Here is a 70630-nt window from a genome sequence, read left to right as displayed (position 1 = left end):
CCTCTCCCAGGTTCCTCTCTCCCTACATTTTGTCTGTCAGATGCTTGAACAAACCTTGAAAGGAGCCTGTACTTTTTTAGGGTCTCCAGCACAAATCTGCATGGTTTTGGAATAGCGGCGGAAGAGTTGTTTGCATTTCTGGTCATCCTGGATGATCAATACAGCCTCTTGTAGGAGGGTATTTCTTTTAGTGTCCTGAAGAGACTTTTTCCCCCAGCCAGTCAGGTAGCACACATTCCCAACCTTCACCTGGGTGTTGGCCCTGGGCAGCCCGAGAGGCCTCACGGCGTTAGTCCTCTTGGCCTTCCTTTCCAGCTGCGGGAAAGAAGCAGGAGAGAGCAGCTCAGCCAGGAACCTGCTGGCCTGGGACATTTTGAAAGAAAAGATAGCAGGGAGGGAGGGAACAAGATGAGAGCAAAATGGAAGGGGCAAGCCCTGCAGCAAGCAGAACACAGGCACCAGGAGTGGTGGTTGAGTAGGGTATGGGTAGAGGTGTGTGGGTGGGGTGGCAAGTCTAACCTTTAAGAGCATGATGTCACTGGAGATATCCTGAGGATTATAGGCTGGATGTGGGATGGCTTCTACAACAGGGATGATCTGCTGGGTCTCCTCCTGGATACTGATATCGTGGGCTCCTAGAGTGACTTTCATTGACCTGTAGAGAGCAGAGTGCAGATGGGAGATGTGGAGTGAGAGAGGACACAGTCCACGAGCTGTAAGAGGCTGGGTGGGCAGGGTGGGGCTCTAGCTGAGGGGACTGAGGAGACAGAAGGGCCTCAGGGTGTGAACTACTGCTCTTTGCTTTGAGAGGATAGTGGTTCCAGAAGTCTTCCTCTGGTTTCTAGAAAACATTATACATTTGACATTGACTCTTAAGGTGTACTTTCAACCTTGGCCACTGCTGTAGTCTGACCAGTGTAGCTGCTTTCAACTCAACTGTGCTGCTGCCTCTGGACTCTCACCCTTTGACCTCAAAGTTTCCTAATGACAGACTTCCATTGTCACAGCCCTGCCCTCTAGTGAGCTCTCAGAGGAGCAGCCACAAGTATAGGATGGAAGCTCCTGTTGGGGTCTGAGAAAGCATGGGCCAGCTCCTTCTCCTCACCTTCCCCTGCAGTGAGCAGCTGTCAGCACGAAGTCGTCTTGCACTAAGAAGCCTCCACAGCGATGCCATTTCCCATCATCATGGAAGGATTCAATAAATGCCATGTAGGGGTGGGAGTGGGGCTTGACCTCATGGCCCCCAATGATCTCCTCTGAAAGAAAGGCAAGAATATGAGGTGTCTGGGAGCAGTAGATGAGGTCGGAGGGAAGCTCTAGGGAGGGGAGATGGGGTGAGATCTACAGTTCCCCAAGACTTTTGTGGACAGAATTCCTAGCACAGAGATTGATCTTTGTTGAACCTGAAGCGTCAGTGCCCTGTTCTGAGAAGGGGTGGTAGGACTTGTCATCCAGCACATGGTTGACAAATACATGGAGGGGCAAACTTCTGTCTTCATGATCCTAGAGACCAAGGGGATCCTGAGTGGCTCGTGTTAGTATTTCTCAGTAAATGTGTCTCTGGACGCAACTCCTGTCTTGATTTCTGCCGATTTGTCACCTTTTATTCCAAACTCTTTAGAGAGGATTTTTTCTAAAGTTCTCCTGTTCTGGTGTCCATCATATCCTAGGTTCTCAGTAAATGAATTCACTGCATGGAAGAATGATTTTTACTTAGCTGGAAGGCTGGTGGCTCAGAGCTCAAGGGAATCAGAGCCTTGGGGATACTGTAGGATTCCTCTGGCATAAAGGGAATAGTTGGGGACCTGCAGAGAGAAGTGGAGGGGCCAACAAAGAAAAGACTGCAAGGCAGTACAGTGTACAGGAATCTTGTAAACCTGAACCTCTAGATTTAGCAGCCTGAGGGTGGAGATTAATAAATAATGCTAATATTCGTCAACTGGTTGCATACATCATTGTTGGCTGATCATTAAACCTGCCCTTGGTCTGGGTTCAGGTAAGGTCAATGATGTACTTTTTAGTAACCTTATATTCTCTGCTACTTCTCCTTTTGGAGATAATCCAATCTCAAGGTGACACGAAGAGCAGGGAGAAGTTAGTATCCACCATGTCCTCTGAGAACACCAACCTTCTTCAGACCTTGTCGAGGACCTAGTCAGTGACAGGCTTCCAGGTCTGGGTTGGTCTAGGACCTGAGGTTCAGAAAGCTCCTGGTTCAGTGCAGGAAATTCCTGACTAGAGCTGGGCAGAGACTCCACAGAGCTATTATGGGATGGCACCTCCAGAACAGGGGTGTTCACTCACCTGCACCAGCTCCAAGCAGCAGAAGAAAGGTCAGGAGAATCAGGACTGCTGCCATCTTCCCAGGAAGGCTCTCGGGTTGGAGGAGGGCAGAGTGGACACGGCCCTTGAAGGATGAAGGAGGTGAGCGCTCAGTGACCTCACAGGCCTTTTCAACCTGCACCTCTGCTCTGATTGGCTTTAGTAGCTAAGGCAGTTTCCTGGTTTGGGTAAAAATGACACTGTCACCACATTGACATCCTCTGAGCTAATCCTGGATAAAGACCAGGAAAAGAGGGTGTTAAGGTTGTGGTTGAGGAGGGCCTGAGACCCCAGGAAGTCCAGTGTGCCTGCACTGAGACAAAAGTGTGGCTTTTCTTACCGCTTGCATTTTTTTTTCATTCTGGTAAGATTTTTTTTTTTTTTAGTTTCTTTGGTTTTTTTCTTTCTTTTCTTTTTTTTTAAAAAAAATATTGGTTACACGCAAATTATCACAAAACTGCTATAGCACTACATATACACAGACAAAGTTATACAGTACTTATTGAAAGCTGATACTGCACCATATTTGGCGAGGCAGAGTTTCAGTACATCTTCTCATTAACCTCTGGGAGTTCTGATCATACCGAGGAACCATCTGTTGGAATAGTCCGATGAATTAATCTTCACGCACTCTGACTCTCCTAAACTGCTAGGGTGTCACAGAGAAATCCCTAAAGCAAGAGAAACCTAGTGACCAATGATCATGTCTACTGTCTTGTTTAATTAAGTATACTAACAAATCACAAAAGCATGTATTGGTTACCTGTTTACTTTGTATTGGCATTCATCTCTCAAGAGGTCAATAAGATTAGATCAGCACAGGCTTCCCTGCTGAGGACTTCAGCAGATTTCCTACAGTGTTGCTTTGGATCTTTAATAGATAAACAAGACCCTTGATTAGTCTTGAGTGGTTGTTGAGTGGACCTGATCCAGGAGTGAGACAGACAGAGATCCAGCTCTTGAAGAGGCTGATAATGACTGGAGTTAGATGAGGATCTGAGCTTAGGGCATGTGATGGGGAGAGGTGTGTGAGATCACCTCTGGGATTAAGACAGGCTGGCCTTGCCCTAAGAACAGAGGTGTGTGTTTGTGTGCTGTGCTCAAGTGTGTGTGTGTGTGTGTGTGTGTGTGTGTGTGTTGTGTTTAAGCATGAACATCCAGAACAATGCCAGAGCACCCTGGGTCCTCTTTATCTCGCAACTTTATGTTTTCCAAAGATTTTTGAACTTCTTTTTTTCATATTTGGTATCCATAGAGGCTTTTTTGTTCTAGCAGTTAACTGCAGTCCAGATATTAACTGATCTTAGTTAATTATGCATTCCGTGGCTTGAAACTTTGTGTCATTTTTGGGCCACAATGAAGGGACAACTATTTTGGAATACACATTACTATACTATATTATAGATATATATGATATATATATTTGTGTGTGTATGTGCGTATATATATATATATATATGCTATAACAAAAATTGGTAATTCCTCCCTGAAAAAAAGCCATGTATAAACGATACATTATCTGCACGTACAGGTATGCAAAAAAATCCTTACAAAATATAATAATCTTAATTTTATGGTACCCATGATGAGGGAATCTTTTAAAACCATTGAACGGGCTCCAATTTAGTGATATTTAATAACTAAAGTGAACAGAGCTAACTAGTAGTATTTATTTTAGTGTGATTTCATCCTAAAAATTAGGAGAACAGTGTTGGCAAACCCTTTAATGCCAGCACTCGGCAGGTAGAGGCAGACATATCTCTGTGAGTCAGGGCAACCTGATCCACATAGTGAGTTCCAGGATGCACAGGGCCACACCTAGAACCCTGTTTCAGGATAGATAAAAATAACAAATAAAGAGCAAACAAGCAAAAATAGTGAATGAGGACAACACAACCTTTGTGGGTCATTTGACATTGCTTTGGAAATACAAATGGACTTGTTAAACACAACTGTCTTGATGGACATAGCTCCAATCTCAGTGAATTCCTGAGATGGGATGAGATATTTTGTTCTAATTTTACTGTTACCATTCATATTATTGAAAAATTAAAATATAAGCATGCCATCAGCCATTATCTCTCCAACTCCTTTCAGGTTGCTCCATCCTCTGCAGATTCAAGGTCTCTTATTCTTTAATTACCATTCTCTCTCTCTTTCTCTCTCTCAACATTCACAGTGATGAAAATATAAATTCAGCTTACAAAGTCAGTTTATTTTTGCTTGAATTCATATTTCTTTTAGGTCTGACCACTTAGGATTGAATAACCATTAGGGGTTCTCATTTTTGCGGAAGACTATTTCTGCCTCTCTCAGCACTTTATAGTTTATTGCTCTTCATCTTGGGATGGCCCCTGCTATTTCCCCAACCACTTTGGAAGGTCTACTGGTGTTGTCATTGTTCAGACCTTATTTAAGCAGTCATATTGCTGAATTTCACAGGTGTAGTTCCCTCATCATGTCTAGAGTATATCTACATCAAGGATTTTAACTATGGATTATATGTTTGTGTCTGTGTTCCGGTTGGGGCATGTGCATGTGAGTACACATGCCCTTGGAGGCCAGAGGAGATGAGGTTACAGGTGTTTTGAGACATTCAATATGGGTGCTCAGAACTGAACTTGGTGCCTCTGCAAGAGCAGACTCTACCATTAAGACGTCAGAGCCATCTCTCCAAGCCTGCATGCTCCGTTCCTGAGACCTGTGACTCACAAGTGCAGGTGCTGTGAAAACCTGATGGTGTGAATCCAGTGTGTCTGTGAAGGGTGAGCTCTTGTTTCAGAGAAAGTCCTATAAGAGACCCATGTATGTAGAGAAGGTTCTATAAAAGGCCCATAACTGCCAAGAGCGAACATGATTGAAAATATTTTTAGGTTGAAGGGAGGAATGCAGATCTAGGCATTTCCAACTGAAACTCAGCAGGGAACTTTGGCACATAATATATATGCTGATATAAAAGACCTTATGATTATACCCAATAGTGATATTATTTCTGGAACTCTTGATATCTCTTTTCAGATTTTCTGTTAAATGTAATAGCAAGGTTATGTCACTGTTTACAAACCGGTATTGAGCTGCATTGAAATGCAATTATTTGCCTTAAATTGAGCTTACCGTAATTCCACCTTCTTCTGGAGCACTTAGAGTATAAAACATGGTATTGAGAGTTTGGTTTTCCGTTAAAGATGAAATAAACAGTCAAATCCTCTAAAAGGTCAATCTGTAATTGAGTTTACATTCCCAAATTCTGGCATAAATATTGTTTAAAACATTGTAAGTAACCTATTAAATTTTGGTAATGTCCAGAGAATGGCCATCTTACTTCTAAAATGTAAATGATTTCATCATAGTTACCATGAAAACTTCTCAGGAATTCCTGGCATTGGAGATGATTTAATCCCTTTTCTCTAATGAGACTCAGTACTGGAGAGATTACCCACTTTTTAGTGATTTTGCATTAAATTTCCTTTTGGAACTTAGCTTGTCTTCTTTGACAATATCATATATGTATCCAATGTTTTTGTCATTTTTGCTCAAATTCGTCCCCTCCCATCCTCCACAATTCCCACTGAGACCTTCTTCTTTTTTCATAAATCTTCTTGACGACCTCTGCTAGGAGCCGTCACTAATCATGAGTACCATGTGATAATTGGACTGTCTTCTCTTGATTTTACAAGTTCCTCTTATTTTCTTTTAATTTACATTTTTATTCATTTGATTTGTTCGTTCCTTTACTTAGTTTCGAGACAGGGTTTCTCTGTGTATCCATGGCTCTTATGGAACTTTCTCTGTAGACCAGGCTGTGCTTTACCTCAGAGACCAAGCTGCCTCTGCTCCCTAGTACTGGGATTAAAGGCTTTCTCCACCACTGCCAGGCTGGGTCTCTATTTAAACTACCATCGCTGGACATCTGCAGCAGCTGTACTAGTTAGGTTGATTATGGACAAAGAAAACCACTTTGATATATTTTCCACTGCCCCATACCAAAAAAAAAAAAATATTTATTTAGTGTCTTTCAGTGGTGTTATCTCTTCAATGACGTTAGCTCCATCATCACTTCCTGGAACCAAAATATCAGGTTGTGCTGTTCTTAGCATCAGCACTGCCATCCATCCCCAAAGAATAAGAGTTAACATGAGTGCTTCTGCTTTCCAAAATTCTTTTATAGAATTTTTTTCTCAGTTTGTTCTGTTCTCTTGGTTGTAGTCTGGTGAAACCCAATGAGTTTATTAATAAATATTCCTCATTCCTTAGGGTATATCATAATTGGAACACTATTTGTACACCTCTCAGTGGACTCACTAACATAAAATGATTTTCATGGTTTGTTTTGTTTTATTATATTAAATATAACCACATAACCACTTGTCTAGCTTCTTACCACAGAGCCTATCTAACCAGCTGTGCTGGGTACTTTCTGTCAAATCGACATAAACTAGAAACACCAGAAGAGGAGCCCTCAACGAAGGATTGTGTTCATTAGATTGGCTGTGGGCATGTTTGTGGGGGTACTTTTTGGTTGTGAAAGGATGGAACTGGGAAAAGCCCACTGTGGGTAGTGCCATCCATGGGAATGAGGTCCTGGGTTGTGTAAGAAAGCAAGCTGAACCAGCAGGCAGCTTTCCACTGAGATTCCTGCCTCTGCTTCTGTTTTAGCGCCTGAAAGTCCTGACTTCCATCAGTGATAGAGTGTAGGTGGGACATGTGAGTCAAATCAACCCTTTCCTGGCCAAGCACTTTGGGACAGTGTTTTTGCCAGATTAACAGAACATAACCAGAACAGGTGTGACTATCTTTTTAAATGTGTGGTGCTTGTGTACAGATGTATGTCACTGTATATGTCCCGTGCCTGTATGAATACAGAGAAAGATGTCAGGGTCCTCTACTCTTCTCCATCTTGGTCCTTTGAGATGGGGTCTCTCCCTGAACCTGAACAGACTGTTTTGTTGAGGCTGCTAGCAGCAAGCATCAGCAGTCTTCCTGTGTCTGCACGGAGGATACAGGCGCATCAGCCCCACTCAGCATCTTTATGCGGGTGCTGGGATCTGGACTCAGATTCTCCTTGTTCAGATAGTGCTCTTACCCACTGAGCCACATCCTCACCATCCAAAAATGGAATTTAAGTGTTTGTTATTATTGAGAAGACGTCCTTCTCTGTTCCACTGCTCTGTCCTTGTGTCACAATCCTTGACAGCTGCTTTGTTAAGTCGCACGGTTTGCAAGTAATGACTTCTCTGTTTCCACCTTTGTGAACACTCGCAAATTCTGAAAGGTTTAATCGAGTCTTGTATTTACCTGACAAAAAGTAGTTGTCTGTTTCCTTTCAGTTGAGTGATCTTCTCCCTTTTTTGAGTTGTACTATATTCTACCTTGGTATAGAATTTATGCTGCAATTAGAAATAATAAGAGATAAGGAACTATAATTATTTCTACTACAAAAATTGAAAAGAAAATAGAAAGCAACATTTGAGTATTTCAGTATCTCAGCTGCAGATGCAGTGCAGAGTGAGAGCCTATTTTAAGAATGGTAGCTGGGTTGTGGTTTGTGAGGCAAGGCTCTGGTGTGTGTGTTCTTAATAATCAAAAAGGAATTCTTACTTGTTTTCCAAATACCATTGAAACCCATTCTGCATGTAGATTAAAAATTCACTGATAACCTCGGTTTGGTTTGTTACATCTCCAGGAGCACATGGAAATATGATGGTGCCAGTTTGACTGTCTTCACTTGGAAGATAAAATACTGGCTGGCTGCATCACACTAAAGTCAGGCGTGGTTAACAACAGGAAGAACACACAAATGTTCATATTGCACAGTGTGAGAACAACATTCTCAAGGACCATACAATACAGTTATACACACATAAACATGTGCATGTGCACACACACAAAGAGAGAGAACCAAAGTAGAGAGAGAGAGAGAATTTGTAATGGTGTGAGTCAAAGCCTGCCACAGCAATGTAATTGCTACACCAAGGCCATATTTTCTAATATCCCCAAGCAGCAGCATCAACTGGGAACCAAGTGCTCAAATACATGAGCCTAACAGGGACATAGTCGCTAAAAACCACCAAAGGAAGGTGGCATGGGACACAGATATGAAACAGAAACTCTATATTCTCCAAGTCCACAGAAAATGGTGCTTGCAGAAGTATGGCGTTGAACAGAACAATGCAGGTATAATGATATGTATTCCCCAGCACAATTGAGAAGACCAGTGTTCTTGTGTCTGTTCTGGGTCCTTCAGGGGAGTCTTACATTCTCTGGCTTGCTGGATTGCAATGGCCTGGGGCAGCAGAGAAGTTGGGTCTTGATGAGTTGAAGCATTTCCTTTCCCAGGTGTAGAACATCAGTACAGATGTTAGGGGAGCTGAATAAACTCTCTGCAAATGCTGAGAACTGGGAGACACATACACAGACTAGAGGAATCTGAAGCAGTTTGTATTTAAGACATTTACAGCCTCTGAATCCACTCTAATATGTACTCAAGGGAGCAAAGCAAGGTGGCTTTGAACACCGTGACCATGCAGTAGTGGGAGGAGCCCAGGAGTTTCTCTCCAGAGGGAGACTAAGCATGGGCTCTTTTGTGTGGAATATCAGAAAGATATCCACAGATTAGATATTATTGAAGTCATTTGCTCAAGGAATCCTAGGCTCAAATTTGCCTCCATCCCAACATGTTTGTTGCTGTTTGTCGGGTTAGTTACTACTTTTTGAGAGAAAACTATTTTATCTCCTCTCTAAAGCATAAAAATAATGGTTTTCAAAGTTATTTTAAGCCATAGAACCCTCTCCTCAATGTAAATATGACATCTAAGCTGAATACGCATGTGACCATATGATATTTAACATGCATTTTTCTTTGATTCTGCATTCTTCTTTGTATTTGTTGTCTCCAAGGAGTTGGGTCCTTGGTCTGTCTCCACGGCAGGGTTTATTTTCCCATTCTTGTCAGATGATGTGTGCCACCTACATTTCTTCCTAAATAAAAGCTTGTCTTTGAACGTTACCTAATACAAATGGAGATTTTATTCCATCTCCCAGAAGAATGTGACGCTCCGTCTGTTTGGGATAAGGAGACATTAAGCAGTATCTACCAGTCATGTTATCTGTTAAATGTCTGACAGGACAAGACCCTCAGCCAAGGCTGCTTGGAATTTTATGATGATTTAAGTTAATTTAAGAATTCTTATTTGTTTGTTTGAGACAGAGTCTCTCTCATAGCCTTGGAGTCAGACATCTGCCTGCCTCTGCCTCCCCAGTGCTGGATTAAGGCAAGAGCATTCATGCCTAGAAGCTTGAGGTTTTTTTATTTTTTAAACAATGTGAGTTCAACCTAGGGAGACTTTTATTTAAGAAAAAGCCACACATTCTTGCTACAGTCTCATGCCAAGAACTTCCTAACAATGAGAAGTCCAGGTAGACTTAGCAATTATGGATGCAGCGGTAACCAAGAATGTCAAAACATTATAGGAACTACTCCACACCATTTTTTCATTTCTCTTTATTTCACGGCCTCCTAATTCATAATTAATCATGTTTTTGAATTATGTTTCTGTATATGTGCATCTCATAGCATTTATATCTGCATACTGATTCTGTTATTTGCTACCTTTCAAATAAATACAAAGAGGCCATCTTAGTTGGAGCTATTATTTACTTACTGCCTCCTCCTGGTGTTGTGGAGACTGATTTTCTGAATAATTTCCCATAGAAACACATTGCCTAAGGCCATTTTCAAACCTCATACACTTCAATGTTGACTGATGGAAAAGTAGAGACTTTTAGCTCTTTTGCCTTGGGGATGTCCAAGACTGACAGTGACCAAATGACAGCAGGGCATCATAGCCTAGAAGCCGACAATGATTGAGATGAACAAGCTCAGAGGAGCTCATGCTGCTGAGAGACCCTGCTGCTATGGATGCTGAGCACATGGGGAGGTTGGGGGTGTGAGTGAGCTGACTACAAAGAGCTTCCCTAGATCTCAGCATGTGGGAGGTGAGGTAAAAGGTTTTAGACAGACACTGAAAGCCCAGACCTACATGGAACCTCTATGATGACACTTCTGGCCTGCACATTTGTGAGCCCCCTCCCTGCCGGGTCATGATTTAGGCTGACACCACAGGTCTTACACTCTAATGAATGGGATCATATGTGGTTCTGGGTGTCCTAGGTAGGGGGATAAGAGGTAGGGACATGTAAAGATTAGCATGGACTTGAAAGCATAGAAGCTGATAAGTCACAGGAGTAGGCATAAAAAAGAAGGGAAGGAGAGAGAACATGAACAAGGAAGTCAGGATCAGAGGGAACCTTCATCCGACGATGGATGGAGATTGAGACAGAGACCCACATTGGAGCGCTGGACTGAGCCCCCAAGGTCCAAATGAGGAGCAGAAGGAGGGAGAACATGAACAAGGAAGTCAGGACCGCGAGGGGTGCGTTCGCTACTGATACAAGGGGCCTGATCTAATGAGAGCTCACAAAGGCCAGCTGGACTGGGACTTAACGAGCATGTGATCAAACCGGATTCTCTGAATGTGACTGACATGGGGACTGTCTGAGAAGCCATTGATAATGGCACTGGGACTTGTTTCCTCTGCATGTACTGGCTTTGGGGGATCCTAGTCTGTTTGGATGCTCACCTTCCTAGACCTGGAGGGAGGGGTGAGGAACTTGAATTTCCCACAGGGCAGGAAACCCTGACTGCTCTTAGGGCTGGAGAGGGAGGAGGAGAGGGAGTGGGGGGGAGTTGGAGGGTATTGGGAGGAGGGGCAGAAGTGGAAATTATTATAAATTAATAAAAAAATATAAAAAAAATTTAAAAAAATTAAAAAAAGAAGGAGATGGTGGAAGCTTGGCCCTGTTTCCAGAAGAGGATATCAAAATGAATTCCAGATGTAAAACAGACCTTTCTGAAATTGCTGTCACTTTAAGGATGAAGATGTGGGACAGAGAAACCCTGCCCTAGAAGGACCATCGACAGTGACCTCAGCTCTGCCTTCATATCTCAAGGACCAATGGTGCTTTGCCTCTCTTTTCTTCCACATGACACACAGGAGGACAAATGTTCACCCGGAGCACCACAAAAAGAGACACCCATGTTCAACTTGGGCCTGTCGGAAGAACGGGCACTGCAGAGTGATACAAGTACAAACAAGGTGTGCAATGGCCATGCCTGAGATTTGGGGCGAGGATGTGGATGGTGCTGGAGAGAGCAGAGAAGAAAAGTAGGGCATTGGTCTGTGAAGTAAAGAGCTGGTCCCTGGGAATCAGCAGGAAGCCAGGCTTTCAATTCTGCAAAGTCGGGTTTATTGATTTGCTGGTTTCTTTTCCTAGGACACTCCTGGACTCAGCTGTAGGGAAGACGGTGAGTCAGCGATGGGTCTGGTTTGTTCTCAAGTTAGCAATGTTTTATCATTTTCTGTATCCAGGATAGGAAACTTGACACTCTGGTGAAGGTTCCTGGTGCTGAGCCATCAGAATAGGCCAAGGACACAATGCCTGCTGCTCTGTTTTTACACACGAGAGGCCCTCCAGAATCCCCCTGTGAATGGAGAAGGGTCAGAGAGGACTGAGCTGTTGTTCAGCCTAGTCCCAGCCTTCCTCTCATGTCAAGGCACCTCTTCAAGGTGTATGAATTGTGTGTTGAGAGAAATGGAGGGCAGGCCTCTGGTCCCTGGGGTTCCAATTCTGATAGTGGACAGTTACAGCACTTCACCTCCCTCCTGAGACCAGCCTCTGCCCTTTCTCCACTGTGATCCACTCAATATGCAGGTGTGTGGGACCCTCAGCTCCAGGTCATTATTTAAGAACATGGGGAAAGGGGAGAGGGCCTGACGTAAGCATGAAGGACCAGAACATTGACAAATGTGGGTGCCTGCTCTGAGGAGACCCATGCTCATGACGACAACACATAGTCCTGGACCTGGGAGTCAGGAGGGCTCTACAAATCCCACTTTATGCCAGCTGCCTTCACCAAGGCTCCTTGTCAGCTCTGAGGCTCGAGTTAGTTACTGTTCCTGCTGTTCCCAGGGAATAAGATAATGACCAATTGGGGAAAGAGTCCCTTGATGTTTGATCCCTAGGTTCCAGATTGCTTTTCTCCTCCCATGGAGCCCAGAGGCAAGGACAATCCAACTTACGTTAAAGGTAGCTCGCTTGATCTTTGGGTCCCCCACACAGATTGCAGTGGCTTTGTTGTAATGACGTGAAAAGCGGGACTCACACTCCTGGTCCTTCTGGACGGTCAGCTCTACCACTTGCAATGTATCTGGAAGTTCGCCCTTCGGAGCCAACTGTCCCCAACCAGCCACATAGCAAACGTCCCCTGGCTTCACATAGACATTCCTCCTGGGCAGCCTGAGAGGCCTCACAGCTTTAGTCCTATTTGCTTTCCTCTCCAGCTATGGGGGAAGAAGCAGGAGAGAGCAGCTCAGCCAGGAAAATGGTAGCCTGGGACCCTTTGAAAGTCAGGATGGCAGGAAGAGAAGGAAGAGAATGAGAGTAGGAGGGGGGGCAATCCCTGCAAAGCAGATCTAAGGGAGTGGTGGGGGCAGTTCTCACCTTTAAGAGCATGATGTCACTGGAGTCGTCCTTGAGATTGTAGTATGGGTGTGGGATGGCTTTAGCCACAGGGATGATCTGCTGGGTCTCCTCTCGGATGCTGATGTTGTGGGCTCCTAGAGTGACTTTCATTGACCTGTAGAGAGCAGAGTGCAGATGGGAGATGTGGAGTGAGAGAGGACACAGTCCAGGAACTGTTAGGCTGGGTGGGCAGGGTGGGGCTCTAGCTGAGATGACCTGAGGAGACAGAATGGCCACAGTGTGTGACCGTCTGCTCTTTCCTTTACAAGAACACTAGACTCCTGGGAACTTGCTCTTGTTTCCAGGCAATACTCCAAAGTTTGCATGTTTGCATTGACTCTTTTTTTTTTAGAAAGTAATTTTATTAAATTATAAAAGTTTCCATTTCCGCCCCTCTTCCCAACACCCTCCCACTCCCCCCACTCCCTCTCCTCCTCCCTCTTCATCCCTAAGGGCAGTCAGGGTTTCCTGCCCTGTGGGAAGTTCAAGTTCCTCCCCACTCCCTCCAGGTCCAGGAAGGTGAGTATCCAAACAGACTGGATCCCCAAAATCCAGTATATGCAGAGGAAACAAGTCCCAGTGTCATTGTCAATGGCTTTTCAGAAAGACTCCGGGCCAGCCACATTCAGAGAATCCGGCCACATTCAGAGAATCTGGTTGGATCACGTCCTCGTTCAGTCACAGTCCAACTGGCCTTGGTAAGCTCTCATTAGATCCGTCCCCTTGTATCAGTGGGTGCCAGGCGGTAGGAAATAGTCAAGAGTCCCAGGTAACGTCGGGTGCATGGGGGAGGGGAGTGGGAGGGTTGTAGGAAGGGGAGATGGTTAGAGAGAAGGGAGTAGGGGAGGATGGGGAAAGCTCGGTGGACCGGGATTGGGGGGGAGGGAGGAAGGATGAATATGGGATCAGGGAAGAATATATTTCAACTAAGGGAGTCATTTTAGGGTTTACAGGAGACTTGGTTATATATGGGATCCCAGGTCCAAGGAGAGATCCCCAGATTGTTCTCTGGACAGAGGAGAGGGTGCCTGAACCGGCCTTGGCCCATAACCATACTGATGAATATTTTGCTTATCACCATAGATCCTTCATCTGGCGATAGAGGGCGATACAGATGGAGACCCACATTGGAGCACCGGACTGAGCCCCCCAAGGTCCAAATGAGGAGCAGAAGGACAAAGAAAATGAAAAAGGAAATCAGGACTGCGAGGGATGCATTGACTCTTAATGTGTACTTTCAATCTCAAACACTGCTGTAGTCTGACCAGTGTAGTTGCTCTCAACTCAACTGTGCTGCTGCCTCTGGACTCTCACCCTCTGACCTCAAAGTTTCCCTAATGACAGACTTCCATTGTCACAGCCCTGTCCTCTAGTGAGTTCTAAAAGGAGCAGCTACAAGCAGAAAGGAGAAACTTGTCTTGGTGTCTCAGAAAACATGGCCTAGCTCCTTCTCCTCACCTTCCCCTGCAGTGAGCAGCTGTCAGCACGAAGTTGTCTTTTACCAGGAAGCCTCCGCAGCTGTGACTTCTGCCATCAACATCCACAAATGCAATAAATGCCATGTAGGGGCGGGAGTGGGGCTTGACCTCATGGCCCCCGATAATCTCCTCTGAAAGAAAGGCAAGAATATGAGGTGTCTGGGAGCAACAGATGAGCTAGGAGGGAAGATTTAGGGAAGGATGATGGGGTGAGATCTACAGTTCCCCAAGACTGTTGTGAACAGAATTCTTTGCACATAGATTGATCTTTGCTGAGTCTGAAGCGTCAGTGCCCTGTTCTGAGAAGGGGTGGGTAAGACTCGTCATCTACCCCATGCTTTACAAATACATGGAGGGACAAACTTCTATCTTCATGAAGCTAGAGGCCAAGGGGATGCTGGGTGGCTCATGTTAATCTTTCTCCGGTAATGGGTCTCCAGACGCATCTGCTGTCTTGATTTCTGCTAATTTTGTCACCTTTTACCCCATGGTCTTTAGAGAGGGATTTTCTAAAATTCTCCTGTTCTGGTGTCCATCATATCCTAGGTTCTCAGTAAATGGGTTAGCTGCATGGAAGAATGATTTTTACTTAGCTGAAGGACTGATTGCTCAGAGCTCAAGGGAATCAGAGCCTATGGGATACTGTAGAATTCAGATGGTATAATGGCAGTAGCTGGGGACCTGCAGAAAGAAGTAGAGGGCCAAGCAAAACTAGATGGCAAAGATAATGGAGTATACAGAACAGGCATCTTGTCACTCTATGCCTCTAGACTTAGTAGCCTGATGGTGGAGATTAATAAATAATGCTGATTATTCATTATTCTTCTTCAACAGTTTCCTTACATCGTTGTTGACTGGTTATAGAAGCTGTCCTGGGTCTGAGCTCTGTTAGAGTTAATGGCATACATTTAGTAACTTTGCATTCTCTGCTACACCTCTATTTTGGGATGTTCCATTCTCTAGGGGACAGAGCAGGGAGAAGTTAGAGCCCACCATGGCCTCTGAAACACCGCTCTTCTTCAGACCTTGTTGAGGATCTAGCCAGTGACAGGCTTCCCGGTCTGGGTTACTCTGGGACCTAAGGTTCAGAAAGCTCCTAGTTCAGTGCAGGAAGTTCCTGACTAGAGCTGGTCAGAGACTACACAGAGGTATTATGGGATGGCACCTCCAGAACAGGGGTGTTCACTCACCTGCACCAGCTCCAAGCAGCAGAAGAAAGGTCAGGAGAATCAGGACTGCTGCCATCTTCCCAGGAAGGCTCTCGGGTTGGAGGAGGGCAGAGTGGACACGGCCCTTGAAGGATGAAGGAGGTGAGCGCTCAGTGACCTCACAGGCCTTTTAAACCTGGGCACCTCTGCTCTGATTGGCTTCATAGCTCAGGCAGTTTCCTGATTGGGGTAAAAATGACACTGTCACTACACTGACATCCTCTGAGCTAATCCTGGATAAAGACCAAGAAAAGAAGGTGTTAAGGTTGTGGTTGAGGAGGGTCTGAGACCCCAGGAAATCCACTGTGCCTGCACTGAGATAAAAGTGTAGCTTTTCTTATCTTTTACATTTTTTTCCATTCTGGTAAGATTTTTTTTTTTAGTTTCTTTGGTTTTTTCTTTCTTCCTTTTCTTTTTTTTTTAAAAAAACATGTTGGTTACACACAATTTACCACAAAACTGCTATAGCACTACATATACACAGACAAAGTTATACAGTACTTATTGAAAGCTGATACTGCACCATATTTGGCGAGGCAGAGTTTCAGTACATCTTCTCATTAACCTCTGGGAGTTCTGATCATACTGAGGAACCATCTATTGGAATACTCCGATGAATTAATCTTCACGCACTCTGACTCTCCTAAACTGCTAGGGTGTCACAGAGAAATCCCTAAAGCAAATGAAACATAGTGACCAATGATCATGTTTAATGTCTTGTTTAATTAAGTATACTAACAGATCACAAAAGCATGTATTGGTTACCTGTTTACTTTGTATTGGCATTCATCTCTCAAGAGGTCGGTAAGACTAGATCAGCACAGACTTCCCTGCTGAGGACTTCAGCAGATTTCCTACAGTGTTGTTTGGATCTTTAATAGATAAACAAGAACCTTGATTAGTCTTGAGTGGTTGTAGAGTGGACCTGATCCAGGAGTGAGACAGACAGGAATCCAGCTCTTGAAGAGGCTGATTACGACTGGAGTTATCTGGGGATCTGAGCTTAGTGTAGGTGATGGACACAGCCATGTGAGATCAGCTCTGGGATTAAGACAGGCTGGCCTTGCCCTAAGAACAGAGGTGTGTTTGTGTGCTGTGCTCAAGCGTGCATACATGTGCATGCATGCCTGCTTGTGTGTGTGTGTGTGTTTAAGCATGCACATCTAGAACAACACCAGAGCACCCTGTGTCCTGTTATCTCTACAACTTTATGTTTTCCTGAGATTTTTTGAACTTACTTTTTTTCATACTTGGTATCCATAGAGGCTTACTTGTCCCAGCAGTTAACTGTAGTCCACATATTAATTGATCTTAATTAATCATGCAGTCCGTGGCTTGAAACTCTGTGTTAATTTTGTGCCACAATGAAGGGAGAACTGTTTTGAGATACACATTACTATACTATATTATAGATATATATGATGTATATTTATTTATGTATATGCTATAACAAAAATTGGTAATTCCTCCCTGAGAAGAAACTATGTATAAATGATACATTATCTGCACGTACAGGTATGCAATCAAATCCTTACAAAATATAATACTCTTAATTATATGGTACCCATGATGAGGGAATCTTTTAAACGCATGAAACGGGCTCCAATTTAGTGATATCTAATAAGTAAGTGAACACAGCTAAGTAGTATTATTTAATTTAGTGTGATTTCATCCTAAAAATTAGGAGAACAGTGTTGGCAAACCCTTTAATGCCAGCACTCAGGAGGCAGAGGCAGACATATCTCTGTGAGTCAGGGCAACCTGGTCCACACAGTGAGTTCCAGGATGCACAGGGCCAGACATAGAAACGCTTTTTCAGGATAGAAAAAAATAACAAATAAATAGCAAACAAACGAAAATAGTGAATGAGGACAACACAACTCTGTGGCCCCTTTGACATTGCTTTGGAAAAACAAATGGACTTGTTAAACACAACTGTCTTGATGGACATAGCTCCAATCTCAGTGAATTCCTGAGATGGGGTGAGATATTTTGGTTCTAATTTTACTGTTACCATTCAGACTGTTGAAAAATTAAAATAAATGTGCTATCAGCCATTATCCCTCTAACTCATTTCAGATTGCTCCATCCCCTTCAGACTCAAGGCCTCTTATTCTTTAATTACCATTCTCTCTCTCTCTTTCTCTCTCTCAACATTCACAGTGATGAAAATAGAAATCCAGCTTACAAAGTCAGTTTATTTTTGCTTGAATTCATATTTCTTTTAGGTCTGACCACTTAGGATTGGATAATCATTGGGGGTCTCATCTTTGCGGAAGACTATTTCTCCCTCTCTCAGCACTTTATAGTTTGTTGCTCTTCATCTTGGGATGGCCCCTGCTATTTCCCCAACCGCTTTGGAAGGTCTACTGGTGTTGTCATTGTTCAGATCTTATTTAAGCAGTCATATTGCTGAATTTCACAGGTGTAGTTCCCTCATCATGTCTAGAGTATATCTGCATCAAGGATTTTAACTATGGATTATGTGTATGTGTCTGTGTTCCGGTTGGGGCATGTGCATGTGAGTACAAACGCCCTTGTAGGCCAGAGGAACTGAGGTTACAAGTGTTATGAGACATTCAACATGGGTGCTCAGAACTGAACTTGGGGCCTCTGCAAGAGCAGTCTCTACCATTAAGACGTCAGAGCCATCTCTCCAGACCTGTTCCTCACAAGTGTGGGTGCTATGAAAATCTGATGGTGTGAATCCAGTGTGTCTGTGAAGGGTGAGCTCTTGTTTCAGAGAAGGTCCTATAAGTATGTATATCCCATGTATGTAGAGAAGGTTCTACAAAAGGCCCATAAATGTCGAGAATGAACATGATTGAAAATATTTTTAGGTTGAAGGGAGGAATGCAGATCTAGGCATTTCCAACTGAAACTCAGCAGGGAACTTTGGCAGATAATATATATGCTGATGAAAATGACCTTGTAATTATACCAAATAGTGATATTATTTCTGGAAATCTTGATATCTCCTTTCATATTTTCTTTCAAATGTAATAGCAAGGTTATGTCACTGTTTACAAACCGGTATTGAGCTGCATTGAAATGCAGTTATTTGCCTTAAATTGAGCTTACTGTAATTCCCCCTTCTTCTGGAGCACTTAGGTATAAAACGTGGTATTGAGAGGTTGGTTTTCCGTTAAAGATGAAATAAACTGTCAAATCTGTAATTTGTAAAGGTCAATTTGTAATTGAGTTTTCATTTCTAAATTCTGGCATAAATACTATTTAAAGCATTGTAAGTAACCTAATAAGTTTTGGTAATGTCCAGAGAATGGCTATCTTACTTCTAAAATGTAAATGATTTCATCATAGTTACCATGAACACTTTCCAGGCCTACCTGGCATTACAGATGATTTAATCCTTTTTCCCTTATGAGACTCAGTACTGGGGAGATTACCCATTTTTAATGATTTTGCATTAAATTAGATCTTAGCTTGTCTTCTTTGACAATATTATATATGTATCCAATGTTTTTTTTGTCATTTTTGCTCAAATTCATCCCCTCTCATCCCTCACAATTCCCAATGAGACAATCTTCTTTTCTCATAAGTTTTCTTGATGACTTCTGCTAGGACACGTCACTAATCATGAGTATCGTGTGATAATTACACTGTCTTCTCTTGATTTTACAAGTTCCTCTTATTTTCTTTTGATTTACATTTTTATTCATTTGATTTGTTCATTCCTTCACTTAGTTTCGAGACAGGGTTTCTCTGTGTATCGCTGGCTCTTATGGAACTTCCTCTGTAGACCAGGCTGTGCTTTACCTCAGAGACCAAGCTGCCTCTGATTCCTCGTACTGGGATTAAAGGCTTTCTCCACCACTGCCAGGCTGGGTCTCTATTTAAACTACCATCGCTGGGCATCAGCAGCAGCTGTACTAGTTAGGCTGATTATGGACAAAGAAAACCACTTTGATATATTTTCCACTGCCCCATACCAAAAAAAAAAGTTATTTAGTGTCTTTCAGTGGTGTTATCTCTTCAATGACGTTAGCTCCATCATCACTACCTGGAACCAAATATCAGGTTGTGCTGTTCTTAGCATCAGCACTGCCATCCATGCCCAAAGAATAAGATTTAACATGAGTGCTTCTGCTCTCCAAAGTTCTTTGAATAGATTATTTCTCTCAATTTCTTCTGTTCTCTTGGTTTTAAAACCAATGAGTTTATTAATAAATATTCCTCACTCCTTAGGGCATATCATAATTGGCACACTATTTGTACACCTCTCAGTGGACTCACTATCAAGAAATGCTTTTTTGGGTTTGTTTTGTTTTATTATTTTAAGTATAACCACATAACCACTTGTCTACCTTTTAACCACAGAGCCTATCTAACCAGCTGTGCTGGGTACTTTCCGTCAAATCGACATAAACTAGAAACACCTGGGAAGAGAAACCCCCAGTTCAAGATTGTGTCCATTAGATAGACTATGGGCATGTTTGTAGAGGTACTTTCTTGGTTGCTAATGGATGAATTTGGGCCTATCCCGCTTTGGATAGGGCTATTCATGGGCAGGAAGTTTTGGGTTGGATAAGAAAGCAGATGAACATGAGCCTGGAAGCACTCCAGCAGGCAGCCTTCCCCCGAGGTTCCTGCCTCTGCTCCTGCTTGAGCTCCTGCCTGCCCTGACTTCCATCAGTGATGTAGTGCAGGTGGGACATGTGAGAAAAATCAACCCTTTCCTGGCCAAGCACTTTGGGAAAATGTTTTATCACAGTAACAGAACATAACTAGAACAGGTGTGACTATCTTTTTACTGTGTGGTGCTTGTGTGTAAACATGTATGTCAATGTATGTGTCCCATGCCTGTCTGAGAGCAGAGGAAGATGTCAAGGTCCTCTACTGTTTTCTGTCTTAGTCTTTGAGATGGGGTCTCTCCCTGAACCTGAACAGACTGTTTCGTTGAGGCTGCTAGCAGCAAGCATCAACAGTCTTCCTGTCTCTGCACTGAGGATGCAGGCACATCAGCCACACTCAACATCTTTTATGTGGGTGCTGGGATCTGAACTCAAATTCTCCTGCTTGTTCAGCTAGTGCTCTTACCCACTGAGCCACACCCTCAGCACCCTGGATTGAAACATAAGTGCTTTTGTTATTGAGAAGACGTCCTTCTCAGTTCCACTGCTCTGTCCTTGTGTCACCATCCTTGACAGCTGCTATGTGAGGTCGCACGGTTTGCATGTAATGCCTTTTCTGTTTCCACCTTTGTGAGCACTCAAAAATTCTCAAATGTTGAATAGAACCTTGTATTTATCTGACAATAAAAAGTAGCTGTCTGCCACCTTTCAGTTGAGTGATCCTCTCTCTTTTTTGAGTTGTATTATTTTCTATTATGGTATTGAAGCCATGCTGCAATTAAAAATAATAATAGATAAGGAACTATATTTATTTTTATTATGAAAATTGAAAAGAAAATAGCAAGATTTGAGTATTTCTACATCTCAGCTGCATATGGAGCATGGAGTGAGAGCTGATTGTAAAACGGTGGCTGGGTCGTGGTGTGTGAGGCAAGATTGTGGTGTGTGTCTCTTAATGAACAAAAAGGAATGCTTACTTGTTTTCCAAATACCATTAAAATCCCATTGTGCTATGGAGATTAAAATTTTATTGATAACGTCTGTTTAGTTTGCTAAGTTACCAGGAGCACATGAGAATAGGGTGGTGCCAGTTTGACTGTCTTCACTTGGAAGAGAAAACACAGACAGCATCACACTGAAGTCAGGCATGTTTCACACTTCCAAGAGCACACGTATATCCATATTGCACAGCATTGGAACATGTTGTCATCAACAAACTTCATGCTCAAGAGCTATAAAATACAGTTACACACACACACACACACACACACACACACACACACACGCACGCACGCACACACACACGGAATAATAACAGAGAGAGAAAAGATTGGTAATGGTGTGAGTCAGTTCCTGCCCCAGCAATGGACTTGCTCCATCAAGGCCATATTTCCTAACATCCTCAAACAACATCATCAATCAGGAACAAGGTGATCAAATACATGAGCCTAGAGGGGACATAGTCACTAAAAACCACCACAGAAAGGTGGCATGGGACACAAATACAGAATAGAAACTCTATATTCCCTAAGTCCACAGAGAATGGTGCTGGCAGATGTCTGACATAGTACAGAATAATGAAGGAATACCAGTGGGGTTCCCCAGCACGAACCAGAAGATCTTGTGTTCTTGTGTCTGGTCTGTGACCCTCAGGGCTTGGTGTACAGTAATGGTCTGGGGAAGCAGAGAAGTTCTGTCTTGCTGAATTGAATTACTTCCCTCCCCAGATACAGAACATCAGTGCAGATGTTAGGGGAGCCTAGTAAACTCTATGCAAACAGTGAGGGCTGGGAGATACTTCCATGGATTAGAAGAATCTCAAGCAGTCTGTGTTTAAGACATATACTGCCTCTGATTCTACTCCAATATGTGCTCAAGGGTGCAAAGCAAGGGGGCTTTGAACACCTTTAAGATAAAGCTGTGGGAGGAGCCCAGGGGTTCCTCTCGAAGGGGAGTCTGAGCATGGGCTCATCTTTTGTACAAGAAGCCACCATGTTACTGGTTGGAGATTAGATGTCATTGAGGTCACTTGCTCAAGGAATCCTAGGCTCAGATCAGGCTCTCTTCTTCAGTGCCCAAGGTGCTTTCCCTCTCCTTTCTTCCATATGACACAGAGGAGGAAAAGAGTTTGCCCTGAGACCCAAGACAAGAGATACACAAGCTCAGCTTTGAACCAGTCAGAAGGGCAGGCATTGCACAGAGGGACAAGTGAAAAGGAGCTGCTCAGTGGCCTTGCCTGAGCTTTGGCCAAGGTGTGTGTCTGGAGTTAGGGTGAGCAAAGAGCTAAAGTGTGATATAGGCTGGCTAGGCACAGAGATGATCCTTGTGAAATGAAACCAGTCTTTTGATTCTGCAAAGAGACCTTTATTGAGATGCTGGTTTCTGTCCTAGGACAATCCTGGACTCTGCCATAAGGAAGATGGTGAGTCAGGGAGGGGTCTGGTTTGCTCTGTAGTTAGCTGCGTTTCATCATTTTCTTTATCCAGGATAGGAAACTTGACACTCTGGTGAAGACACATGGAGCTGAACCATTTTTAGACCCAAAGGACACAATGCCTGCAGCTGCTTTTTTACACACGAGAGGCCCTCCAGAATCCCCCTGTGAAAGGAGAAGGGTCACAGGGTGTAAGTGGAGACCATTCATTTCCTGGCCGCCCAGACCCACATGATTAACACAGAAACTATATTAATTACAATACTCTTTGCCAATAGCTTAGGCGTATTTCTAGCTACACTTATATCTTAAAATAACCCATTTCTATTGATGTTTGTATGACCATGAGGTTGTGGTCTACTGGTGGCTGCCATCTTTCTCCTGTGGCAGCTACATGGTATCTCCCTGACTCTGCCTACTTTCTCTCTATATCTCTGCTCAGATTTGGCTTTACTCTCCTAAGCCAAGAGTCAAAACTGCTTTTGATGCATGATTATTAAAAACACAGACTCAGAAATTTGGGTTCAACCTTAAGATCCAAAAAGGAAAGCAGCCATCCACAGGCTCTTACCTCAACCTTTGTCTGAAATGGAGATCCTACCTCCTGGAATCTCAGAAGGAGACTGCAACTGAGAGTTGTCTCCTCCCATTTAATATTCCTCTCTAGGACTGGGATTAAAGGCGTTCAACACTGGGATTAAAGGTGCGTGTTATTGTGGCTACTGGGATTAAAGGTGTGTGTTACCCTGTCTGTAAGGCTGACCAGTGGAAATGTTTCACACTCATATCTTCAGGCAATCTTTATTTATTAAAATAAAATTAAAATGGCACTACAAGAGGGGACTCAGCAGTTCACCCTAGTCCCAGCCTCCCTCTCACGTCAAGGCTTCTCTTCAAAGTGCACGAATTGTGTGCTCTGCTTGTGGGAGATCGGAGGACAGGCCTGGTATTCCTGGGTTTCTCACTCTGATTATGGACAGGGTTACTGCTTAATCTCCCTTCTGAGCCCTGCCTCTGCCCTTTCTCCACTGTGATCCACTTGCTATGAAGGTGTGTGGGACCCTCAGGTCAAGGCCATTGTTTAAGAGACATCAGGACAGGTGAGTGAGCCTGATATGAGCATGGAGGACCAGACCATTAATAAATGTGGGTGCCTGCTCTGAGAAGACCCCTGCTTGAGGTAATAACACAGGCAGAGCAAAGTTTTCTAAAGCCTGGGCCTGGGAGTCAGTAGGGCTGTGCAGTTTCTGCTTTGTACCATCTGCCTTCACAGCTAGTTACTGTGACTGCTGTTCCCAGGGAGTAGGATCATAATCAGTGGGCAAAGGAGTATGTTGATGTTTGGTCTATAGGTCCCAGATTGCTTTTCCCCTCCCATGTAACCCAGAGAGGAGGACAATCCAACTTACAGCAGAAGCAGTACGATTGATCTTTGGGTCCCCCACACAGATCTGAATGGTTTTGTTGTAACGACGTGGGAAGCGGGACTCACACTCCTGGTCCTTCTGGACAGTCAGCTCTACCTCTTGCAATGTATCTGGGAGTTCACCCTTCGGAGCCAACTGTCCCCAACCAGCCACATAGCACATGTCCCCTGGCTTCACAAGGACCTTGCGCCTGGGCAGGTTGAGGGGTCTCACAGCATTAGTTCTCTTGGCCTTCCTCTCCAGCTGTGAGAGGAAGAGAGAGCAGCTCAGCCAGGAGCCTGCTGGCCTGGGACCCTTTGAGAATCCCAATGGCAGGGAGGGAAGGAACAGAATGAGAGGAGGAGGGGAGGGGCAATCCCTGCAGCAAGCAGAGCTCAGAGAGCTGTGGGGGCAGTTCCCACCTTTAACAGCATGATGTCATTGGAGCGATCCTTACGATTGAAGTCTGGATGTGGGATGGGTACTGCCACAGGAATGATCTGCTGGGTCTTCTCTATGAACGTTATGTTGTGGGCTCCTAGAGTGACTTTCATTGAGCTGTGTAGAGAGCAGAGTGCAGATGGGAGATGTGGAGTGAGAGAGGACACAGTCCAGGGAGCTGTTAGAGGCTTGGTGGGCAGGGTGGGGCTCTAGCTGAGGGGACTTGAAGAGACAGAAGTGTGAAGGTCAGGGTGTGACCTGCTGCTCTTTGCTTCTCAAGGACACTAGACTTCTGAGGGTTCACTTTTGCTTCTAGGCAATACGCAAAGTTTGCATTGACTCTGAAAGTACACTTTCACCCTCAGCTACTGCTTTGGTCTGACCAGTGTAGTTGCTTTCAACCCAATATGCTTCTAGACCTCTCACCCTTTGACCTCAAAGTTTCCCTGTTGTCATCCTTCCATTGTCACAGCCCTGCCCTCTAGTGAGCTCTTACAGGAGCAGCCACAAGTAGAGGATGAAAACTTCTGTTGGGGTCTCAGAAAGCATGGGTCAGCTGCTTCTCCTCACCTTCCCCTGCAGTGAGCAGCTGTCAGCACGAAATTGTCTCGCACCAGGAAGCCTCCGCAGCCACCACTTCTGCCACCATCTTTCACAAATGTAATAAATGCCATGTAGGGGCGGTAGTGGGGCTTGACCTCATGGCCCCCGATGATCTCCTCTGAAAGAAAAGGCTAGAATATGAGGTGTCTTGGAACAGCAGATGAGGTAGGAGGGAAGATCTAGGGAGGGGTGATGGGGTGAGATCTACAGTTCCCCAAGATTGTTGTGGACAGAATTCCTTGCACATAGAATGATCTTTGCTGAGTCTGAAGCCTCAGTGCCCTGTTCTGAGAAGAGGTGGGTAGGACTTGTCCTCCAGCCCATGCTTTACAAATACATGGAGGAACAAACTTCTTTCTTCATGATGCTAGAGACCAAGGGGATACTGGGAGGTTCAATGTTAGTCTTTCTCTGTTAGTGAGTCTCTGGACACCTCTCATGTCTTGATTTCTGCCAGTTCGTCATCTCTTACCCTAAGCTCTTTAGGGAGGGATTTTCTAAAGTTCTCCTATTCTGGTGCCCATAATATCCTAGGTTCTCCATAAAAGCTTCGGCTGCGTGGAAGAATGACTTCTACTTAGCTAGAGGACTGGTGGTTCAGAGCTCATGGAATTCGGGGCTTATGGGACATTGGGAGAGTGTGCTGGCATAAAGGGAATAACTGATGACCTGAAGAAAGAAGTGGAGAAGTCAACCAAAACTGGACTTCAAAGCTAGTGGAGTATGAAATGCGGGTAACTTGTCACCCTGGGCCTCTTTCTTCAACAACCTGAGGGTAGAGGTTACTAAATAAAGGTAATATTCTTGAGCTGGTGGCATGCTCCATGGCAGGGTGGTCATTAAAGCTGTCCTCGGTTGGGGCTCAGGTAAGTTTAATGATTTACCTTTTAGTTTTATTTCGTTCTCTGCTACTTCTCCTTTTAGGGATGATCCACTCCCCAGGTGACACAAAGAGCAGGGAGAAGCTAGTGCCCACCGTGTCCTCTGAGGACACCGCCCTTCTTCAGACCTTGCTGAGGATCTAGCCAGTGACAGGCTAACAGGTCTGGGTTGGTCTGGGACCTGAGGTTCAGAAAGCTCCTGGTTCAGTGCAGGAAGTTCCTGACTAGAGCTGGGCAGAGACTCCACAGGGGTATTATGGGATGGCACCTCCAGAACAGGGGTGTCCACTCACCTGCACCAGCTCCAAGCGGCAGAAGAAAGGTCAGGAGAATCAGGACTGCTGCCATCTTCCCAGGAAGGCTCTCGGGTTGGAGGAGGGCAGAGTGGACACAGCCCTTGAAGGATGAAGGAGGTGAGCGCTCAGTGACCTCACATGTCTTTTAAACCTGTGTACCTCTGCTCTGATTGGCTACAGTACTTAAGGACATTTTCTGTTTTGGGTAAAAATGTCACTGTCACCACATTGACATGAGCTAAACTGGAATAAAGACCAAGAGAGCGGATGGTGTGGAGACTGTGGTTGAGGGGCCCTGAGACCCCAGGAAGTCTGAGGTGACTGCACTGAGCAAAACCATGTCCTTTTTACCTCTTACATCTTTTGTATTCTGGTAAGTTCTTTTTTGTTTTTTTTTCTTTCCATTTTAAATAATACAGACCACCAATTTGCTACTCAACAGTTATAGCACTACAAATACACAGACAAAGTTATACAGTATTTAGTGAGAGTTAGGAAGAGTCATATTTGGCTGGGTGGAGTTTCAGTACATGTTCTCATTAACCTCTTTGACTTCTGATCATACTGTGGAACCATCTGTTGGAATCATTTGATGATTTAATCTTAACTCACTCTGACTCTCTTAAACTGCTAGGGTGTCACATGGAAATCTCAATCTTTTCCCTAAGGCCAACAATCATGACTTACCGTCATATATACTTAAGCACAATAACGAATCACAAATGACATGTATCGGTTACTTGTTTATTATGTATTGGCATTTATCTCTAAACCAGAGATTCAGGATTGTATTTAAAGTTTAATAAGGTAAGGTCATAACTGGTTTCCCTGATGAGGAAGTACTGTTGTGGTACTGTCTACAACATTGCCTAGAATTTACTGTAGATAAACAAGGACCATGTTAAGATCCTGAATGTTTATTTAGTGGACTAGATTAGGAAGTAGAACAGACAGGGTTCCAGCCTTTAAAAGGCTGATATTGACAGGAGTGAGCTGAGGATCTGAGTTTAGAGCACAATGCTGTTAGACCTGTATAAGACCAACTCTTGGAGGTGATACAGGATAGGCTTGGCTTGAGAACAAGGTTGTGTGTGTGTGTGTGTGTGTGTGTGTGTGTGTGTGTCTGTCTGTCTGTCTGTCTGTCTCTCTCTCTCTGTGTGTGTGTGTGTGTGTGTGTGTGTGTGTGTGTGTAAGCATGTACATGCAGATAACCACAGAGCAACAAGGTCCTGCTGAACACCTACAGCTTAAGGTTTTTCATATATTTTTAAATTTTCTCCTTTCATATTTTGTATCCATAGAAGCTTTCATATCATTGCTGTGTATTGCAGTCCTGATATTAATTGCATAAAAATTAATCATCCAGTGTATATATTGTAACCATTTGGCATTTATGGGCCACAGTGAAGGGATAACTGTTTGGGGCTGCACATTACTATATAAGCCATAATGAAGATTGATAATTCCTCTTTGAAAAGAAACCATATATAAATGATACAATATCTGTACATACAGTTAAGCAACAAAATCCTTACAATAAAATGATCTTAATTACATGGTGCCTGTTTGAAGGGAATCTTTAAAAGCCATGGATCAAGTTCCAATTTAGTGATATCTAATAAAGAAATTGAACATCTCTAAATAGTAGAATTTTTTTTAGTGTGCTTTCATCCTAAAAGTAAGGGAACAGTTGAGATACACCACTTTAATCCCCGTACTCTGGAGGCAGACATATCTCTGTGAGTTCAAGGCCAGCCCAGTCTATAGAGTTCCAGGACACTCAAAGCTACACAGAGAAAGCCTGTCTCAGAAAAAAAGAAAGAGAAAAAGAAAAAGCAAACAAAAACAGTGAATGAGGACAACACGACCTTTGTGGGATGGACATAGTTTTTGAGAAACAAATGAACTTGTTGGACACAACTGGCTTGATGGACAGAGCTGTGGTCTCAGTGAATTTCTAAGATGGAGTGAGATAATTCGGTTTTAATTTTACTGTTATTATACTTAGCACTTTGAATTAATAGAAAAAATTTTATATAATCATGTCACCTAGCATTATCCCTCTAATCCTCCCAGGATTCTCCAACCAGTTTTCATGCTGGTGAAGACTCCTGGTGCAGAACCATCTTTATTCCCTTAGGAGACGAAGCCTGCAAGGACTTTGTTACACAGGAGAGGCCTTCCAGAATCCCCCTGTGAATAAAGAGAAACCACAGGGGATTAAGCTGAAATTACCCTCTCCCTCTTCCTACCTCCCTCTCTGATGAGTATGACTTGTGCACTCATTTGTGGGAGAACGGAGGGCAGGCCAGTGGCCCCTGAGCTTCCCACTCTGATTGTGGACAGGGTTACTGCTTCACCTCCCTCCTGAGCCTCTGCCCTTTCTGCAGGTCTGTGATCTACTCTCTATGAAGATGTGTGGGACTCTCAGCTCCAGGCAATTGCTAAGAACATGGGGATGGGTGAGTGAGCCTGATGTGAGCATGGAGGACCAGACCATTGACAAAAGTGGGTACCTTCTCTGGGGAGATTCTGGCTTGTGGTAATGACAGACACACACACACACACACACACACACACACACACACACACACACACGGAGAACAGTTTTCTAAAGCCTGGTCCTAGGTGTCAGGAGAACTGTGCAAATCCTGCCAGCAACAGCTGCCTTCACCGAGGCTCCTTGTCAGCTCTGAGGTCCTAGTTAGTTACTAGTTACTGCCATTCCCAGGGAGAAAGATCAAAGAGTCCCTTGAAGATTGCTCTCTAGGTCCCAGATTACTTTCCCCCTCCCATGGAGCCCAAAGAGGATGAAAATTGAACTTACCCTAAAGAAAGCATGCTTGATGTTTGGGTCCCCAACATATATCTCAATAGCTTTGTTGTAACAATCTGGATAGTGGGAATCACACTCCTAACACTTCTGTTCTGTTAGCTCCACTTCTTGTAGGAAATACACCCTCTGGGACTATCTTTTCCCAACCTGCCACAGAGCACACATTCCTGGTTTCACATGGACATTACGCCTGGGCAGGGTGAGGGGCCTCACAGCTTTAGTCCTCTTGGCCTTCCTCTCCAGATGTGGGGGAAAAAGCAGGAAAGAGAAGCTAGGCCAGGAGTTTGCTGACCTGGGACACTTTGAAAGAAAGGATGGCAGGGAGGGAAGAAACAGGATGAGACCAGGACGGGAGGGGAAATCCCTGCAACAAACAAAGCACAGGCAGTTGTGGGGGCAGTTCTCACCTTTAAGAGCATGATGTCACTGGAGCCATCCTTAAGATTGTAGGCTGGATGTGGGATGGCTTTTTCCACTGGGATGTTCTGCTGGGTCTCTTCTTGGATCTTGATGTTGTGGGCTGACTGTGTACTAGGAAGTTTTTCTTGGTCTGCCCTCTCTTAGGTCCCCTCAGCACTGGAGCAGGTTCTCAGATCCCTCTTCCCTGAAGCAGGCTGTGTTGGGGGATCCAAGAACCAGGCAGATGAAAAGGCAGGCTTGGGGACAGGGTGGAATAGGGTAAAGAAAGCCAGCAGCAGGGAACACACCCCACTGGATGTCCAGAAAAGCTTAGGGAGTTGGAGGAGGCCTGGATTTAGTCCCTTGGGACTGTCTCAGAGAGTGGCACTTCAGGCTGATTGCTTGTGTGGGTACTTACTCACCTCTCCGGTTGCCCTCAGCACAGAAGCAGGGTCTCTTGCAGGATTCCAAGGACTTCAGGCGGAGTGGGATGGTAGAAACAGTGGCAGGAACACTCCCCGCTGGCTCTCTGAACCCCTCACCCTTGCTGCTATCCATTTCTGGGAAAGGAGTAGATGGCACTTGACTTCCAGCCCCTGCTTTACAAATACATGAAGAGACAAAGGCTCTATCTTCATGATGTTAGTGATCAAGCCAATACTCGTTGGCTTACCTTGAGCTCTTCTTTGTGCGTGAGTCTCCTCAATCCCTGATATATTGTTTTTTGTTATTTTCTTACCAGTTACCCCGAAGTCCAACGGAGGGGGTTTTCTGAAATTCTCTTATTATGATGCCTGCCATATCTTGTATTCTCAGTAAATGATTTACCTGCATGAATGAATGGCTACAACCCAACTTTACGGCTACTGGTTCATATCATGTGGAATTCGGAGCCTGGGACATTGTAGGAGTGTCCTGGCATAATGAGAATAGCTTTTGACCTGAAGAAGGAAGTGGAGAGGCCAATCAAAAGGAGACTGAAAATCTAGTGGAGTGTGCAGGTCTGGCATCTTGTCACCCTGGGCCTCTTTCTTCAGCAACCTGAGGGTGGAGGTTACCATATGTTGCTAATATTCTTGAGTTGGTAGCATACTCCATCACAGAGTGGTCATTAAAGCTGCCCTTGGTCTGGGCTCAAGTACAGTTAATGACAGATTTTTAGTATTATTGCATTCTCTGCTACTTCTCTCTTGTGGGATGATCCTCTCTCTGGGTGATGAACAGGGAGAAGCTAATGCCCACCATGTCTTCTAGGACACATCCATTTTTCAGACCTTGTTGAGACCTTGTTGAGGCCATGTGTGGCTAATATTTCAGTGATTTATGTGGTTGTGACCTGCCGCAGTGTTTACCCAAATTAACATTCCTGCAGTCCCATAAACTCTTAATTCTGGGAAGGATATTATAAGGTACTATGCACAAAGATCATCAGGCATTTAGGCTGTACAAGAACACAAAACAACTAGTAAACCTTTAGAGGTACCAACAGCCCTACCTTTAAAATGGTTAACTGAGAAACCAATATGAGTTAAACAATGGCCATTAACAGAAGACAAACTGCAGACTTTAGAACAGCTGGTATAGGAGCAGCTAGATGCTCACTATATTGAAGAATCAACTAGCCCTTGGAATTCTTCTGTATTTGAACAGATTAAAATATATAATATATATGCATATATATTAAAGGTATCTTGACTTAAAATTTTCAGTCTAAGTATACGTTGCTTTAGAAGAGATTCTGCTTTTGTTTCCATGGAGGATATAATGTTATGAATTCCTTACTGGCTAATATGGTTTGATTAAACAAGACTCCCAGAAGCAATGACTTACATGGCTCAACATACATGACAGTTTCAGGACTGCTTCCTGAGAAGGAACTACCACACTGGATACTTAATGAAAGACCTGGTTAACATTGTCCCCAGCCAGCAGGAATTATTCTAGAGAATAACACCCAAATTCCCTAAATGACTGTTTATAAATGTTTGTTTATATTCAAAGGGGGATATTCTATAGAAATGAATATTTTGCATTGGTATGGATTTTGGTTTATTGATATAAATTTAAGGTCAATTATGTTATATGCTTATTTTTGTTCTTGATTAAGGTATTGTGTTTGTGAAGCTCATTTAAAAAATGTAATGTATAATTAAGAAATACAGGTTAATGGATAGTCATTTATAATATTCAGCCTTGTAGTCATGTTAGTTAGGTTTTCTAAATGTACCAGATATATTTCAGATGGATGGGTATTCTTCAAACCTTTCAAAGACTAACAGAATATGGCATTAAAATGTTTTAAGAACTTAGGATTTTTCATGACAATAAGACACTTCTGTTCCTGGTAGCACCAATCTACTTTAAGAGAATGATGGACATCAAAGAGACTCCTTATCAAGTTTGTTAGTCATCTGGGCAAGAAACTGCTCTTGCCTGGATTGCTTGATGGCAGTGTGTATGAACTGGACATGCAGCACGTGCAGAAAATTGGTTACTGAACTAGCCTAAAGGTGAGACAATCCTTCAGGGTTCCTGCTTCATGAAAGAGTCTACCAGACATTCTGCAGGATATAGAAGGAAGTGACTGACAAGCTGCCAATAGAGGGAAAACACTCTATCAAATTTCCTGCTTCATGGAAAAGTCTGCCAGATACTATGGGTCTGTAGTCTGAAAATGGATGCCCCAATGTTACAGAAGAACATTAGGTGACTGTCCAGGCAGTGAGATTTCTCTGTCATTTCTAGAGTTTTGGAAGTTGATTACAATTTACTTCCTGTTAACTTAGGTAATATTATATCCTTCTGGTGTCTTTGATAGAGTTGAAGAATAGGTAGTTATAATTATAGTTTTACTTAGTTATTATAAAAGATAAATTAGATACAAACATTGTAACTGTAATTCTTGCTTGATACCTATTTTGCTATAAATGATTTTACTATGTTAAAGTTAAATCCTTCCTTTTCATCTAGACAGAAAGGGGAGGTGTTATGGAATTATCTGCTGTAAGCTATGAATACATTTTATGACTATTGGTTAATGAATAATAAAACTGTTTGGACCTATGACAGGGCAGAATAGAGCAAGGTGAGAATTCCAAGCAGAGATAGAGGGAAAAAGATGCAGAGTCAGAGAGACACCATGTAGCTGCCAAAGGAGACAGAACCCTGAAACTTACTGGTAAACAATCAGCCTTGTGATAAAATATAAAATAATAGGAATTGGTAATTTAAGATGTAAAAGTTAGTTAAGGAGAAGGCTAAGCTATTGACCAAGCAGTATTTTAAATAATAATGTTTCTGTGTAATTGTTTCAGGTATTGGTGGCTAGAAAGCAAACAAGCATCCTCCAACTACAGAGAATTATCCTAAGAGAGACTTACATAGATCTAATCTACATGGGAAGTAGAAAAAGACAAGATCTCCTGAGAAAATTGGGAGCAGAGGACCTTGTGGGAGGTTTGAAGGTAGTAGGGAATAGGCAGGGAGGGGAACAGAGAAAACTGTAGAGCTAAATAAAAATCAACAAAAAATATATCATTATTAAATAGGTAGGACAATGGATGAAGCTAAAAACAAATCCTGAGTGAGGTAACTCACAACCAGAAAGACAAATATTGTATGTATTCATTTATAACTGGCTATTAGCTGTCAACTAAAAGATAATCAAGCTACAATAGAGAAGAAAAGTAACAAGGGGTCTCCAGAGGCCACTTAAATCTCCTGGGAAGAGAAGTTAATGCTGTGAAATATGTAACTGTGTAAAGCCATGTTGCATTTGTTTATGCTATTGAATATTACTTTAACTGTGTAAATGTGTATTACACTTATGGCTGCATTTGTTTAACAATGTAAGGATTGTTACATATGTTTATGCTGCATTTTTTTTAATAATGAAAAGATGTGTTGCTGTTGCACCTTCCCTGCCTAAGGCTCCTAATTCATCTAATAAAGCTAAATGGCCAGTAGCTAGGCTGGAGAAGGAAAGGCAGGCTTGGCAGGCAGAGAGAAATCTCAAGAGGAAGGAACAGAAGAGGAGAAGAGGAGAGGAGAGGAGAGGAAGGAGAGGAGAGGAGAGGAGAGGAGAGGAGAGGAGAGGAGAGGAGAGGAGAGGAGAGGAGAGGAGAAGAGAAGAGAAGAGAAGAGAAGAGAAGAGAAGAGAAGAGAAGAGAAGAGAAGAGAAGAGAAGAAGGAGAAAGAAAGGGATATGTCTGGCGCTAGATGCCATGCAACTGCCAGACAGACAGATAAAGAGACAAGAGGAAAAGTGGGTCATACAGAAAGAAAAGGTAAAAGGCCCTGAGGAAAAGTTAAAGAAAAACAGGTTAATTTAAGTAAAAAGAGCTATTCAGAAACAAGCCTAAGCTTGGCTAAGCATTCATAATTAATAAATCTTCATGTCCCAATTGAGAGCTGGTGGATGAACCAAAAGAAAAAGCCTGTTACAAGATAGACTATATTTTAATGGTGGATAGATTTGAGTGAGGATGGAAATGGAAGAATCAATCAGGTGGGGGGAGAGAAGACTGGGAGAGATGACTGGAATTTAGGGGTGATGTAGAAACTAGTGTCCTATGAAAGGCCCATAAATGATGAGAAAGGATATAATCCAAAAGATTTTTAGGTTGAATGAAAAATTGCAGTTCTAGGCATTTCCAATTGAAAATCAGCAGATAATAGTGGCAGAAAATATATATGCTGATAAAAAAATGGACTTGTGATTATACCAAAATAGTGAAATTATTTCTAGAACTCTTGATATCTGTTTTCAAATTCTCTGTCAAATATAATAGCAAGGTTATGTCACTTTTCACACAACCATATTTAGCTGGTTTGAAATGCGTGCAAGTATTGGCCTTAATTTGAGTTTACAACAGTTTCACCTTCACCTGGAGCACTTACAGTATGAAACATGGTGTTTAAGATTTGTTTTTCCCATTAAAGATGAAAGGAACCATCAAATTCACTAAAAGATCAATCTTTAATTGAGTTTCATTTCCAAGTTCTGGCATAAATATTGTTTGCAACACTGAACATAACTTGATAATGTTTTGGTAATGTCCTTAGCTTGGCCATCTTACCTCTGAAATGTAAATGATTTCACCATAGTTAGCATGAACACTTTTCAGGAATTCCTAGCACTGGAGATGATTTAAACCCTTGTCCCTCAAAAAATTCAATACTGATGATGATCTATATAATGTCACCCATTTCTTTAAATAATTTTGCATTAAATGTCCTTTTAGAGCTTGCTTTTTCTTGTTTGATAATTTCATATATATATATATATATGTATATATATATATATATATATATATTCAATGTATTTGGGGCATTTTTGCCCAAGAAGATTGTCCTCTCTCATACCCCACTATTTCCACTGAGACCTTCTTCTCTGTGTCTACCTTTTTTTGATGACCTCTCAAGGACACATATTCAACACGGGACTAGTGTAGTAGTTGCACTGTCTTCTCTTAATCTTACAAGTTACTCTATTTTTATTTTGATTTACATTTTTATTTTATTTTTATTTGTTCATTCATTCATTTATTTTTGAGACAGGATTTCTCTGTGTAGCCATGGCTGATATGGGACTTGCTCTGTAGACCAGGCTGCGCTTGATCTCAGACATCCAGCTGCCTCTGCTCCCCAGCACTGAGATTAAAGGCTTTCTACACCACTGCCAGGCTGGGTCAGTGTCTTTGAACTACCATCTCTGGGCATCAGCAGCAAATGTACTAGTTAGGTTGATCATCGATGAAGAAAAACACTTCGATAATTTCCACATGCCCATTAAAATATATTTATTTAGCATTTTTCAATGGCAATAAACATGTCATTTCTTCAGTGACATTGGCTCCATCATCACTACCTATAATCAAAATGGCAGGTTGGGTTTTATTTAGAATCAGCACTGCCATCAATCCCTAAAAAATGAGATTTAAAATGAGTGATTCTGTACTTCAAATTTCTTTGGATAATTTTTTTTCAATTTCCTAAATTCACTTGGTTATAATCTGGTGAGACCAAATGAGTTTAGTAATAAATATTTCTCACTCCTTAGAGCCTGTCAGATCGGAGACACTGTTTGTACACCTCTCAGTGGACTCGCTGCTGAAAATTGGTCGTCAGGGTTGGTTTGGTTTTGTTCTTTTAAATACAACCACAGAACCACATGTCTAACTGTTTACCACAGAGCTGAGCTAACTGACTGTGCTAGGTACTTTCTGTTAACTCGACACAAACTAGAAACGCCTGGGAAGAAGAGCCCTCAATTGAGGATTGTGTCCATTAGATTGACTATGGGTATGCTTATAGTTTCTTGTTTGCTAATGGATGAAGTTGGGCCTATCCCACTCTGGGTAGTGCTGTTCATGGGCAGGAGGTCCTGGTTGGATAAGAAAGCAGATGAACATGAGCCTGAAGCACTCCAGCAGGCAGCCTTCCTCCGAGGTTCCTGCCTCTGCTCCTGCTTGAGCTCCTGCCTGGCCTAACTTCCATCAGTGATGGAGTGCACATGGGACATGTGAGCCAAATCAACCCTTTCCTGGCCAAGCACGTTGGTACAATGTTTTATCACAGTAACGGAACGTAACTTGAACAGGAATGAATAAATTTTTAAATGTATGTTGCTTGTGTGTACCCATGTATGTCAGTGTATGTGTCCCCCTTGCCAGCATTAGAGCAAAGGAAGATGTCAGGGTCTCTACTGTTTTCCATCTCACACCTTTGAGATGGGGGTCTCTTCCTGAACCTGGAACACACTGTTTGGTAGAGGCTGGTACCAGCAAACAGCGGAATCACAGCGGACACAGCGGTGCATCGGCCCCACTCAGCATCTGTTATGTGGGTGCTGGGATCTGAACTCAGATTCTCCTGCTTGTTCAGCTAGTGCTCTTACCCACTGAGCCACACCCTCAGCACCCTGGATTGAAACATAAGTGCTTTTGTTATTGAGAAGACGTCCTTTTCAGTTCCACTGCTTTGTCCTTGAGTCACCATCTTTGCTCTTAGGTAGCATGATTTTCATGTAGTGCCTTTTTCTGTTATCACCTTTGTGAACACTCACAAATCCCCAAAGGTTGAACAGAGCCTTGCATTTACCTGACAAAAAATAAGTGTCTGCCATCCTTTAACTAAGGAATCATCTCTCTTTTTTGAGTTGTATTATATTCTATCATGGTATAGAAATCATGCTGCCATTAAAAATAATAATAGATAAGGAACTATATTTTTATTATGAATATTGAAAAGAAAATAGACTACCCTGTAGTCAGACTGATGATTATCTTAAATATCACCATAGAACCTCATCCAACAACAGATGGGGAGACAATGACCCACGTTGGAGTACTGAACTAAGCTCCCAAGATCCAGTTGCCAAGAGTGGAAGGAGTGAGAGTATGAGCAAGGAAGTCAAGACCATGAGGGGTTCATCCACTGAGACAGTTTACTTGAGCTAATAGTAGATCACCAACTCCAACTGGGCTGGGAGTAAACGAGTATGGGAACAACTAAGCCCCTTTGAAGAGGGTTTATGGTTGGGGCAGACTGTGGGGCCACTGATAGTGACACTCGAATTTGTCGCTACTGCATGTACTGGCTTCTTAGGATCCTATTCCCTATGGATGTAAACCTTGCTCAACCTAGATGTAGTAGGGAAGGTCTGGGACTTTACACAGGGCAGGGTGCATGACCCTCTCTTAGGATTGGAGGGGGTGGTGAAGGAGGGTCTGTGGAGGGAGAGGGAGGAGAGTAGGAGGAGGGAAGCAAGTAGGAATTTAGAAAAAAAACTTTAAATAAATTTTTAAAAGAGCTAGCTAAGAAAGTATTAACTATCTTCTCTTTATGGCATGTTCTTTTTAAAGTGTAGAGAAAATAAAAGATTTTGAAATTGAAAAAAAAGAAAATGGAAATCAAGGCTTGAGTATTTCCACATCACAGCTGTGGATGCAGCCGAAAGTGACAGCTAGTGTAAGAATGGTGACTGGGTGGTGGAGTGTGAGGCAAGGCTGAGGTGTGTGTGTCTTAATGATCAAAAAAGAATGCTTACATGCTTTCCAAATGCCGTTAAACACCCACTCTCTGTAATATAGATTAAAATATCATGGATAAGCTCTATGTTTCATTGAATAAGTCACCAGGAATATATGAAAGTATGATGGCGCCAGTTTGACTGTCTGCAGTTAGAACATAAAACACTGGCAGCATCACACTGAAGCCAGGCATGGTTAACAATAGCAAGAGCACACATACATTCATTTTATACAGAACTGGACGTGTTGTCATGTATAAACTTCATACTCAATGTCATACACTATAGTTACACACACACACACACACACACACACACAAAGTGTAGCGGAGAGAGAGAGAGAGAGAGAGAGAGAGAGAGAGAGAGAGAGAGAGAAAGAGAGAGAGAGAGAGAGAGAGAGAGAGAGAGAGAGAGAGAGAATTGGTAGTGGTGTGAGTCAAAGACTGCCCCAGCAATGGATTTGTTCCACCAAGGCTATTTTTCCTAACATCCCCAAACAGCATCATTAACTCAGAACCAGGTACTCAAATACATGAGCCTAGGATCATCCTTACGAAATACATCCTCACTAAAAAAACACCACAGAAAGATGGTATGGAAGAAAAATACAAAACGGAAACTCTATATTCTCTAAATTCACAGAAAATGGTGCTAGAAGATAAATGACATTGGACAGGACAATGGAGGTATAGCAGCATGTATTCCCCTGTGGCAAGAGGGACCACTTGTTTTCCTGGCTACCGTGAACTGAAATAATCACACAGAAAGTGTATTAACTAAATCATTACTTGGCCCATTAACTCAAGCTTCCTATTGGCTAGCTCTTACATATGAATTTAACCCATATCCATTAAACTGTGTATAGGCGACCGCGAGCCGGGGCAGGCGGTGAGTGCAAAGGGACAGGAGTCCCTTTGTTCTGATAGCCGGCCTGTAGCAAGATAAGACCGCAGGCAGGGAGTCTTCTGACCAGCGAGGGGCTCTGATCCTGTGGAGGGGTAAGTGTGCTGACCACCATACTAGTCCGCTTAGGTACACACAATATTCCCGCCATCCTTATCTCCCTGGCTACTCCAAAGGGGCAGCTTCCCCCAGCTAATCTATCTCTCCTGCTACGCCATCCCAGCTTTTGGGCTTGAAACCCTCCCCTCCTCTCTCCCTTTTTCGGGGCTTAAATTACTCCATCTCAGCCGGGGTGGGCACAGTGGGTCGGGACAGGTGGTGAGTGCAAAGGGAAGGAAGTCCCTTTGTTCTAATAGCCTGCCTGCAGCAAGCTAAGGCTGCAGGCAAAGTGATTCCTGGATAGCAAGGGGCACTAATCCAGTAGAAGAAGACCCAGCGGAGGGAAGAGCCATTGGAGAGCATCTGAAGGAAGAGATGGGCAGGCGCCAAGGCAAGAATTCCTCCAACAATCTGAAAAACAACATGAAAACACCAGATCCCAGCGATCTTACGACAGAAGGACTTGAACGCCCTATTCCGGAAGAAGTGGAAAACAGTGTCATTATGAAAGCAATAGAGTCGCTTAAACAGGTTATGGATAACTCTCTTAAAGAATTAGAAGAGAAATTTACCAAAAAGATGGAAGAAATGAGTAAAGAAATGGAAGACAAATATAACAAAAAGTTTGAAGAAATGAGTAAATTCGTAAATGATACCCTGGGAAACCAAGAAAAAGCAATCAAACAGGTAATGGAATCAGTTCAAGAATTGAAAACTGATATGGAGGCAGTGAAGAAAACACAAACCGAGGGCCGGCTGGATATGGAAAATCTAGGTAAACGAACGGAGACTACAGAATCAAGCTTAACCAGTAGAATACAAGAGATAGAAGAACGAATCTCAGATTATGAAGACACCATAGAGAAAATAAACGCCCTGACCAAAGAAAACAGCAAATCCAACAAATTCTCATCACCAAACATTCAGGAAATATGGGACATAATAAAAAAACCAAATCTAAGAATAATAGGAGTAGAAGAAGGAGAAGAATTGCAGATCAAAGGTCCAGAAGATATATTCAACAAAATTATAGAAGAAAACTTTGCCATCCTAAAGGGAGATATTCCTATGAAGGTGCAAGAAGCATACAGAACACCGAATAGACTGGATCAGAAAAAACATCCCCTCGCCATATAATAATCAAAACACAAAGCAGTCAGATTAAAGAAAGGATATTAAGAGCTGCAAAGGAAAAAGGTCAAGTAACCTATAAAGGTAAACCTATCAGACTTACACCAGACTTCTCTATAGAAACCATGAAAGCCAGAAGGTCCTGGATAGAGGTACTGCAGAAATTAAGGGACCATGGATGCAAGCCCAGACTACTTTACCCAGCCAAGCTTTTGTTCACTATCAACGGAGAAAACAAAATATTCCAGGATAAAAACAAATTTAAACAATACGTAACTACTAATCCAGCCTTACAGAGAATACTAGAAGGAAAATTACATCCCAAGGAATCCAACATTGCCAACACTGACTACAATAATTCAGACATCTAGCGACCCTTCACTAGCACAATTCAAAGAAGGAAAACACATACACTCTATTACCCCCCCAAAAAATGACTGGAGTCAACAACCAATGGTCATTAATATCTCTTAATATCAATGGACTCAATTCACCTATAAAGAGGCACAGACTTAGAGATTGGATACGAAAACAGGATCCAACATTCCGCTGTTTACAAGAAACACACCTCAACCACAAAGACAGACACCTACTCAGAGTAAAGGGTTGGGAAAAGGTTTTCCAAGTAAATCGACCTAAGAAACAAGCAGGTGTGGCCATTCTAATATCTAACAAAATCGACTTCAAACTAAAATCAATCAGAAGAGATGGAGATGGACATTTCATACTCATAACAGGAACAACTCATCAGGAAGAAGTCTCAATCCTGAATATCTATGCCCCTAATGTAAAGGCACCCACATATATAAAAGAAACTCTTCTAGATCTCAAGGCAGTTATCAAACCACACACGCTAATAGTAGGAGACTTCAACACTCCTCTCTCACCAATGGACAGGTCAATCAGACAGAAACCAAGCAGAGAATTAAGAGATTTAGTGGAGGTATTGAATCAAATGGACTTAACAGACATCTATAGAACACTCCACCCAAATAGAAAAGAATATACCTTCTTCTCTGCAGTTCATGGAACCTTCTCGAAGATTGACCACATACTCGGTAACAAAGCAAACTCCCACAGATACAAAAAAATATTAGTAACCACCTGTGTTTTGTCAGATCACCATGGATTAAAATTAGAATTCAGCAACAATGCTACCCCCAGGAAGTCAACAAACTCATGGAAGTTGAACAGTCAACTACTAAATCACCCCTGGGTCAAGGACGAAATTAAGAAAGAAATTAAAGTCTTCCTTGAATTTAATGAAAACAAAGACACAACATACTCAAACCTATGGGACACTATGAAAGCAGTGCTAAGAGGAAAGTTCATAGCAATAGGTGCCCAACTAAAGAATACAGAGAAAGCACACATTGGAGATCTAACAGCACACTTGAAAGCTCTAGAAAAAAAAGAAGTTGATTCACCCAGGAGGAGTAGAAGACTGGAAATAATCAAACTGAGGGCTGAAATCAACAAAATAGAAACAGAGAAAACAATCCAAAGAATCAATGAATCAAAAAGCTGGTTCTTGGAGAAAATCAACAAGATTGACAAACCCCTATCCAAACTAATCAAACGGCAGAGAGAGCACATGCAAATTAATAGGATCAGAAATGAAAAGGGGGATATAACCACAGACACAGAGGAAATTCAGAGAATCATTAGAACTTACTACGAAAGTTTATATGCCACAAAGTTGGAAAATATAAAAGAAATGGACGTTTTTTTAGGTAAGTACCATATACCAAAGTTGAACCAAGAACAGGTGAACAATCTAAATAGACCTGTTAGTCGTGAAGAATTAGAAGCTGTTATCAGAAATCTCCCTGCCAAAAAAAGCCCAGGACCAGATGGTTTCAATGCAGAATTGTACCAGAACTTCCAGAAAGAGCTAATTCCTATACTCCTTAATGTATTCCATAATATAGAAACAGAAGAGTCATTGCCAAACTCCTTCTATGAAGCTACAGTTACCTTAATACCAAAACCACATAAAGACACAACCAAGAAAGAGAATTACAGGCCAATCTCACTCATGAACATCGACGCGAAAATTCTCAATAAAATCCTGGCAAACCGAATCCAGGAACACATTAGAAAAATTATCCATTATGATCAAGTAGGCTTCATCCCAGAGATGCAGGGATGGTTCAACATACGCAAATCTATCAATGTAATCCATCATATAAATAAACTGAAAGAAAAAACCATATGATCATTTCATTTAATGCTGAAAAAACATTTGACAAAATTCAACACCCATTTATGATAAAGGTGTTGGAGAGACTGGGGATACAAGGATCATACCTAAATATAATAAAAGCAATATACAGCAAGCCGACAGCTAACATCAAATTGAATGGAGAGAAACTCAAAGCCTTTCCACTAAAATCAGGAACACGACAAGGCTGTCCACTCTCTCCATACCTCTTCAATATAGTGCTTGAAGTTCTAGCAATAGCAATAAGACAACATAAGGAGATCAAGGGGATTCGAATTGGAAAGGATGAAGTTAAACTTTCGTTATTTTCTGACGATATGATAGTGTACATAAGTGACCCCAAAAACTCTACCAAAGAACTCCTACAGCTGATAAACACCTTTAGTAACGTGGCAGGATACAAGATCAACTCCAAAAAATCAGTGGCCCTCCTATACACAAAGGATAAAGAAGCAGAGAGGGAAATCAGAGAAACATCACCTTTCACGATAGACACAAATAGCATAAAATATCTTGGGGTTACTCTAATCAAGGAAGTGAAAGACCTATTTGACAAGAACTTTAAGTCTTTGAAGAAAGAAATTGAGGAGGATACCAGAAAATGGAAAGATCTCCCTTGTTCTTGGATTGGGAGGATCAACATAGTAAAAATGGCAATTCTACCAAAAGCAATCTATAGATTCAATGCAATCCCCATCAAAATCCCATCAAACTTCTTCACAGACCTTGAGAAAACAATAATCAAGTTTATTTGGAAAAACAAAAAACCCAGGATAGCCAAAACAATCTTATACAATAAAGGAACTTCTGGAGGCATTACCATCCCTGACTTCAAACTCTATTACAGAGCTACAGTATTGAAAACAGCTTGGTATTGGCATAAGAACAGAGAAATCGACCTTTGGAATCGAATAGAAGACCCGGATATTGACCCACAAACCTATGAGCACCTAATTTTTGACAAGGGAGCTAAAGGTATACAATGGAAGAAGGAAAGCATCTTTAACAAATGGTGCTGGCATAACTGGATGTCAACCTGTAGAAGGATGAAAGTAGATCCATACCTATCACCATGCACAAAACTCAGGTCCAAATGGATTAAAGACATCAACATTAATCCGTCCACTTTGAACCTGATAGAAGAGAAAGCGGGAAGTAGTCTACAAGATATAGGCACACGAGGCCTCTTCCTAAGCAGGACCCCAGCAGCACAGACAATAAGAGAAACAATGAATAAATGGGATCTACTAAAACTGAGAAGCTTCTGTAAAGCAAAGGACACTGTCAGTAAGACAAAAAGGCTGCCTTCTGACTGGGAGAAGATCTTCACCAACCCCTCATCAGACAAAGGTCTGATCTCCAAAATATACAAAGAACTCAAGAAACTAGGCACTAAAGCTCTAATTAACCCAATTAAAAAATGGGGTACTGAACTGAACAGAGAATTCACAACAGATGAACTTCGAATGGCCAGAAGACAGTTAAGGTCATGCTCAACCTCCTTAGTGATCAGGGAAATGCAAATCAAAACAACTTTGAGATACCATCTTACACCTGTCAGCATAGCTAAAGTCAAAAACACCAATGATAGCCTATGCTGGAGAGGATGTGGGGTGAGGAGAACACTCATCCATTGTTGGTGGGAGTGCAAACTTGTGCAGCCACTGTGGAAATCAGTGTGGCGGTTTCTCAGGAAACTGGGAGTCAACCTCTCTCAGGACCCAGCAATTCCACTCTTGGGAATATACCCTAGAGATTCCCTAGCATACTACAAAAGCATTTGTTCAACTATGTTCATAGCAGCACTATTTGTAATAGCCAGAACCTGGAAACAGCCTAGGTGCCCCTCAATAGAAGAATGGTTAAAAAAGGTGTGGAACATATACACATTAGAGTTTTACTCAGCAGTAAAAAATAATGACATCTTGAATTTTGCATGCAAATGGATGGACATAGAAAACGCTTTACTGAGTGAGGTAAGCCAGACCCAAAAAGAGGAACACGGTATGTATTCACTCATAAGTGGATTCTAACCATAATTTAAAGGTCTTTGAGCCTATTATTCGTGATCCTAGAGAAGCTAAATAAGAAGACGAACCTGATGAAGATTATTTAGCTATCCGCCAGGAGGTAGGAAATAGACAAGAGTACCAGGTAATCTCGGGTGCATGGGGGGGTGGGTGGGAGGGTTGTTGGAAGGGTGAGGGTTAGAGAGAAGGGAGTAGGGGAGGAATGGGGAAAGATCGGGGGACTGGGATGGGGGGAGGGAGGAAGGATGAATATGGGATCAGGGAAGAATATATTTCAACTAAGGGAATCATTTTAGGGTTTATAGGAAACTTGATTATATATGGGATCCCAGGTCCAAGGAGAGATCCCCAGATTGTTCTCTGGACAGAGGAGAGGGTGCCTGAAACGGCCTTGGCCCATAACCATACTAATGAATATTTTGCTTATCACCATAGATCCTTCATCTGGCGATGGATGGCGATACAGACGGAGATCCACATTGGAGCACCGGACTGAGCCCCCCAAGTCCAAATGAGGAGCAGAAGGACGAAGAAAATGACGAAGGACACCGAGGGATGCTAACACCCACTGATACAAGGGGTCGGATCTAATGAGAGTTTACCAAGGGCAGCTGGACTGCGACTGAACGAGCACGTGATCCAACCAGATTCTCTGAATGTGGCCAGATTCTCTGAATGTGGCTGGCCCGGAGTCTTTCTGAGAAGCCATGGACAATGACACTGGGACTAGTTTCCTCTGCATATACTGGATTTTTGGGATCCAGTCTGTTTGGATACTCACCTTCCTGGACCTGGAGGGAGGGGGGACGAACTTGAACTTCCCACAGGGCTGGAAACCCTGACTGCCCTTAGGGACAAAGAGGGAGGAGGAGAGGGAGGGGGGGAGTGGGAGGGTGTTGGGAAGAGGGGCGTAAATGGAAACTTTTATAATTTAATAAAATTACTTTCAAAAAAAAAAACTGTGTATAGGCACATGGCAGTGGCTTACAAGGTAAAATTCCATCCCTCGTCTGTCTCCAGCAGGGTTGGGAGGATGAGGGGAGCTACATGGCTTCTCCCTGACTCTGCCTTCTTCCTACCAGCCTTCAGTTTAGTTTTCTCTGCCTAGCTCTGTTCTACCCTATCAGGTCAAGACAGTTTTCTTTATTCATTAATGGTAACCACATCATACAGATAGGAATCCCACATCATTTCCCAGCACGAACCAGAAGACCTTGTGTTCTTTTGTCTGCTTTGTGTCCTTCAGGGGTGTCTTACAGTTTTCTCCCTGACCTGCTGAATTGCAAGAGAACTTGGATCTTGGAGAGTTAGGGGAGCAGAGGGAGCTCTATGCAAACAGTCAGGACTGAGAGATACTTCCATAGAGCAGAGGAATCTGAAGCCGTCTGTATTTAAGGCCTCTGAATCTACTCCAATATGTGCTCAAGGGAGCAAAGCAAAGGGGCTTTGAACTCCTTCACTCTGCATCTGTGTGAGGAGCCCAGGTGGTTCTCTCCAGGGAGAGTCAGAGAATGGGCTCATCTGTTTGTGGGATGACACCAAATTACTGATTGGAAAATAGATGACATTGAGGTCAGTTCTTCAGGGAATCCTAGGCTAAATTCAGCCTCACCCCAACATGGTTCACACTGCTTGTTGGGCCACTTACTACCTATTGTAGAGAATGGTTTTATCTCCTCTCTAATGGATACTCAACAATGGTTTCCAAAGTTATTTTAAGATATAAAACGATCTCCTAAAACTAAATATGACATCTAAGCTGAATACATATGTGACCATATGTTTTCAAACATACATATTTCTTTGAGTCTGCACTCTTCTTTGTGTTCGTTGGCTCTAAAAGAGCTGGATCCTTAGTATGTTTCCAAGGCAGGGTTTGCTTTCCAGCTCTGTATCAAAAACTGCGTGCCACCTACATCTCTTCCTATATAAAACTTTGTCTTTGAAAGTTGCCTGATCCAGAGCAAGATTTTACTTCATCATGATGCTCTGTCTATTTGGGACAGGGAGCCATTAAGCTGTAGCTACCAGTCATGATATCTGTTAAGCGTCTGACAGAACAGGACCCTGAGCCAAGGTTGCTTGGAGTTTTATGTTTATTTAAGTTAATTTAAGGATGTTTTGTTTGTTTGTTTGAGAGCCTTGTCTGGCCTTGGAGTCATAGATCTGCCTGCCTCTGCCTCCCAAGTGCTTGATTAAGGCACAAAAAATTGCACCTGGCAGCTTGGAATTTTTTTTAGCATTGTGAGTTCAATGTAGGGAAATTTTTTTTATTAAAAATTTCCACCTCCTCCCCTCTTCCCATCCTCCCACTTCCCTCCCCTTCCACTTCCCCCACTCCCCCTCCTTCTCCAGGCCAAAGAGCAGTCAGGGTTCCCTACCCTATGGGAAGTCCAAGGTCCTCCCCACTACCCCCAGGTCCAGGAAGGTGGGCATCAAAACAGACAAGGCTCCCACAAAGCCCGTTCATGCAGTAGTATCAAAGCCCAACGCCATTGTCCTTGACTTCTCAGTCAGCCTCCACCATCAGCCACATTCAGAGACTCCAGTTTGATCACATGCTCCATCAATCTGAGTCCAGCTGGCCTTGGTGAGCTCCCATTAGATCAGTCCTACCATCTCAGTGGGTGGAAGCACCCCTCGCAGTCCTGACTTCCTTTCTCATGTTCTCCCTCCTTCTGCTCCTCATTTGGACCTTGGGAGCTAAGTCCAATGCTCCAATGTGGGTCTCTGTTTCTATCTCCATCCATCGCCAGATGAAGGTTCTATGGTGATATGCAAGATCTTGATCAGTGCGGCTACGGGACAAGGCCAGTTCAGGCACCCTCTCCTCTGCCGCCCAAAGAACAATCTGGGGACCTCTCCTTGTACCTGGGAACCCCTCTAGAATCAAGTCTCTTGCAAAACACTAAAAATGGCTTCCTTAATTAAAATATTTATTTTCCTGTTCCCATATCCACCCTTTCTCCATCCCACCCATCCCATTCCCCCAAGTTTTCCCGAATCCTCCCCTTCCCTCTTCTCTCTACCCATCTCCCCTTACATCCACCCCCCTCCATGCACCCAAGCTTTGCCTGGCAATCTTGTCTACTTCCAATATCCTGGAGGACATTTATATGATTTTCTTTAGGTTCATCTTCTTATTTAACTTCTCTAGGGTCAGAAATTATAGGTTCAAAGTCCTTTAATTATGGCTAGAATCCTCTCTTTCTTTGCATTTTAAATAATACATACAGGCAAGAAACAGTTATTGGACAACAGATATACAGACAAAGTTATACAGTATTTAGTGATAGTTGATATACAGCCAAATTTGGCTATGCAGAGTTTCAGTACATCTCATTTACCTCTGGGAGTTCTGATCCTACTGTGGAACCATCTGTTGGAATAGTCTGATGAATTAATCTTCACTCACTGACTCTCCTCCTTTACTGCTAGGGTGCCACAGAGAAATCTCTAAGGTAACTGATACCCTGTGACCAATGATTGTGTCTACTGTCTTACATAGTTAAGTATAATCGACAAGTATTGGTTACCTGTTTACTACGTATTGCCATTTATCTCTCAAGCAGTCCATAATATTAGATCAACCCTTCCCTCCTGAGGTTTTCCATGGCAATTTCTACAACATTACCTAGGATTTTCTGTAGATAAACTAGGACCTTGGTAAGATCTTGAATGATTATTTAATGGACTAGATCCAGAAGTGAGACAGACAGGGAAAAGGCTGATATTCACTGGAGTGAGCTGAGGATCTGAACTTAGAGAACAGATGGTTAGAGCTGTGTGAGATCAACTCTGGGAAGTGAGGCAAGCTGGCCTTGACCTAAGGACAGGGTGAGTGTGTGTGTGTGTGTGTGTGTGTGTGTGTGTAGATTAGCATGCACATCCAGATAACCACAGAACAACCGGGTCCTGCTTTATCTCTACAGATTTATACTTGTCAATGATTTTTTAATTTCCTCCTTTCATTCCATAGAGGCTTTCTTGTCCCAGGTGTTAACTGCAGTCCAGATATTAATTGGATCTAAATTACTCATCCAGTCAATCAGTTGGAACTTCATTCCATTTCTGGGCCACAGAGGAGGGATAACTGTTTTTGGAATACATATTACTATACATGCTATAATAAAAATTGATAATTACTTCCTGAAAAAGAACTATATATATATATATATATGTGTGTGTGTGTGTGTGTGTGTGTGTGTGTGTGTGTGTGTGTATAACTGATACATTATCTGCACATACAGGTATGCAACAAAATCCTTACAGAATATAATAATCTTAATTATATGGAACCCATTTGGAGAAAATCTTTTAAAACTACAGAACAGGCTCCAATTTAGTGACATCTAATAAAAAATTGAACACACCTAAGTAGTAGGATTTATTTTATATTGCTTTTTTCCTAAAAAATAAGGAGAACAATAGTAACACACCTCTTGGATCCCAGCACTCAGCTGGCAGAGGCAGACATATTTCTGTGAGTTCAAGGCCAGTCTTCTCTACAGAGTGTGTTCCAGGACAGGTAAGGGTACACAGAGAAACGCTGTCTCAGAAAAAAGAAAAGAAAAGAAAAGAACAAAAGAAAGAGCAAGCAAAAATACTGAATGAGGACAACATGAACTTTTGTGGACTCCTGACTGGTCTACTAAAAAGCTGAATGACCAATAGCTAGGCAGGATAGGGAAAGGCAGGATTGGCAGGCAGAGAGAATAAATGAGAGGAGGAATCTCGAGAGGAAAGAACAGAAGAGGAGAAAAGAAGGAGGAGAAAAAGTGGATATGTTTGGGGCTAGAAGCCAGGAAGCTGCCAGAGAGACAGACACAGAGACAGCAGGAAAAGTACGACATACAGAAAGAAAAGGTAAAAAGCCCTGAGACTTAAGTTAGTAAAGAGAAACAGTTAAGTTAAAAGAGTTATCCAGATGTGACCCTTAGCTAGGCCGAGCATTTATAACTAATAAAAAAGTCTCCATATCGTGAATTGGAAGCTGGTTGATGACCCAAAAGAAAAGGCCTGCTACAAGATAGAATAGATTTTAAGGGTTGACTGGGTTAGGGTGGGGATGGAAATGAAGGAATCAATCAGGTGGGAGGAGAGGACACTGGGAAGGATGACTGGAATTTGGGGATGATGTGGAGACCTAGAGTAGAAGAAACTTTCTGGAATCAATGAGTGACCCTAGAAAAGATGCCTATGATGGAAGATACAATGCCTGGACTGGCCACCTTCTTCAACCAGTCAAGGCTTCCAGCCATGGGACTGGGATCCCAAACCAGACACCAAACCTTCAACCAAAAATTTGTCCTCCTTGCAACATGTGCTGTGGTAATGGTGGAGAAGAAGAAGTGGGAAGGCCAACAACACCTAATTAACTTGAGGCCCACTCCTAACACTGACTAAATGGTCAGGAATCAGAGGCTGAACCTAGGATAAAACCAAACATGACCGGCCAAAAAATTAATAATAATAATAATAATAAAATGGTTCCTAATGGTACTCTGCTATGCTCATAGATCAGTGCCTAGCCCAATCATCAGAGAGGCTTCCTCCAGGGCCTGATGTGAACAGACGCAGAGACCCACAGCCCAACATGAGGCAGAGTTCATGAAACCACACAGAGAGGAGCTGAAAGGATAATAGGAACAAGAGGGCTTGAGGACACTAGAAAATCATGGTTATCTTAGTAAGGGGTTTTATTGCTGTGAAGAGACACCATGACCACTGCGACTCTTACAGAGAAAAGATTTCATGGGATGGCTCTCTTACAGTTTCAGAGGTCCTGTCCACTGTCATCATGAGCAGTAGCATGGGACACGATGCTGAACCTGAGAGTGTTACAGACTGCAGGCAACAGGAAGTCGACTGACTCACTGGGCAGTATCCCCAGCATAGGGAATCTCAAAATTTAATCCCACAGTGACACACTTCTACCAATAAGGCCACATACACTCCAACAAAGTCACGCCTCCTATTGCTGCCAGTTCCTATGAGATTGTGGTGTCAGTTACATTCAAACTACAACAATGGTCAATAGAATCTACTTAGCAGGATTTATAGGGATCAAAGAGATTGGAGCAACAATCAAAGAGCCTGCATGGGTCTCTTCTACTTCCTCTCCACACATACTGTGGTTGTTTAGCTTGGGGTTTTTGTGGGACTCCTAACAGCTGGAGTGGGATGTCTCAGGATAATTTGCCTGCTCTTGGGACCCTATTACTCCCACTGGGTTGTCTCACCCAGCCTTAATATGAGGGTTTGTGTCTAGTCTTATTGTATCTTATTAAATCATCTGAGGATGATTTCGCTGGGGTGCCTGCTCTTTTCTGAAAGGAAATGGAGGACAAGTGGATTTGAGGGACACAGTAGGCAGGGATGGACAGGGATGAGTTAAGGGAAGGGAAACTGTGGGCATGATGCAATGTATGAGAGAAGTATAGAAAAAAGTACAATTCACTAGTGGTGCATGTTGAAAGAATTAAATTGGGTCACAATGGCATGTCTTATACTTCAGGAGGAGTGACCAGGTCTACGGTGTGAATGTGAAGCAAGCCACAGCCACTCTGCTTGCTTTTTTCCTGCCCACCTCTACAGATGTGGGCTCTACATGAGGTTCATTGAAACCCGCAGCCTCTTAGGGCTTCTGACTTTTCTGCCACTTCCACACACTGCTTTCCAGAACCAAAGAAGATCACACATGTTGCACTATTGGAATGTGTGGAATTTAATCATTTATAAGCATTACATTTTTGTGAATTCCAAATACAGATCCATTTTTGACACCTTGACCTATCTAGTGAAATGAAAGAACAAGATAAATTAGGAGTCTACTGTGTACCTGATAGAACACCAGGGATCTCCAAGAATTGATTGAAGATGAAAAAAGACTCTTCTAGAATAGCTTCTCTTGGATTCCTCTGGTTCACAAATGCTAAACCTTGTGTAGCCAACAGAGGAAAGCAGAGTTTCCAGGCTGAGCCAGAGTTATTGAGTGCCTGGAGGTCATGGTAGAGCCCCGCCATGGAAGACTTGGATTGGAACAGGGCTCATTCGGACTGGTATAGGTGGAAGAGGTGAGCATCAGGTACTGGGAGCCCAAGTCCAGTTGGACTAAGAGGTAAAGAAGATTGCAAGTGTTTGGAACTTGTAGGTAGATGAGTGAAAGACTGGCTTAAATCAAGATTTGGGGAAGTGGGGCTGGAACAGAACTACTGGAGAATAGAGGAAGTCAGATGGAAAATACTGGAAAGCCAGCAAGGAGTACAGAAGTGATTGAGATCTGCATTGGGCAGGAAAATGTAACCTAGGTGAGTCGGGAGGCATCAGAGAGATGTCTCAACCTTCTAGACTGTACACCGTTCACGTGGCGCATGTACCCTGCCCTGCTAGAGAGGGGGGGAGTTCCTGGAAACAGAAAAATGAATCCCAAGGCTTTCTAAATTTCCAGAGTACAATTTCTATTCAACCCAATGCCTTCTTATATTCTCTGGAAAATTTTGGGAACTTGATGAAGGTAGCCTAGAGAAATTAGGGATTCCTTAGTCCCATACACTTTCATTTCTGGAGGGCTAAGGGTGAAAAGGAATAACTGAGTGTAGGCCACCTCAGTGGTGCTGCAGACTCCTGCTTGTGATGTAAGGAACCGACCTTGGAGAGATCAACCTGCCTCTGCTTCTCAAATGCTGGGATTAAAGACATGTGCCACCACCGCCTGGCCATCATTGACTCTTAGTGTGTTCTTTCAACCTCAGTCACTGCTTTAGTTTGGCCAACTCAACTCAAGAGTGTTCTTGGCTCTGACCTCTCAACCTCTGACCTCAAAGTTTCCCTGATGACAGACTTCCATTGTCACAACCCTGCCCTCTAGGGAGCTCTCACAGGAGCAGCCACAAGTAGAGGATGGAACCTCCTGTTGGGGTCTCAGAAAGCATGGGCCAGCTGCTTCTCCTCACCTTCCCTTGCAGTGAGCAGCTGTCAGCACAAAGTCGTCTCACGCTAGGAAGCCGCCACAGAAAGTCCTGTTCCCATCAGAATCCAGAAACTCGGTAAATGTCAAGTAGGGACAGGAGTGGGGTTTGACCTCATGTCCGCAGATGATCTTCTCTGAAAGAAGGACTTGAATTTGTGGTTTCTGAAAGCAGCAGATGAAGTCAGAAGTGAAGATCTAGGAAGAAGTGAGGGGTGAGATCTGCAGGTCCCCCAAGACTGTTGTAGACTGAATTCCTTGCACATTGAATAATCTTTGCTGAATCTTAAGCCTCAGGGGCCTTCTCAGAGAAGGAGTGGGTTGGACTTCTCCTCCAGTCCCTGCTTTACAAATACATAGAGGGACAACCTCTATCTTTATGAGGTTGTAGTCTGAGAATGACATGCTTTGGTAATTACCTTGCTAGTCTCCCCAGCTCCACTAATGTCTTGATTTTCTAATCTTTTTCCCACAAATCTAATCTTTTTTCTACTATAGAATAGATTTTCTACAGTTATCCTATTTTAGGGGCCACACATCTTGAAATCTCATTAAAGCCTTTATGTCTGTATGGATAAATGACTTCTCCATAGCAAAAGGGCAGTTCAAACTCATGGGATCAGAGCCTGGGTGACATTGGGGGAGTGCGCATGTAAACATGGGAATAGTTGAGGAAGTGGGGAGGCTAACCAAAACTAGACTGCACAGCCACTTGAGTGTGCAGCACAGGCATCTTGTCACCCTGGGCTCTTTCTTCAGGTGGAGGTTACTAAATAATGCTAATCTTCTTGAGCTGGTGGCCTTACCCCATTGCAGGCTGTTTGGTAAAGCTCCCCTTGCTCTGGACTCAAATAAAATGAATGACATACTTTTTAGTAACTTTGCCTTCTCTGCCACTACTCTTTTTAGAGATTATCCACTCCCCAGGAGAAAAAAAGAGCAGAAAGAAGCTAGTGCCCACAAGTCTTCTGAGACATCTCCCTTCTTTTTTTAATCGTTTTTATTGAGCTACATATTTTTCTCTGCTTCCCTCCCTTCCTCCCCTTATTTTACACCCTCTCCTATGATCCCCATGCTCCCAATTTACTCAGAATATCTGAGACACCTCAGGTTTAAAAAGCTGAGGTTTAGAAATCTCCTAGTTCAGCACAGGACAGTTCCTGACTAGAGCTGAGCAGAGACTCCACAGAGGTATTATGGGATGGCACCTCTGGAACTGGGGTGTTCACTCATCTGCTCCAGCTCCAAGCAGCAGAAGAAAGGTCAGGAGAATCAGGAATGATGCCATCTTCTTAGGAGGCTGCTTGGGTTAGAGGAGGGCAGAGTGGACACAGCCTTGAAGGGATGATGGAGTTCAGTGCTCAGTGACATCACAGACATATTAAACCTGAGCACCTCTGCTTCTGGTAGGCGACAATACTTAAGGACGTTTTCAGGTTTGGGTAAAAATGACAGTCACCGCATTGGCATGAGTAACTGTGATTAAAAAACAAGAAAGTAGAGGGTGTGCAGGCTGTGGTTGAGAGGGGTCTAAGACCCCAGGAAGTTTACAATGTCGTCTGTCCTTTCTTATTTCTTACAATTTTATTTTACATTCTGGTAATATCTCTTTTGAGTTTTTTTGGTTTCTTTCTTTACATTTTCAATAAGACAGACAATCAATTTACCACGAAATAGTTATAGCACTACAAACACACAAAGTTATTCAGTATTTAGTGAGAGTCACTATGCAGAGCCAAACTTTGCTATGTAGAGTTTCAGTACATCTTCCCATTAACCTCTGAGACCTCTGATCATACTGTGGAACCATCTGTTAGCATAGTCTGATGAATTAATCTTCACTCACTTTGACTCTCATAAACTGCTAGAATGTCGCAGAAAAAAATCGAAAGATAGATTTGTCCTAATGGCCAATGATCATGGCCTACTGTCACACATAGTTAAGAACAATAAAAAATCAGAGATAACATGTATCAGTTACCTGTTTATTATGTATTGGTGTTTATCTCTAAGCAAGAACTTCAGAAGTAGTAAGATTAGATCAACACTGGCTTACCTGCTGAGGACTGCAGTGGTATTTTCTATAACATTGTCTACGATTTAGTGTACATAAACAAGGACCTTGAATGATTATTAGTGAGCAAGACTCAGGTGTGAGACAGAGGTCCAGCTCTTGAAAAGGCTGATATATAGTGAGCTGAAGATCTGCGCTCACAGCACAGGTGTTTACAGTTGTTTGAGATCAGCTCTGGTAGGTGAGACAGGCTAGCCTTGCCCTAAGAACAGTGGTGTGTGTGTGTGTGTGTGTGTGTGTGTGTGTGTGCGCGCGCGCGCACGTGCGCGCACGTTCATGCACACGCACGTGCACAGACATCCAGAGCAACCATGGAATGTCCTCCTTTCATACTTGGTGTACATAGAGGCTTTCTTGTCTTAGTTGTGAACTGCAGTTCAGATATTAATTGGATCTAAATTACTCATCTGGTCCATGGGTTGGAACTTTGTGGCATTTCTGGGTCACAGTGAAGGGATAACTGTTTTGAGATACACATTACTATACAAGCTATAATGAAAATTGGTAATTCCTCCCTGAAAAGGAACCATATATAAATGATACATTATCTTCACATACAGATAGGCAGCAAAATCCTTACAGAATATAAATTGTTAATTATATGTTACCCATTTAGAGGTGATCTTTTAAAACCATGGATTAGGCTTAAATTTGGTGATATCTAATTTGAACACATATAAAAAATAGGATTTGTTTTGGTATATTTTTTTCTTAAAAGTAAGGAGAGCAGTAGTGGCACATGTCTTGAACCCCAGCACTCGGGGGACAGAGGCAGACATATGTCTAGAGTTAAAGGTAACCCTGGTCTACAGAGTGAGTTCCAGGACAGCTAAGGTTACACAGAGGAACGCTGTCTCAGAAAGGAAAAAGACAGAGCAAACAAACAAATATAGTGAATGAGAACAACATGAACATTGTGGGCTATTGTACAATTCTTTCAAAAAATAAATGAACTTGTTGGACACAACTGCCTTTATGGACAGAGCTACAATCTCAGTGAATTCCTAACATGGGCAGTGATATTTTGGTTCTAATTTATCTGTTAGTGTGCTTAACACTTGGAATTATTGAAAAAATCAAAATATAATCATACCATCAGCCATTATCCCTCTAACTCCTCCCAGGTTACTCCATCCCATTCAGATTCAAGGCCTCTTAATCATTAGTTGTCATTCTGTCTCTTTCTCTCTCTCAACATACACAAAGATAATATATATATATATATATATATATATATATCCTGCTTACAGAGTCAATTTATTATTGCTTAAATGCATATTTATTTTGACTCTGACCACTTGGGATTGGATAATCATTAGAGGGGCTCATCTTTGGGGAAGATTATTTCTTCCTCTCTCAACACATTATAATTGCCTGTTGCTCTTCATCTTGGGATGTGGCCCCCTACCATTTTCCCAACCACTTTGGAACCTCAACTGGTGTTGTCATTGTTCAGGTCTTATTTGGGCAGTCACATTGCTGAGATTTCATAAGTGTAATTCCCTTTCATATCTAGAAGATATTTACATGAAGTATTTTAACTATTGATTATGTGTATGTGTCTGTGCTCAGATTTGGCATGTGCATGTGAATACACACGCCCTTGGAGGCCAGAGGAGTTGAGGTTACAAGTGTTATGAGACATTCAACATGAGTGCTCAGAACTGAACTTGGGTCCTCTGCAAGAGCAGTCTCTACCATTAAGATGTCGGAGCCATCTCTCCAGGCCTGCATGCTCAGTTCCTGAGACCTGTGACTCACAAGTGTAGGTGCTATGAAAAACTGATGGTGTGGATCCAGTGTGACTGTGAAAGGTGAACTCTCATCTGAGAAGGTCCTGTAAGAGGCCCATGTATGTATAGAAGGTCCTGTAAGAGGCCCATGAATGTCGAGAAGAGACATGATGGAAATATTTTTATGTTGAATGAAGTATTGCAATTCTAGGCATTTCCAATTGAAAATTAGAAGGTAACATTGGCAGTTAACATATATACTGATAAAAAATGGGATTGTGATTATATCAAAATAGTGATATTATTTCAGAAAATCATGATATCTGTTTTCAAATTCTCTCTCAATCATAATATCAAGGCTATAACATTTTTCACAAAATCATATTCAGCAGGGTTGAAATGCATGTAATTTGAGCTTACCATTCAAACTTTACCTGTAGGACTTATGGTGTGGGAAACATGGTATTGAGAGATTAGATTCCTCATTAAAGATCAAATGAGCAGTAAAATGCACTAAAAGTTCAATCTGTAATTGAGTTTCATTCACAAGTTCTGGCATAAATATTGTTTACAACACCAAAAGTAAATTAATAATGTTTTTGTAATGTCTTTAGCTTGACCATCTTACCCCTGAATTGTAAATGATTTTACCATAGTTAGCATGAACACTTTTCAGGAAATTCCAGTACTGGAGATGGTTTAATCCCTTGTCTCTTATGAAATTCAGAATTGATGATAATCTATATGATGTTACCCATTTTTTAATGATTTTTCATTAAATGTCCTTTGAGAAGTTACTTTTTCTTCTTTTTGACAATTTTATATATTGTATTTGATGTATTTTGTGCATTTTTGCTGAAGATCATCCCCCCTCATCTCCCACCATTTCCACTGAGACCTTCTTCTCTGTGCCTAACTTTTCTTGATGACCTCTGCCAGGACACATCATTAAACATGAGATTAGTGTGGTGATTGCACTGTCTTCTCTTAATTTTATGAGGTCTTCTATTCATATATTGATATAAATTTTCATTTTATTTATTTGTTTGTTCATTCATTCATTTATTTTTGAGACAGGGTTTCTCTGTGTAGTCATGGCAGTTATGGAACTTGCTCTGTACACCATGCTGCATTTGATCTCAGAGATCCAGATGCCTCTGCTCCCCAGCACTGGGATTAAAGGCTTTCTCCACCACTGCCAGACTGGGTCTGTCTCTTTGAACTACCATCTCTGGCCAGCAACAGCAGCTGTGCTATTTGGGTTAATCATGGATGAAGAAATCAACTAGTATAGGAGGTCCTTCGTTCTATGTGCTGCCTGTATTGGTTAATGAATAAGGAAACTGCTTTGGCCTGATAGGCCAGAACTTAGGTAGGCAGAGAAGACAGAACTTAATTCTGGGTGGAAGAAAGAAGAATCAGAAAGAAGTCATGGATCTTCTGCCTGAGACAGAGGCCAGTTAGAATCTCCAGGAAGCCATTGCCATGTGGCGATACACAGATTAAAGTAGATATAACATATATAATATTAGTAAACTAATATGTAAGAGTTAGCCAATAAAAAGTTAAAACTAATGGCCTAGCAGTGTTTTAATTAATACAGTTTCTGTGTGGGTATTTCAGGGCTAAGCTAACTGGGAAACCAATGTGGGGCATGAACCCACAACCCTGGAATTAAAAGTCCCTTGCTCTACCAACTGAGCTAGCCAGGCAGCCAGGACAAACAAGCAGCCCCCTCCCTGCAACAGACCACTTCAATAAATTTTTGCACTGGCCCATGAAAATATATTTATTTAGTGTTTTTCAGTGTCAGTAAATAAGCCATTTCTACAGTGTCATTGGCTCCATCATCAATACCTATAATCAAAATGGCAGGTTGGGTTTTATTCAGCATCAGCATTGTCATCAATCCCTAAAGGATAAGATTAAAAATTAGTGGTTCTGTGCTTCAAACTTCTTTGGACAGATTTTTTTATTCAGTTTCCTCAATTCACTTGATTATAATCTGGTAAGAACGAATTACTTTAGAAATAAATATTCCTAACTAGTGTCAGATCTGAAACACTATTTGTACACAACTCAGGAGACTCACTATTGACAAATAGTCTTCAGGGATTGTTTTGTTATGTTCTTTTAAAAACAACCATATAACCACATGTCTAGCTTTTTACCACAGAGCCTATCTAACTGGATGTGCTGGGTATTTTTTGTCAACTCAACACAAACTAGAAACACCTGGGAAGAGAAGAACTCAGTTCAAGATTGTGCCCATTAGATTAACTATGGGTATGTTTGTGGGGGTACTTTCTTGTTTGCTAATGGATTGAGTTGGGTCTGGCCTACTGTGGGTAGTGCCATCCATGGGCATATGGTCCTGGGTTAGAAAAGAAAGCAGCTGATCCAATAGGCAGCTTTCCTCTGAGGTTCCTGCCTCTGCTCCTGCTTGAGTTCCTGCCCTGACTTCCATCAGTGATGGAGTGCAGGTGGGACGTGTGAGCCAAATCAACCCTTTCCTGGCCAAGAACTCTCTTTGTTACAGTGTTTTATTACAGTAACAAAACATAATTAGAACAGGTGTAACTATCTTTTTTAATGTGTGGTGCTTGTGTGTACACATGTATGTCAGTATAAGTGTCCCCATGCCTGTATAAGTGCAGAGGAAGATATCAGGTTCCTCTACTGTTTTCTGTCTCACTCCTTTGAGATGGAGTCCCTCCCTGAATCTGGAACAGACTGTTTTATTGAGGCTGATAGCAGCAAGCATCAGCAGTCTTCCTGTCTCCGCACTGAGGATACAGGCCCATCAACCCCACTCAGCATCTCTTATGTGGGTTCAGATTCTCCTTCCTGTTTAGCTAGTGTTCTTACCCACTGAGACACACCCTCAGCACCCTGAATTGAAACATAAGTGCTTTTGTTATTGAGAAAACGTCCTTTTCAGTTCCACTGCTCTGTCCTGGTGTCACCATCCTCAACAGCTGCTATGTTAGGTAACATGATTTGAATATAGTACGTTTTCTGTTACCACCTTTGTGAACACTTGCAAATCCCCAAAGGCTGAACATAGCCTTGTAATTACCTGAAAAAAATAAGTGTCTACCCACTTTTAACTGAGAAATCATTTCTCTTTTTTTGAGTTGTATTATATTCTATCATGGTAAAGAAGTCATGCTGAAATTAAAAATAATAATAGATAAGGAACTATGCTTTTATAACAAATATTGAAAAGAAAATAGAAAGCAAGGCTTGGGTATCTCCATGTCTCAACTGTGGATGCAGCTGAAAGTGACAGCTAGTGTAAGAATGGTAGCTGGTGGTGGAGTGTGAGGCAAGGCTGAGCTGTGTGTGTCTTAGTGATCCAAAAAGAATGCTTGCTTGTTTACCAAATACCATTAAACACCCGTTATCTGTAATGTAAATTAAAATATCATGGGAATTCTCTATGTTTGAATAATTAAGTCACCAGGAACACATAAAACCATAATGGTGCCAGTTTGACTTTCTGCAGTTGGAACATGAAACACTGGCAGCATCACACTGAAGTCATGCATGTTTAACAGTAGCGAGAGCACACATATATTCATTTTGCACCACATTGGAATATGTTGTCATCTACAAACTTCATACTCAAAACTCATACACTTTAATTACAAACACACACACACACAAGAAGGCATAGCAGAGAGAGAGAGAGAGAGAGAGAGAGAGAGAGAGAGAGAGAGAGAGAATTGGTAATGGTGTGAGTAAAAGCCTGCCCCACCAATGGACTTGCTCCATCAAAACCATATTACCTAACATCCCCAAATATCATCATCAAATCGGAACCAGATGTTCAAATACATTAGCCTAGGAGAGGACATCCTCACTGAAAACACCACAGAAACGTGGCATGGAAATCAAATAAATACAGAACAGAAACTACATTCTCTAAGTCCACAGAAAATGGGGCTGGGAGATGTATGGCGCTGGACAGGACAATGGAGGTATACCAGCATGTATTCCCAATCATGAACCAGGAGAACTTGTGTTCTAGTGTCTGCTCTTAAAGGATGTCTTAAAGTTTTCTGGACTGCAATAGCCTGGAAGAACAGCGAAGTGGCTCTTGATGAGTTGAAGCTTTTCCTCTTTCAGGTACAGAACATCGCTACAGATGTTAGGGGAGCAGAGTGAGCCCTGTACAAATGGTCGGGGCAGAAAGAAACGTCCAAGGAGCAGAGGAATCTGAAGCACTCTGGGTTTAGGCCTTTACTGCCTGAATCTACTCCAATATGTGCTCAAGGGAGCAAAGCAAGGTGGCTTTGAACTCCTTCACTATGCATCTGTGTGAGGAGCCCAGGCGGTTTTCTCCAGGGAGAGCCAGAGAATGGGCTCATCTGTTTGTGGGATGACATCAAGTTACTGATTGGAAAATACATGACATTGAGGTCAATTCTTCAGGGAATCCCAGGCTAAGTTCAGCCTCACCCCAACATGGTTCATACTCTTTGTCGGGTCAGTTACTTCCTATTCATAGAAAATTATTTTATATCCTCTCTAATGGATACACAATAATGATTTTCAGAGTTATTTGAAGCCTTAGAACCATCTCTTTAAATAAATATGACTTCTAAACTGAATACATATATGACCATATGTTTTCAAACACACGTTTCTTTGATTCTGCACTCTTCTTTGTTTTTGTTGTCTCTAAAGGAGCTGGCTCCTTAGTCTGTCTCCAGGGCAGGGTTTGTTTTCCAGCTCTCTATCAGAAACTGTGTGCCACCTATGTCTCTTCCTATATAAAACCTTGTCCTTGAAAGTTTCCTGATCCAAAGCAAGATTTTGCTTCCAATCCCAGAAGAACGTGACACGCTGTCTGTGTGGGACAGGGAGCCACTAAGCTTAGCTGCCAGTCATGTTATCTGTTAAGTGCCTGACAGGACAGGACCCTGAACCAAGGCTGCTTGGAGTTTTCTTTTTATTTAAGTTAATTTAAGAATTTTTTATTAGTTTACTTTGAGAGTCTCTCTCTCTACAACCTTGTCTGGCCTCTGCCCCCCAAGTGCTGGATTAATGCATGTGCAAAAATCCCTGGCAGCATGATTTTTTTTTTTAGCAGTGTGCGTCCAATGTAGGGATACTTTTATATAAACACACACACACACACATTCTGGCTACAGTCTCATGCCCAGAACTTCGTAAGAGAATCCCAGGTAGTCTGGGGAACTACAGATACAGCCGTAACCAAGAATATTGAAATATCACAGGTTCTTCCCCACACCATTTATTTCATTTTGTTTATTTCACAGCCTCCTGACTGACATTTAATTCTGTATCTGAATTATGCTTCTGAACATGTGCATATCTTAGGATTGAAATCAGCATACTGACTCTGTTTCTTCCATCTTTAAAATAAACACGAGGCTGTCTTAGTTGTGTTATTCTCTACCTACTACCCACTCCTGGGTGGAATGCCGATTTTCTGAATAATTTCCCATAGAAGCTAATTGCCTAAGGCCTTTTGCAAACCTCATACACTCTAGTGTTGGCTGATGGAAAAGTAGAGACTTTTAGTTCTTTTGCCTTGGGGATGTCAAAGACTGACAGTGACCAAATGACAAGCAGGGCACCATAGCCTAGAAGCCGGCAATGATTGAGATGAACAAGCTCAGAGGAGCTCATGTTGCTGACAGACCCCGCTGCTATGGATGCTGAGCACATAAGGAGGTTGGGGGTGTGAGTGAGCTGACTGTGAGGAGCTTCCCTAGGTCTAAGCATGTGGGAGGTGGAGTGCAGGGTTTGGAGACAGACACTGAGAGCCCTGGTCTCAATGGTCCTCTGTGGTGCCACTTCAAGTCTGGACCTTTGTCAGTCCCTCCCTGCCAGTGGTGTGGGCGAATTGTCTGCATTCTGTCAATCATATTTTAATAAAACGCTGATTGGCCAGGCAAGCAGTATAGGCTGGAAAGCCAGACAGGAAGTAATGATGGAGCAAAGAGACTGGGAGTATTCTGGGAAGCAGGAAACTCCCTCCGCCACTCCTGCGCAGACCACCAAAGAGGCAGCATGTAACTTGCCCAGCTGAAAAAGGTACCAAGCCATATGGCTACCATAGATAATAATAATGGGTTAATATAAGTTAAAAGAGTTAACAAGAAGCCTGACCGAATGGGCCAATTAGCTTTATAACTTAAAGAGATCTCTGTGTGATTGATTTTCTCTGGGACTTGCCGGCTCTGGGGTACTGGGCGGGAACAGATACCCCAACAAGCCGGCCCTCGTGTTACAAGCCAGGTCATGATTTAGGTTGGCACCGCAGGTCTGAGGCCCTAATGAAAGGAACCACATGTGGATTTGGGTGTCCTAGGTAGGGGGATAAGAGGTGGGGACATGTAAAGATTAGCATGGACTACTAAATGTAGAAGTTGATAGAGTCTCAGAGCAGGCATAAAAGAGAAGGGGGTGGAGCTTAGAAGCTGGAGGAACTTGGCCCTGCTTCAGAGGAGGATACATGAGAAAGTGGGGATACTGAAATTGCTATCACCTTAATGGTTAAGCTGTGGAGCAATAATACTCTGCCCAGGAAGGTCCATTTACACTGGCCTCAGCTCTGTCTCCCCCGTCTCCAGGAACAATAGTACTTGCTCTCACCTTTCTTCCATATGACACAGAAGAGGAAAAATATTCACCCTGAGCCCCAAGACAAGAGAAACCCAAGCTCAGCTTTGGGCCTGTCAGAAGGCCAGGCACTGCACAGAGGAACAAGATAAAAGGAGCTGGTCAATGGCCTTGCCTGAGCTTTGGGCAAGGTGTGTACATGGTTGAGGAATGAGCAGTAAATAGAAGTGTGCCATTGGCTTGCCTAGCACAGAGTTGGTCCCTGTGATATGAAATCAGTCTTCTGATTCTGCAAAGAGACCTTTATTGAGATGCTGGCTTCTATCCTAGGACAATCCTGGACTCAGCTGGAGGGGCCTGGTTTGCTCTGTAATTAGCTGTGTTTCATCGTTTTCTTTATCCAGGATAGGAAACTTGACACTTTGGTGAAGACCCTTGGAGCTGAACCATTTTTATACCCAAAGGAGACGATGCCTGCAACCGCTTTGTTACACAGGAGAGGCCCTCCGGAATCCCCCTGTCAATAGAGAGGGGCCACAGGGGCTGAGCTGATATCACACTAGCCCACCCTTCCACCATAAAGCATGACTTGTGTGCTTTGTGTGAGGGAGATCAGAGGGCAGACCTGGGAACCCTGGGCTTCCCACTCCAATTTAGAAAAGGGTTACTGCTTCACCTCCCTCCTGAGTCCAGACTCCAAGTCTATGATCCATTTTCTATGGAAGTGTGTTGAACCCTCAGGTCAAAGCTGTTGTTTAGAATTGTGGACAGATGGTTGAGCCTCATGTGAGCATGGAGGACAAGACAATTGACAAACGTGGGTGCCTGCTCTGAGGAGACCCCCCACATGGTAACGAAATACACAGGGAGCACAGCTTTCTAAAGCCTGGGCCTCAGTGACAGGAGGACAGTGCAAATCCTGCTTTATACCAGCTGATGTGGGAGTCCCCTCTGTGTGCTGTCATTACCATTAATTAATTTAAAAAAAAACTGCCTTGGCCTGTTGATAGAGCAGAACTTAGGTAGGCAGGGAAGACTGAACTAAATCCTGGGAGAAAGAAGGCAGAGTCAGAGAGATGCCATGGGACCGCAGCCAGGGTCAGACATGCCAAATCTTTGCCAGTAAGTCACTGTCACATGGCTATATACAGATTAATAAAAATGGGTTAAATTAAGATATAAGAGTTGACCAATAAGAGGTTAGAGCTAATAGGCCAAGCAGTGATTTAAGTAATACAGTTTCTGTGTGATTATTTTGGTTCTGGGCAGCTGGAACAAACAAACAGCCCCCTCCTTGCAACAATTGGCACCAATGTGGTGGACTAAATCCACGTAAAACCTTGCAACAAGCTGATTTCACAGTGGTTGCTTGTCATCTCTGATGCCCTAGCTAGTTACTGCTTCCTGCTGTTTCCAGTGAGAAGTATCACAGTCAGCGAGAAAACGAGTCCCTAATTCTTGGTCTCTAGGTCCTAGATTGCTTTTCCCCTCCCATGGAGCCCCAAGAGAAGGACAATACAATTTACCTTAAAGGAAGCTTGTTTGATCTTTGGATCCCCCACACAGATCTCAATGGCTTTGTTGTAACGACGTGGAAAGCGGGACTCACACACCTGATTCTTCTGGACGGTCAGCTCTACCTCTTGAAGTGTGTTTGACCTGTCACAGTCCAGGTCTGTCCTTCCCCAACCAGCCACATAGCACATATCCCCTGGCTTCACACAGACCTTGCGCCTGGGAAGGTTGAGGGGCTTCACAGCTTTGGTCCTCTTGGCCTTCCTCTCCAGCTGTGGGAAGAAGAAAGAGTGCGGCTCATTGACTGCTGGGCTGAGACACCAGGATGGAAGAGATGAAAGGAATGCGGCGAGAGCAGGAGTAGCAACCAATGGACAGGATGGGGTTCTCTTCTCACCTTCAAGAGCATGATGTCATTGGAGTTATCCATAGGATTGTAGTCTGGATGTGGGATGGCTTTTGCCACAGGGATGATCTGCTGGGTCTTCTCTTTGATTGTTATGTTGTGGGCTCCGAGAGTGACTTTCATTGAGCTGTAGAGAGCAGAGTACAGATGGGAGATGTGGAGTGAGAGAGGACACAGTCCAGGAGCTGTAAGAGGCTAGGTGGCCAGGGTGGGGCTCTAGCTGAGGGGACTGAGGAGGCAGAAGGGCCTCAGGGTGTGAACTACTGCTTTTGTCTTCTTAAGGACACTAGACTCCTGGAGGCTCCCTCTTACTTCTCAGCAATACTCCAAAGTTTGCATTGACTCTTAATGTGCACGTTCAACCTCAACCACTGCTGTAGTCTGACCAGTGTAGTTGCTTTCAACTCAACAGTGCTGCTGCCTCTGACCTCTCACCCTTTGTCCTCAAAGTTTCCCTGTGGTCAACTTCCATTGTCACAGTCCTGCCCTCCAGTGAGCTCTCAAAGAAGGAATCACAATTAAAGCATTTAAACTCCTTTCAGGATCTCAGAAAGCATGGGTCAGCTACTTCTCCTCACCTTCCCCTGCAGTGAGCAGCTGTCAGCACAAAGTTGTCTTTTACCAGGAAGCCTCCACAGTGACTCTTATTCCCATCAATATCCACAAATTCAACAAATAACATGTAGGGACGGGAGTGGGGCTTCACCTCATGGCCCCCGATGATCTCCTCTGAAAGAAAAGACAGAATATGGGGTGTCTGCGAGAAACAGATGAGGTCTGGAGGGTGAAGGCAATGGGATCTGCAGTTCTCCAAGATGTTGTAGACGGAATTCCTTACACATAGAACAATCTCTGCTGAATTCTAAGCCTCAGGGCCCTGCTATGAAAAGGGGTGGGTAGTACTCCTCCAGGCCCTGCTTTACAAATGCATGGAAGGACAAGCTCTAAATACATGAGGCTACACTGAGGTAAATTGCCTTGATCTTTTCTTTCTTACTGCATCTCTCCAGTCCTCTGTTGTCTTGATTGGTATAATGTTTTCACCTTTTACCCAACCCCTATCCGGTGGATATTTCTTTTAAAACTGTCCTATTCTGGTGCCCAGCACATCTTGGGTTCTCAATAAATGCTTTTGGCTGCATGAATGAATGAATGACTTCTAGTTAGCTGCAGGGCTAGTAGTTCAGAACTCATGGGATTCAGGGCCCTGGGGCCATTGGAGTTGTGTGCTGACAAAGACAGGAACAGCTAGGGACATGCAGAAAGAAGTGGAGAAGCCAACCAAACCTGCAAATTTAGTGGAGGGTGTAATGCTGGCATTTGTTGCCCTGGGTCTCTTTCTTCAGAAATTGAGTGGAGAGGTTGCTAAATAATGATAATATTCTTGAGCTGGTGGCCTTACTCCATTGCAGGCAGGTCATTAAAGGGGCCATTGATCTGGGCTTAAATGAAGTTAATGATGTGCTTTTTGGAGGTTTTCATTCTCTTAACATCTCTATCTATGTATGATCCTCTCTCTCAGTGACACAAAGAGCAGGGAGAAGCTAGTGCCCACCATGTCCTCTGAGGACACCTCCCTTCTTCAGACTTTATTGAGGATCTAGTCAGTGACAAGCTAACAGGTCTGGGCTGGGCTGGGAGCTGAGGTTGAGAAACCTCCTGGTTCAGTGCAGAAAGTTCCTGACTAGAGCTGGGCAGAGACTCCACAGAGGTATTATGGGATGGAGCCCTGGAACAGGGATGTTCACTCACCTGCACCAGCTCCAAGTGGCAGAAGAAAGGTCAGGAGAATCAGGACTGCTGCCATCTTCCCAGGAAGGCTCTTGGGTTGGAGGAGGGCAGAGTGGACACAGCCCTTGTAGGATGAAGGAGGTGAGCGCTCCGTGACCTCACAGGCCTTTTAAACCTGTATACCTCTGCTCTGATTGGCTTTATTAGCTAAGGCAGTTACCTGGTTTGGGTAAAAACGACATGGTCACCACATTGACATCCTCTGAGCTAATCCTGGATAAAGACCCGGAAAAGAGGGTGCTAAGGTTGTGGTTGAGGAGGGCCTGAGACCCCAGGAAATCCACTGTGCCTGCACTGAGACAAAAGTGTGGCCTTTCTTACCTCTTACATCCTTTTGCACTCTGATAAGATCAATTTTCGTTTTTTTTTTTTTTTTTGGTTTCTTTCTTTACATTTTAAATAATACAGATAACCAGTTTATCATGAAACAGTTATAGAACTACAAATACACAGATAAAGTTATACAGTATTTAGTGAGAATTATGCAGAGCCATACTTGGTGAGGAAGAATTTCATTACATCTTCTTATTAACCTCAGCGAGTTCTGATCATACTATGAAACCATCTATTGGAACAGTCTGATGAATTAATCTTTGCTCACTCTGACTTTCCTAAACTGCTAGGATGCCACTGAGAAATCTCAAAAGCAAGTATTTACCCTGTGGTCATTGATCACATCTTGCTGTCATGAACAGTTAAATATAATGAGTCACATTGACATGTATCTGTTACTTGTTACCCGTTTATTGTTTATTGGCATTTATCTCAAAGCAAGAGCTTCAGGATTGAATTTAAAAGTCAGGAAGATTAAATGAGCCCTGGCTTCCCTGCTGAGGACTGCAGTGGTGTTTTCTGAAACAGCGCCTAGGATTTTCTGTCGAGCAAAGGGGTCTTGGTAAGATCTTGAGTGATTATTTAGTGGACTAGATCCAGAAGTGAGACTGACAGGGATGTAGCCCTTGAAAAGGCTGATATAGACTGGAGTGAGCTGAGGATCTGACCTTAGAGAACAGGTGGTTAGAGTTGTGTGAGATCAACTCTGTGGGGTAAGACAGACTAGCCTTGCCCTAGGAACAGTTGTGCATGTATGTGCATGCATGCCTGTGTGTGCGTGCGTGTGCATGTGTGTGTGTGTGCATGCGTGTGTGTGCGTGCATGTGTTTTATTTTTGAATTTCCTTCTTTCCCACTTTATGACCAAGAGAAGTTTTCTTGTCCTAGTTGTGAACTGCAGTCCTGATATAATTGGATCAAAATTAATGATCTGGTCTTTGGGTATGTAGACTTTTGGGTTTTCTGAGCCATAGTGAAGGGGTAATTGTTTTGAACTACACATTACTAACGCAAGTTGCAATGAACGAAGATGTTTCCCCTTGGAAAGGGACCATATATAAGTGACACAATATCTGCACATACAGGTAAGCGACAAAATTCTAGAGAATAAAATAATCCTAATTATATGGTGCCCATTTATACAGAATCTTTCAAAACTATGGAGCATGTTCCATGTTTGTAATATCTAATAAAGAAATTGAACACATATAAATAGTATAATTTATTTTGGTATGCTTTTATCATAAAGGCAAAGGAGGACAACGTGAATTTTGTGGGATATTTGACATTGCTTTTGAGCAAGAAATGCTTCACTCCCCAGCTTGATGGGCATAGCTCTGAATTCAGGTGAATTTTTAAGGTGGGACTGAGATATTTTAGTTCTAATTTTATGACTACTGTGTTTAACATTTTAAATTAAAAGAAAATTAAAATTGAATTATAACATCCCCTCTATTATCCCTCTAAATCCTCCCAGGTTTCTCCATCCTCTTTAGATTGTGGCCTCTTTTCTGTCATTATCATTCTCTCTCAATCTCTCTCTCTTTCTCTCACACAAACAAGAGGATAAAAATATAAATTCAGCCTACAGGGTTGGTTTATTATTGCTTGATGCATAGTTCTTTTAGGTCTGACCACTTGGGATTAGAAAACTATTAAGGGGAGTCATCTTTGGGGAAGACTGCTTCTCCCTCTCTCAGCACTTTATAATTGCCTGTTGCTCTTCATCTTGCAATGGGGTCCTTGGTTTTTCCCCAAATACTGTAGAAGGTCAACTGGTGCTGTCATTGTTCAGTTCTTGTTTAAGCAGTAATATTGATGTGATTTCACGGGTGTAAGTCCCTTGTCATATCTAGAAACATTTATCTAAAAGACTTTTACCCCTTGATTATGTGTATGTGTCTACATTTGTGTCTCTGCTTGGATTTGGGCATGTGCATGTGAGTACAGGTGTCCTTGGAGGCCAGAGGAGCTGAGGTTACAGGCAGTTATGAGACATTCAACATGGGTGCTCAGAATTGAACTTAGGTCCTCTGCAAGAGAAGTGTGTTCTGTTAAGACTGACAGGCATTTCTCCAATCCTGTGTACTCAGTTCTTAAAAGTAGAAGCTCACACATGTAGGTGCTGGGGGAAAGTGCCAGTATGAATACAAAGTGTGGTTGTGAAGTGTGAGCACTGGTCTCTGAGAAGGACCTATAAATGCCCTGGAAAGAATGTGAAGAGACACGAGCAAAAATATTCTTAGGTTGAATAGAAGATTGCCATTCTAGGCATTCCTTTTGAAAATCAGCAGGTAACAAACATGCTGAGTAAAATGAACTTGGGAATATATCAAAATAGTGACATTATTTTGGGAAATCTTGAGATCTGTTTTCAATTCTCTTGCCCAGTGTAATAGCAAGGCTACATTACTGTCACAAAACTGTATTCTGCTGTGTTGAAATGCAGAGAGTTATTTGCCTTAGTTTGAGCTTTCCATAATTCCACCTCCACCTGGAGCACTTATGGTTTGAAATCCAGCGCTGACAGGCTGGCTATCCCTTAAAGATGAAGTGAGCAGTCAAACTGACTAAAGGCTTCCCCCATCAGTCAGTTGTCATTCTCAAGCTCTGGCACAAATATTTTTGACGACACAGGAAGTAGCTTGACAATGTTTTGGTGATATCCTTAGTTTGACCATCTTACTTATGAAATGTAAATGATGTCACCAGAGTTAGCATGAACACTTTTTAGGAATTCCTGGCATTTGGAGATGATTCTATCCCTTGTCTCTTTTGAAATTCTGTCCTGATGATGAGTTAATGTTTTTCCACTAGATTTCCTTTTAAAAGCACTTTTTCTTCTTTGGCAACTTCATAGATGTAATCGATGTACTTTGGTTATTTTTACCCACAATTGTCCTGTCTTATTCCCCTGCTTTCCCCACTGAAACCTTCTTCTTTGTGCATAAATTTTCTTGACGACCTTTGCAAGACCATATCATTAAACATGAGTCTAGTGCGGTGATTGCACTGTCTTCTCTTAATTTTATGGGTTCCTCTCAAGTTTCCTTCTCATTTTTTGTTGTTGTTGAGACAGGATATTTGTGTAGTCCCAGCTGTCCTGGAATTGGCTGTGTAGACAATGTTGGGCTTGAAATAAGATATCCTCCTGTCTCTGTTCTTCAGTATTGGGATTAAAGGTGTATGCCACCATTGCCAGCTTCTCTCTATTTTGAGTTCTGTTTTCTTATACGATGTTATAGAGGTCATGCTGTGATTATATATAATAATAGATAAGGAACTAATTTTTACTTTTATTATGAAAATTGACAAGAAAATAGAAAGCAAGGTTTGATATGGCAACATATCAGCTGCAGATGCAGTGCAAAGTGGCAGCTGAGTGTAAGAATGGTGGCTGGATGATGGGTGCGAGGCATGGCAGAGATGTGTGTGCTCTTAATGATGAAGAGAATGCTTGCTGGTTTTCCAAATAGCATTAAGCACCCATTATCTGCAACAGTAGAATAAAATATCATTGATAATTTCTGCATTTCACTACGTCACTAGAAGCACATGCAAATTTTATAGTGTCAATTTGACCATTTGCAGTTGCAAGATGAAACAGCTGAAGCCTCATTCTACCATCAAACTAAATCCATGCATGTGTGTCAATAACAAGAGCACACATGTGTTCACCTTACACGATATTGGAACATGTTGTCATCTACAAACTTCGTGCTCAAGAGTCACAGTATAGTTACGAAAACAATCTCTCTCTCTCTCTCTCTCTCTCTCTCTCTCTCTCTCACACACACACACACACACACACACACACACCTCATAATGTTCTCAGGGAGCTTATGATTTTATGTTGGGTTGTATGGATACCAATTATGAACGACATGCAGCCTCAAGTCACCAAAACACTCTGAGCTGGTCTATACAAATTGAGTGGCTTCTTTTCTTTACTTCTTTCCTTTCAAAAAATTAATTGAAAATATTATTTTTTCATACAATGTATTCTGAGAATGGTTGGCTCCCTCAATCTCCATCCAGATCCACCCACTTTCCCACCCAGAAACATTATTAAAATAAAACCTTATAAATAAATAAAAACACAAACCAAAAATTACCAGATCCAAAATCTATAGCACTCAATATTTTTCCTATTTATATTCTTTTAATAAAAACAATATCTTTTATTTTACATACCAATCCCAGTTCCTTCTCCCTCCCCTCCTCTCACTCCCCCACCATTCCCCCACCCCACCTCCTACCCAGTCATCCCAGAGGGTGAGACCTCCCATGGGGAGTCAATAAAGTCTGTCACATCAC

At 42.6% G+C, this 70630-nt stretch overlaps 4 protein-coding genes and 1 pseudogene across 6 annotated transcripts in view; all 5 read right to left on the bottom strand.

Annotated features, from left to right (window-relative positions):
• LOC148120190 (granzyme E-like) overlaps nucleotides 1-2469 on the bottom strand; it is a 3063-nt gene extending 594 nt beyond the window's left edge. The window contains exons 1-5 of one of the 3 annotated variants that reach the window (XM_087912076.1): nucleotides 2305-2469; nucleotides 1106-1256; nucleotides 520-655; nucleotides 250-315; nucleotides 55-147 (exon numbers count right to left, since the gene is read on the bottom strand). In XM_087912076.1, the coding sequence (XP_087768202.1) occupies nucleotides 55-147; nucleotides 250-315; nucleotides 520-655; nucleotides 1106-1256; nucleotides 2305-2359 (501 nt within the window). In that variant the 5' untranslated portion in view covers nucleotides 2360-2469. Of the gene's footprint in view, nucleotides 1-54; nucleotides 316-519; nucleotides 656-1105; nucleotides 1257-2304 lie in introns of all 3 variants that reach the window. The other 2 variants (XM_087912077.1, XM_087912075.1) reach the window with 2 other exon arrangements.
• Nucleotides 2470-11605: 9136 nt separating this feature from the next.
• On the bottom strand, nucleotides 11606-15729 carry LOC148120189 (granzyme C-like). Its single transcript, XM_087912078.1, has 5 exons — nucleotides 15572-15729; nucleotides 14362-14512; nucleotides 12883-13018; nucleotides 12462-12722; nucleotides 11606-11863 (listed from the first exon to the last, which is right to left on the bottom strand). The coding sequence occupies exons 1-5, from the start codon at nucleotides 15624-15626 to the stop codon at nucleotides 11720-11722; spliced, it is 747 nt and encodes a 248-aa protein (XP_087768204.1). The 5' UTR covers nucleotides 15627-15729; the 3' UTR covers nucleotides 11606-11719.
• Nucleotides 15730-22523: 6794 nt separating this feature from the next.
• LOC148120188 (granzyme C-like) lies at nucleotides 22524-26370 on the bottom strand. Its single transcript, XM_087912074.1, has 5 exons — nucleotides 26240-26370; nucleotides 25033-25183; nucleotides 24444-24579; nucleotides 24025-24285; nucleotides 22524-22780 (listed from the first exon to the last, which is right to left on the bottom strand). The coding sequence occupies exons 1-5, from the start codon at nucleotides 26292-26294 to the stop codon at nucleotides 22637-22639; spliced, it is 747 nt and encodes a 248-aa protein (XP_087768200.1). The 5' UTR covers nucleotides 26295-26370; the 3' UTR covers nucleotides 22524-22636.
• Nucleotides 26371-28378: 2008 nt separating this feature from the next.
• LOC148120187 (granzyme C-like) lies at nucleotides 28379-61333 on the bottom strand (annotated as a pseudogene).
• A 1256-nt stretch (nucleotides 61334-62589) lies between these two features.
• LOC148120186 (granzyme C-like) lies at nucleotides 62590-66072 on the bottom strand. Its single transcript, XM_087895882.1, has 5 exons — nucleotides 65943-66072; nucleotides 64769-64919; nucleotides 64182-64317; nucleotides 63796-64056; nucleotides 62590-62786 (listed from the first exon to the last, which is right to left on the bottom strand). Exons 1-5 carry the CDS (start codon nucleotides 65995-65997, stop codon nucleotides 62643-62645), a joined length of 747 nt encoding a protein of 248 aa, XP_087752008.1. The 5' UTR covers nucleotides 65998-66072; the 3' UTR covers nucleotides 62590-62642.
• Nucleotides 66073-70630: the final 4558 nt, after the last annotated feature.

This window comes from Myodes glareolus, chromosome 12, assembly GCF_982192425.1.
Source record: "Myodes glareolus chromosome 12, mMyoGla1.1, whole genome shotgun sequence".
NCBI lineage: Eukaryota > Metazoa > Chordata > Mammalia > Rodentia > Cricetidae > Myodes > Myodes glareolus.
This window is presented reverse-complemented; position numbering and strand designations above follow the sequence as displayed.

Coding starts and splice junctions, on each gene's coding strand:
- LOC148120186 (XM_087895882.1), bottom strand. CDS start 65,997: ATGGCAGCAGTCCTGATTCTCCTGACCTTTCTTCTGCCACTTGGAGCT. Junction 64,920..65,942: donor GCCACTTGGAGCTGGTGCAG/GTGAGTGAACAT, acceptor CTTTTCTTTCAG/AGGAGATCATCGGGGGCCAT. Junction 64,318..64,768: donor GCTGCTCACTGCAGGGGAAG/GTGAGGAGAAGT, acceptor TGCTCTCTACAG/CTCAATGAAAGTCACTCTCG.
- LOC148120188 (XM_087912074.1), bottom strand. CDS start 26,294: ATGGCAGCAGTCCTGATTCTCCTGACCTTTCTTCTGCCGCTTGGAGCT. Junction 24,580..25,032: donor GCTGCTCACTGCAGGGGAAG/GTGAGGAGAAGC, acceptor CTCTCTACACAG/CTCAATGAAAGTCACTCTAG. Junction 22,781..24,024: donor TCAATCGTACTGCTTCTGCT/GTAAGTTGGATT, acceptor CTCCTTTCACAG/GGGGATTCTGGAGGGCCTCT.
- LOC148120189 (XM_087912078.1), bottom strand. CDS start 15,626: ATGGCAGCAGTCCTGATTCTCCTGACCTTTCTTCTGCTGCTTGGAGCT. Junction 12,723..12,882: donor GTGACATCATGCTCTTAAAG/GTGAGAACTGCC, acceptor CTTCCCCCATAG/CTGGAGAGGAAAGCAAATAG. Junction 11,864..12,461: donor TCAAGCGAGCTACCTTTAAC/GTAAGTTGGATT, acceptor CTCCATTCACAG/GGGGATTCTGGAGGGCCTCT.